The 72,089-nt window shown below is 37.9% G+C and overlaps 1 pseudogene; it reads right to left on the bottom strand.

Annotated features, from left to right (window-relative positions):
* Positions 1-24,652: 24,652 nt before the first annotated feature.
* On the bottom strand, positions 24,653-57,199 carry LOC149202400 (brefeldin A-inhibited guanine nucleotide-exchange protein 5-like; annotated as a pseudogene).
* Positions 57,200-72,089: the final 14,890 nt, after the last annotated feature.

Here is a 72,089-nt window from a genome sequence, read left to right as displayed (position 1 = left end):
TAAGGGTTGTATGGGAAGCGTAGGGAGTCACGGAGGACAATATAAAGAAGGCAAGGTTGGTCAATGCTTTGCAAGATCATGCACTGACTTGGTACATTAAGAATTCCAATGACAATCCGAATGCGAGGATCGTGGATATTCAAGCTGCGTTGAACAAAGAATTTAGCAGGCCAAAATTAGAGACACAGTCGATCATTGGATTTAAGGAAATCGAGATGCTTCCATGTGAGACCCCCTGGGAGCTGGATCAAAGACTGAAGTGTACAATTCGTGAAGCTAATATGACCTTGACGGATGGACAACACCGCACATGGTTTGTAGCATCACTAACGTCGCATCTAAGGAATGTGTTGTCACAGTAGAAGCTAACCACTCAGGCCAAGGCCTTTGAGATCACAATGAGACTGCACGAGACCCCGATACAAGATCTTAACTTGGGATTTCAACAAATGCACATGTAGTTGAAAAACTTGTGGCTTGAGATGCAAAGTTTGAAACAAGATAGGACAGCTTGCCCAGAAGCGTGCGAGGAGGTATGGTGTGTAAAGTGCAAAGGCCAGGGACATGACAAGGACCATTGTCCAGTCTTCACGAACTACCTGGTGGGAGGAGGACCAATGCCATTGAGACTGGAGGCATAAGCAAGACCGAGCGCGGTGCCTGCATTATGGTGTGCGATTTGTCAGATAGGAGGGAAGCATGCTACATATAACTGCCATCTATTACAGAAGTATACATAGAATTCCTAGTAGTTGTTCTGTAATTTCTGCAGGTCAGTAGGCCACGATGAGCGTATTTGTAGAAGTTATGAACTGATGATGGATTGGACTCCTACCTATAGAGTTTAGACTGAAACATGGGCCCTCAATCAAAATGCAGGGATGGCGCGCACTATATTTCAGGGGTGCGAATGAGGTCAAGGTGGAAAGGGACCAGGAAGAGGTCACGGACAACCAATATGTTACAATTGTGGAGGATAGAGGCATTATGCTTGCGATTGTACAAATTCGACGAGACCATCATGCTTATATTGTACCCAGTTTGATCATGGGACAGAGGACTGTCCCACACTGATGGCGAGGTTGCACGATAAAGGAGCACTCCAACCTCCCCCGACTCAGAACCTGCAAATGATGAGGTCTAGGCCGCGCAAGGAAGACTTGAATGTAAATATCGTGCTCCGAAGTGGTATCATGACAGGAGATGACAAAGGAAATCAGCCCGAAGAGAGTGCCTAGGTTTGCAAGGCTCCAACAAAGGAACCGAAATTTGATTTAGAGCGCCTTAAGGAGACATTCATGGAAGCTAAGAAGAGCTTCACAGATGCCTCCACTTCAGGAAGTAAAGAAAAATTGGAACCAGAAATGGACCCATCGATGCTCACTACATTCTTGGAGACATGCATGAAGCTGCTACGTGACAAAAAAGCTGTGAAGGGGCTGCAAGAACTCATCACTAGATGTGTTGGGACTGCGCCAGGAGAATTGCGTATAGTCTGGAAGCTCGAGAAGCACACGACGCGAACATGAAAGGAGATGAGATTGACCGCGCAAATTAGGGAATATGAAATGGATCAAGTGATTTTGGATCTAGGATTGGATGCAAACATCTTGCCAAAGCAGACATGGGTGTGCATGGGCAGGCCTGCGCTACAATGGTCTCCTATCCAACTGTGAATGGTGAACCAGCAAAAGATCCTACCTATGGGAATATTTCAAGGAATCACAGTAGATATCGAAGGTACGAGCGCGATAGCAGATTTCAAAGTGATAGAGATTGTTGGTGACAAAAATCCCTATCCCGTGCTACTGGGAATAGATTGGACCACTGACATGAATGGAGTGATAAATCTAAAGAAGCGCAAGATGGTCTTTTAGAAAAAGTAACTACGCGTAGGGGTACCTTTAGACCCTGCGGAAGGATCACGCTACATAGAACCAGTGCGCGACTACAACAGTAATGATGATCTAAACTGTATCTACAAGATAACTGTGCATGAGCAATACTGGGTAAATCCAACCACGGATGGCCGAATCTTGTGGGAGTGTGAAAGCTCTTGCACATTAGATTCTGACGAAGAGATAGAATGATGGCAGAACCTGTTACACGAGGTAACCACGCTCAACTGTAACATGATGACAAGATCACTGTGCTAAGTAGCAATAGAGGTAAGAGATTTGCCTACATACGAAGGGTTAAGTGAAGTGGAGGAGTTCCTGAACAAATTTGATGCTCTGAAATGGGTACTGAGAACTATGCCTACAAGATGTGGGGTACGCACCAAAGAAGTTTTGAGGACTGGCGCGAATGCAGGAGGATGATGTGCTTATGATTTGGGAAGCCTCAGATGCGATTGAAATACAAGTATGACGGATGGGATGATCCACGTATGCACCTCACAAAATGGACAAAGGTCTATGGGGAAGAACCACAACCTGAGTGGGTGCACCTATTCTGTCACACCCTGGATATTATACCCATGAATTGGTATATAGAGATGGAGCTTTGCCATGGCACGAATGAATGGGATGTCTTGTGTGAAGGATTCCTGTTAACCTTCACGTTTGAGGATTGTTGGTGGGATACTATTGATGATGTGCTACAAGTAGTAAAAGAAGCTACCTTTAAAATACCCCAGGAGCCAATGAAAGTTCTTTAGCTTGAATGGGTGACCCAGCTGAGTTGCACGCTAGAGTGTTATTGTTATGAAACCAGCTCAAGAAAAGATAGGAAAGATAGATCAATGCCTTACAATTCATCCTCTTCGAGGGGGAAACCTCCTTTACATTACATAAATGAACAATTCTCGGATGATACAAATGAAAAGACCTCCTTTCTATATATAGGAGTCTAAGGGGTCATAACATAATCAGAGTCGACATAACAATAATAATGTAAGGGCACAATAATAACAATAGTGGGCTTCTATGGGGCACAATAGTAACAATATGGGCACTACATGGGTACAACAATATAATAAGTGGGTTATACTAATAACAATAAGGGGTTACACTAGTAGTATAGGGGCCTAACATGCCCCTCTCCTTCAAAAAGCGTTGTCCTCAACGCTTGAGTAGTTCTTAATGCTTCTGTATAAAATTCTTGTCCTCCCATGTGGAATCTTCAGCGGGTAAGTTCTTCCACTTGATGAGATACTCTGAAGTTGGTCGATTTCGTAGATGTCGGGTTCTTGTTTCTGTGATTGCTCCAGGTTCCAATATGATTTTTCTTTCCTCTTCATTCTAGCAATATTGTTTAAATTGGGATCTTTTGCAAGTTTTGAATAAGTGGCCATACTTCTTCGTCCTTCTTCCATTCATCCCTTGTTTCGTTTATCCAATCTGGTTGGATAATATAAATAGCACAAAACAATGCTTCCACATCCTCATCCTTGAAGAGTCTTCCCATTCGATAAGGTCGCCATTTTTTAAGTGCATGTAGTATTGCCAACATTTCCTTCTCATAAATAGCTTGCTTGAGATGTAGCAGTAAAAATACCCAATCACCTACATCAAAACATTTTTCACTACAATGTTTATCTACCTATTGTTTCGTTTGATTTTGCACCGAAGTGGCGTTATCATTTAAAAGTTGGAGAACTTGTCGTTGATGCTCGATCTGATCTTTCACTACTTGAGCCTTTTGTTGTTGGGAAAAGTATCTATTCAGAATGCCCCTATCCCACTCTAAGGTGTGATAGTGCCTTAGCAACAAACAAGGAAAACTACTTGAGTATTCTTCTTTATGAAATGTAACTGAAGAGGAAGGATGTAACTAACCTGTGTCTTTCGCTAGTTTGTTGATCCAATCGCTCCTCTCTTCAATAGCTCCCAACTCCCTGCTCCCTTACCGGCCCAGCTTCACCGAATTCCTACAAGATCACAAGAGAGAGAAACTACACGAAGACATAGATTTACACTCATAAAAAGCTTAGGATCAGATTAAGCTAAACATGCAAATATAACAAAGCATCATTGATACACAACATGTAGGAGAAACTCAAATAATTTTATTGATATGATAAGAAAGTCCAAGAGGAGATACAACCAAGTGAGTCCCGATCCAGCATCTACCTCCCAGCAAAGGAATCCCTTCCTCTCCTCCAACAAAGCATAAATCACCCAATGTACTAATCTCAATCTCAACCCAACAACAATTCTCTGCAAAGTACAAAATTCCAGCCTCTGGATCTCTGGGATGAGGGATCCATATATAGATGTAAGCAGAGAGGATGAGTCAGCTTATGTTTTGACTTGTGGCTTCTCTCTGTTAGTTCTTGCTTCCACTTGGAGACTGAGAGCCTCTTACTCATCACTGGTCGAATTCAGTGAGGCAAGTGTCATTGGAGAAGATTCTGGAAGCTTCCATTGTCTCTCAACCTCGTTGAATGAGTCTGCCACTTGTCATTTCCCGCTCAACGCACCTGGGTAGTGCATTCAAGTGCATTGCAATGCACCTAGCCAGTGCATTTGGGTGCTTTGCAACGCAGGTAGCTAGTGGAGCTTCTGAATTGATCCTGATTTGACTAGTTTTGAGCAGTTTCTGGTGGAGAACTTCTGGGAGAAGCTGTCATTGGTTGACCTTGCTCCTTTAGGGGCAGGAAAAACACTTTTAGGGACTTTGGATCCCTTGGATTATGGACATTTCATGCTTATAGTTGTAAGGCACAAAAATGTCTATAACAGTTGCCCCCTAAAGTATGAGGCCGTTTATCGGGTGAAATGATTTATTAGGAGGATCCGAAGTTCATTCAATGCTGGGAGGAGACCTGTAATAAGATACAATACAATACATTATACTTCATACTGTTTTCATGATCTAGCTGAGGCGGGAATTCCCATGCTTAGCTTTATAAATTCATTTTTATGTACATAGGACAGACAATCGTCTGATGGTAGACTGATGATTCTGATGAAATCATCATCCTTTTGGTAGGATGATTATCTGTTCTGCAATGTTGTACATGTCAATGTCTTTATTTTTCCTGAATATATATCGCAGCTCGGATGGATGAAACTAGATCCAGGGTCTTCAATCTCGTCCGATCTTCACTCTAAGTACAAGTCGATCCATGTGAGAAATGTTTTGAAGTCGAACATGGAAAGACATCGCTTGATTACCAGTCAATGATGTAAACTGTTAATAAGCGCGAGAGGAATCACCGATAAGGATGATGACCCTCAAGGTACTGCAGTACAATTCACGTGGTGTGAATAAAGGACTTGGCGTCGAACACCACGCAAAATCTTTCGGTCGAAGGTCATTGATGTATACCTGTCGCCGGAAGTGAGAAACTTGCCATTGAGGCATGCAAGCTTCAAAGTACTGAAGGGGGTGTTCCTTGATCAACTTCTTGGATAGTGAGCTGATGTCGACAAGAAGCGATCCGTCAAAGGAGGGCCTTGATGTATCCCACACCAATGACACGGAACGGAGCAAATGATTTTGATGGAGGTGAAAACGATCTGATGATATATGGTTCAGGGTGGCGATCATGAAAGAATGAAGTATAATGTATGGTAGTGGATGGGACACGGGTGATTTCTCTAGATGACTTCTCTTGAACATATCGGCGACACTTATATGATGGATTGGTAGCATTTACCCCAAAGGTGGATGGTATGGCGAGACCATGGTGATGTGACCGGTGAATGAAACAACCCAACCCGACTCAGGCACGGAGTGGAAGTGTCATGTTCAAGAGCGACTTGCTACCAATAAAGGTTCTTTGAGTTTCTTCCCAATTTTTCCCCAGTCATTGTTGACCAGTACCTCTTTATTTTTGTCAAGCTTGAGGAGGATAACATATGCTTGTTCTATAATTTTCCCTTCGGGCAAACCCATCGCTATGTTTTAACGAGCCTAGCGATAGTGAAACTCGTTCTCGTCTAAAGACAAGTTTGTCGCTATTAATGTTTTTAACGAGTCTAACGACAAAGATAACTCGGTCCTTTTCATTTTTAGAGAGTCTGAAAAGGTATGTAAAGTTAACTCCGAAATTCTTTTTTGTCATCTAATCCCTTAAGTCCGAAAAAGTATAAAACAATACAGAAGGGAAGAATTTTCGATAGTTTTAACGAGCCGAACAAAACAAGCGCTCGATCTTTTTGTGCAATAATCCCTCAGGTCCAAAAAGATTAAAATCTAGAGGAGGGATAGCACTTCCCGTCGCTTTAACGAGCTGGAAGGCCAAAACTCGGCAATCTTTCATATTTTACGAGTCAGATGAAAAGAGCTTAAAGAAGACTCGTCTTTTGAGGAACGAGTGATAAAAATGGGTAGCAGCTGATTCCAGGTAAGAGTTGGAATTTTCCAATCACGGCAGTGTCAAAAGGATGGCTAGTGAAATCACTCTTCGCAGTTGTTCCTCAAAATGGGTAAACAATCAAATGGAGGTGAATGATCAGCCAATGGAAAAGTGGAGGTGATGGTGCAAACACGACCAAGGCTTTAATGGCTGATAATGTTACATTCACGGTGGTTATTTACCGGAGGATAGTTCATTTTTTAACGAGCTTAAACGCGGGTTGAAACACTTGCTCGATCTTATGTTTATTTTTTAACGAGCATGAACTATGCGCTAAAACTGCTCGATCTTATGTTTATTTTTTAATGAGCATGAACTATGTGCTAAAACTGCTCGATTATCCAGTCATATGATAAGAATGTCTCATATAAGATGCCATTTTTTATGGAGCTTGCGCCTTACAAAGCTATGCCCCGCATCCTTTCGTTATGCAAGTTCAGAAACGACTAATCCTACGAGTTTAAAGGGTTAGAGGTCTTAAAAATTTAAAAAATAAATAGCCGCCCCTTGCTTGCACTCCAAAAGGTTTGCATGCCCCCAGGTATAAAATAGAGTTTCAAGGTTACCCCTCAATTTGCAGGAAAAACATTTGTTTAATCGGGAGAGGCCTACCTCTTTCAGGTTACCCAAAGATTGTTCTATTAATCTTTCAAACAAAACACTTCTTCGGTGATGTCTACCGAGATAAACAAAGGTGAGTGACAACGAGCGCCAAACACATAACTTTGACAAAAGAATCTTATTTTAGAACAACCCCTCTTCCAATCACGGACGGGGTACGGACTAGTCATATTCTCTCGCGGAAACCTACCCTATACCCAAAGTTTTCCTGCCGAAGCAGACCAGGACGCATGCCCCCTGGGTTCCAGTCATATCCTTCCGAATTACTCGCGCTCATCGGGAGGACGGACCGTGGGTTGAGACATTTCTTACGTGAAGAGACCATTTAGGGATGGTATATGACTATTTGCGATGCGTGATCCAAGAAATGAAAGCTGGTCTACGAGCTTGACCACTCTTCCTTCGTGCGGAAAACACATTACTCTAAAGAGTGAGGAGACGATGGCTCCCATGCAATATATATAGTCTCGTCCAAGGAGTAGGTTATAATCCAAGGGTCCTTGAACGACCATCACGTTCATTTGAACGGTCTTCCCTTTCAATGTTATGGGCACATTGGGGAGGATCCCTAAAGGTCGACTGGTTCCTTTATCAAAGCCTATCAGATTTCTCATTTCAGGCAAAAGCGATGGCGAACCAACCGCTTTCCAAGCAATAGAGGAAAGGATACTCACAGATGCCCCCTCATCAATGATGGTGCCAGCCATGACCATTCTATATATTTGAACGATAATTCGGAATGGTATGCTAGCTGGCAAACGGGGTCCGCCTAGTTGGTTCCAGTCGAAGGAGACAACTAGGTTGCTTGGAGGTGGGACCGAGTAGATGGCCGGGTATGGCTCTTACGAACTTCCTTCCTGCGATAAAGGAATGGGTAGGTTGCCCCCGTGTTCATCGGAGTCTGTGTTGATGAAGAGAATTTGGATGATGTCATCCTTGTTCTCTTTAGTGACTGTGTCATTCGAAGATAAATCCTCTGAAGGCAAGACCGGGTCAACTGCCGCCTCGACCTTTTGACTTTCGTCGGGTGTGGATTCAGCCGGTTCATCTCCAATGACAGGCGCTTCAGCTGACCATTTGAGCGGGCCAGCTAGATTCTCAACTAACGAAGGACTCGGCAAGAGTTTTTTATATCCAGGAGGAAGTCGTAACGGTGAAACCGGACGATCATCCAAAACTCTTTTAGCTTCGTCTAAGAAGGGACAACGGTGGATGGCGTGATTGCCTTCGCACAGTTTACAGGGAGATCTAGCTCTCCCATTTTGTCCTGGGACTTCACTTTCACTAGTTGACGGTGTGCATTCAACATGGCTATCAGAGGTTGATGCCACCGGATTGTGCAAACGGGGAGACCAGTCCCTTAGTATCCGAGGGATACAGGGACAATCTCTGTGAAAGTGGTCTCCCTTACAAATGACACATGGCAATTTAGGCCTGGTCAGTGCAGTGTGTGGATTTTCGTTAGACGACACTCGTTTGCCCCCAGTCGCCTTTGGCTCCTTCTTCTTCTTCTCTTTCTTCTTCTTTTCCTTCTTCTCCTTAGGAACTTGACTTTTGGCTTTGCCAGCCCCATCAAGCGAAGAGGAAGGAGGAGAGGAAGAATTAGAGGAAGTAGAAGGTTGGTGGGTAACTCTGGACTGGTCTAACTGCTGATTCGACTATTCAGGAATAGTGGTGTTCTGAACGACATTGGTTGAGAAGAGCCAGACCGGCAAGCCAATTGTCAGTCCTGGAAGTGACAATGTGGCCATATGGGGCGCACCAACATCTCCCCAAGAGGAGAAGGGACTAGGATTTCCACCAAGGGGAATTCCTTAGTTGGTAGGCTCCATTTTCTCAACCTAAAGATCAACGCGAGAAAAAGGGTATGAATATTCCGTTTAAAATAAATTTTAACGACGCTTGGACACAACTTGCTTTTTCAATTTTAAAGAGTCGAGAAAAAGCAAAAGATGACTCTAGTCTCCTTCGATTTTTAATGAGCTTGAAGTGACAAGTGCTCAGATGGACCTTTTCCGTTAAGGAGTCTGAAAAGGAACGAAAGGGACTGCTCTAGAGATCTAGGTAGAGGGTGTGCCAAACCAATCGCAAAACCGCAGAATACTTTTTAAGGTACGGGCGTTCAGTCTTCCCGAATGCTGTGTTCAGTGCATTGCGATCAGTAGGGCGGCCGACACGGCTTCCTATGGATAAAGGTTTTATGCCTATAGGGGTCTCCCAATATATACTCAACGGTACGTGGGAGCACAATTCGTACTGGCACTTATCGTCTCTCAGGAGGAATCACCCAACCATCAGTGAGGCCGACAGTCACCAGGTTTTATGACGCCAGAACACGTCTCTAGCCTAGACCTCTATGTTTTGCGTTAAGTTCCAATGCGTTGTTAAGTTCATTCAATTTATTTTAGGTTGATCTTTCTTAGAAGTTTGCCTTTTTGGATCACCACGAGATGTAGATACAATTCCTAAATGCAGTCTAAAGATGATAAGCAAGCTTTTATCTCTTTTCAACAATGAAAATCCTAGCTACAAGGGGAAAAGAAAGACACAATCTTTTCTCAAAGAGCATAGAGCACACTGTAAATGCACTTTTTCCTAAATCAAACCATACAAATGATCAAAATGCAAATGCACTTGTGCATGTATTTGTTTTCACTTTCTTAATATTGATGCCTAAAAAGAAAGTTGTTGTACAAATTTGAATTCGATTTCAAGTGAAAACACAAACAAGTTTCTTTTTGAAATCAAAAAGACGATTACGACACTTTATGATTTTGAAGTAAACACTTGTTTCGACACTAGAAATTCACAAATTCAAACCAAAAGACAAAAGTAAAAGCGCAATCAACTGTCAACAGCAAACACTCTTACTCTTAAGATCAAAACGACACTTACGACAGGTCTAGATCTAAGGGCGACAGTATGACTAATTTACTTTTGTAATGGGAAACTGCAAATGATGTAACAAATACACAAAAACAAATACAGTTTCTTTTATACAACTGAGGTGGAATCAAGGGAAAGAAAAGGGGTTTTCAGATAGGTACACACACTGATAACAGGCTGCAAAAATCAGAGATAAAACTGAACAAAATGAAGCAAAGAACCACAGCTGCACAGGGCAAGGGCTGATCAGCGCACCTGTTGCACAGAGAAACTGAATTGCAGCGCAGGTAGCCCTCTCGGGACCTGTGTTGAAATGTAGAACCTCTTCACAGAGCCTGCGCTGAAGCAGAAACGAGAATTTTCTATGGGTTCTGGGTCACGGCTTGCAGTTTAATCTATGGTTTTTGGCCGGATAAAAGCTATCAGTAAGGTACAATTAGAGGGATGATTTAAAGGAGGACTAAGAGCTATCACAAAGGGCAGTTAGAGCATTTGTGGATCAGCTGTTCAGATCATAAAAAGGCCCAGTGAATGGACTAGAGTAGCAGATCTCTACTTTTCATTTGTAAATGGCAAATGCAGTTCAATTCGCCACTCCTAAGTTTATGAGAAGAACAACAATAGAAACACAAATAAACTAACTAGATACGATCCCCAGCGGAGTCACCAATTTGTTGTTGGGAAAAGTATCTATTCAGAATGCCCCTATCCCACTCTAAGGTGTGATAGTGCCTTAGCAACAAACAAGGAAAACTACTTGAGTATTCTTCTTTGTGAAATGTAACTGAAGAGGAAGGATGTAACTAACCTGTGTCTTTCGCTAGTTTGTTGATCCAATCGCTCCTCTCTTCAATAGCTCCCAACTCCCTGCTCCCTTACCGGCCCAACTTCACCGAATTCCTACAAGATCACAAGAGAGAGAAACTACACGAAGACATAGATTTACACTCATAAAAAGCTTAGGATCAGATTAAGCTAAACATGCAAATATAACAAAGCATAATTGATACACAGCATGTAGGAGAAACTCAAATAATTTTATTGATATGATAAGAAAGTCCAAGAGGAGATACAACCAAGTGAGTCCCGATCCAGCATCTACCTCCCAGCAAAGGAATCCCTTCCTCTCCTCCAAAAAAGCATAAATCACCCAATGCACTAATCTCAATCTCAAACCAACAGCAATTCTCTGCAAAGTACAAAATTCCAGCCTCTGGATCTCTGGGATGAGGGATCCATATGTAGATGTAAGCAAAGAGGATGAGTCAGCTTATGTTTTGACTTGTGGCTTCTCTCTGTAAGTTCTTGCTTCCACTTGGAGACTGAGAGCCTCTTACTCATCACTGGTCGAATTCAGTGAGGCAAGTGTCATTGGAGAAGATTCTGGAAGCTTCCATTGTCTCTCCACCTCATTGAATGAGTCTACCACTTGTCATTTCCCTCTCAACGCACCTAGGTAGTGCATTCAAGTGCATTGCAACGCACCTAGCCAGTGCATTTGGGTGCTTTGCAACGCAGGGAGCTAGTGGAGCTTCTAAATTGATCCTGATTTGACTAGTTTTGAGCAGTTTCTGGTGGAGAACTTCTGGGAGAAGCTATCATTGGTTGACCTTGTTCCTTTAGGGGCAGGAACAACACTTTTAGGGACTTTGGATCCCTTGGATTATGGACATTTCATGCTTATAGTTGTAAGGCACAAAAATGTCTATAACACCTTTTTCTTCTTGATATGTCCTTCTATCTCTAGAGTTTGAAGAGTGGTAATTTCTTCCAATCCTTTACAAGATATGGTCGGATTCATTTCTTGATGCTCGATTTGATCTTTCACTTCTTAAACATTTTTCTTCTTGATATGTCCTTCTATCTTGATAGTTTGAGGAGTGGTAATTTCGAACAATGAATTACAAGGTATGGTTGGATTCATTTCTTCTTTCTCGATGTGATCTTTCACTTCTTGCACATTTTTCTTCTTGATATGTCCTTCTATCTTGAGAGTTTGAGGAGTGGTAATTCTTGCCAATGCTTTAGAAGATATGGTCTGATTCATTTCTTCTTTCTCTGGGGTGGGGTCCTGGCATATATCTTCTTCTTTTGATGTTTCTTGATCCTTTTCTTCCTCCTCTTCATATTCTATGTAAAATAATTTCTTCTCAGCACACTTATGACCTTTAGTGCATTTTCTATCACAATTGTAACAAAGCCCTTTTTCTATTTTTTCTTCCAATTGTTTTGGTGTAACCCTTGTAAGTTATGGAAGGCTAGGAGAAACAACACTTCCATCTTTATAGTTGTGAGGGGTATGCTTCCTAGTTTCCATAATTTTTCTTTCCACTATGTCACAAAGCCCTTTTACTATTTCCAATTGTTGTGGTGTTGCTCTAAAGAAGGTGTTGCTCTTTGTATCCTCATAATGTGTTATCATCTCCTTCGTGAAAATTGACCACGTAACAAGTTGTTTACGAGAACAAAGCCATTTGTACCATAAAAATTGATCTGGTTCTAAATATGAAGATGCAATACATACCTTTTGTAACAGTTGTACACCATGTAGATCAAAATATTGCTCCATCTGAAGTATCCAATTTACCGGATCCTTGCCATCAAACTTCCTCATGTTGCTTTTTCTTGATTTTAGGAGCTCGACCTTGAAACGACTATAACTCTGTACTTTCAGATCTTTAAGTTCTGAAATTGTAACCTATAGTAGCCCACTTTGTCCTCTTTCCAATACCACCAGTCTGATCCAAATTGGATTCTCTAAGAAAGAGTTATGGACAATCTCCCAAGATGACCTGATTATAGACCTTTCCAGAAGAGCGAACTTGTATGAAGTGCCACGTGTCACTGTTTTTACCTTTGGATCTAAAAAATATATACAAAAAATTACAGTCCGTCCTATTTCTGTACCTTCTTACGAAATTTTAATTCGATGCTCAGAGAGAAAGTTATGACGATTTTCCCCAGGTCACCTGTTTGGAATGTAATTCAGGAGTCTGCAAAAAGACCAACTTCCTCAGATCATATCTCCGCAAATATAGCGCAAAAAGCTCTGAAATTCGGACCTAAGGTTCAGTGTGATTTCTTCTCAAATGGGTTTTTTTGCAACTTCTGAAACATCGCAGAAAAAAATTTATAGCGAAAATTCCACGATGACCTGTTTGGAGCAGCAAAACCCTAGAATCCAAAGCTCTGATACCAAATGTTATGAAACCAGCTCAAGAAAAGATAGAAAAGATAGATCAACACCTTATAATTCAGCCTCTTCGAGGGGGCAACCTCCTTTACATTACAGGAATGAACAATTCTCGGATGATACAAATGAAAATACCTCCTTTCTATATATAGGAGTCTAAGGGGTCATAACATAATCAGAGCCGACATAACAATAATAATGTAAGGGCACAATAATAACAATAGTGGGCTTCTATGGGGCACAATAGTAACAATATGGGAACTACATGGGTACAACAATATAATAAGTGGGTTATACTAATAACAATAAGGGGTTACACTAGTAGTATAGGGGCCTAACAGTTACAATGTAAACATTGAAGAAGATGACGAAGATCCACGCAAAGTTAACATTCCAGAAACTGAAGGCTATCACGAGGTTCAAGGGCCATAGATTGAAGACCCTGGTATTACCACACTGGTAAAAACAAAGAAGGTAAACATTGGTACGGAGGCTGAACTGAAGTATGCAACACTCGGCGACTACTGGGATGATGCCATGGTGGATAAGGTCATTAAGTTACTCCACGAGTACCAAGACTTATTCCCAACCAAGATCACGGACTTAAAGGGGATCATTGGCGATTTAGGGATGATGAAGATCACCCTAAAACCCGACGTGAATTTGGTTAAGCAGAGGCCTTACCGCTTGAATCCGAAGTACAAGGAAAAGGTCCGCGTAGAACTAGACAAAATGCTCGCAGCGAGAATCATTGAGCCAATGGAAGAATTCAATTGGGTAAGCCCTATGGTAGTACAGGAGAAGAAGTAGAAGGGTGAGATAAGAATATGCGTGGACCTCAGGAAATTGAATGACACCTGTGTGCACGACCCATTCCCGACTCCGTTCACAGATGAAGTATTGGAAAATGTCAGCAGGCAAGAAGCATATTCGTTTACTAATGGGTTCTTAGGGTACCACCAGATCAAAATCGCGCCGGAAGATAGGAGCAAGACCACCTTCGCGACTGAGTGGGGCTGCTTTCAATACAACATTATGCTGTTTGGGTTAAAGAACGCACCGACCATGTTTTCATGCATAGTTGTTGCAGCATTCAAAGAGTATATCAACAAATTCCTGGAGGTCCACCTGGATGATTGGACTGTATTTGGATTGGTCAAGCACCATGTAGCGAGCTTATGCTTGATGTTGGATACTTGCCAACGACACCAAATTGTGTTGAACCTTAAAAATTGTACGTTCCTCGTTCCCTTTGGGAACAACAATGTAAACTTTGAAACGGGAACTGATACTGTTACTCGTTTCATAGAGATAACAAAAAAGTGACCTGATTTTGAAAAGGGGTGATGCAGAACACACATGTTTTTTTTAGAGCATAGCTTTTGGCACTTTAATTTTTTTATGTACAATACGTTTTTGAACAGTAGTGATTTTCATGTTGATTTAAAAAAGTGAGTATTCTGCATCACCCCCTTTTTTTAAAAGCCCTGTTTTTTGGCTTTAAATTTTCTAATGTATAAAATGTAAATAATTATTTTTTAAATTTGATCATTTTTGAAGTGGTCGTTTTCTTCACAATTTCTTGTTTTTTTATTTTAATTTTAACTTTTTTTTTAGTGATGTTTTTATTGTTTTGCATTTTTAAATTAGGAGGTCGATATTTAGAATTTTTGATATTCTACATATTTATACATCCTTAATTAATTTTTCACTCCACATGAAATAATTGTTTCTAAAAAACAATATTTTTTAACAATGGACATAAAAATAACCATTTTTAACATAAATATAACTAAAAAACTACACGTTTTGATAATTTTTTGCTAGAATTGACATGTCAAAATCACAATTTTTATACGATAATTTTAACTAAAAATGGTTAAATAATAGCGTTTTTTATGAATTTCATGTCAAAAAAATAATAATAATCACTTCTTTTTTCAAAAAATAATGATTAACTTAAAAATCAATGCGAAAATCACATATTACAAATATTGAACGTATAACAACCCTAATTGAGTGTTTATTCTTCTCATAAAATGTCAAATTCAAAACATCGCAAAGCTTCATTTCCAAGCATAACTTAAATTTAATCAACAATGTCACATAATCCAAACTCTTCGTCCTCTAGAGTTTCATCATTGTCTTCTTGCACAATATTTTCTATTTCCTTTTGCTCATTTTCCTCTTTTAATGGGTCTTTGATGTCTTTGAATCTCCCAGTGTATGTCTTTCCAAACATTCCATGTAATGGTGGTTGGGGTTCCTTTGCCTTTTTTGCCACATGTGATTCACTAAAGTCCCCTTTCTTCAACCCAATTTCTTGCATTGCATCTGGAAGAAATTGAAGAGCATTAATTCTTTGCTGAATGAAAGGCTGAAATGTTTAGAATTTTCTTGAATAACTATTTCAAATACCATTTAAGAAAATATGGTAATGCAAGCACATACTCAACGCCCATGTCACCTCCTCAATGCCCATGTCACTTTTATAAAATAGAATGTATTTATCATTCTACTCAACATTCATTTTTATCAAAATTCAATATTTTCACAAACATGAAATCACTTTAAAACATTTTATATCAATTTTATACCAATTTTCAAAATTAATAAAACAAACTCAACTAATTTAATAATGGTGAATTGTAATATATAAAAAGAACTCACTACATATCATCCACTACCAATGTTATTCAAGTGAAGAAAAAAACACTATAATTCATCCAAACACAATTAATTTTATATTTATTTAAAAAAATCAAAATTATATATGTTCAAGTCTACATATGAAATTCATTTATATGATAGAGACTTGCTTACACACTTGTTTCCCTTGTAATCAATTCATCTCAACAAAATTATCAGCGAAAACAAATCTTATCTATGCAAAGAGATAAAAGATAAGCTTCTTCGAAAAACTTTTTTATTTCCACCAAGTGATTTGTCTATTTATCAATTTAATAATGATGTGTGGAATTAAACCATATCAATTTATTAGAAATTATTGAAATTTTTATTTATTAACACCAATCTAGTCAAAACGATCCCAAATCTCCCAAAAACAATTGTTTTAACCTCATGCATTCAAACAAAATGAGCCTAACAGACCCTAAACAAAATGAATTAAGTGAGTTGTTGACTCAGCCTAACAAATCCTAACTGACATAGACTGATCACATTCCAACTTCAAGTCATTAACTAAAATAGTCGAAAGACCCTCACCCTATATCTCAAGTCTTGAAGCACTTGGTTGCCTTCATTTACCAAACATTGCTTGCGTACGTTTGGACTTGATTTGGTTTATAACAATTTGCTTAGCCAAAGAGAGAAGGGAATCCATTTGTGATTATTTACAGATTTGCAAATGGAAAATGCAAACTATTTTATGCAATCAAATAAGAATTGCAAATTGCAAATTACAGATTTGCAAATGAAAAATATAAACTATTTTATTCTGTTTTGATGAGATAAATAAATATTTGACATCTTCACCATTTATGACAATCAAATTTCCACCCTCCTCTATTCTTATTTCATCACCTTCTTTTTGAATCTTGAACATTGGTTTTGTCCCATCCTCTTTTTTCTCCTTAGATATTAGCACTTCCAGGTTTTCTTAGGTTTCCACCGCCTTATTTTATCATACCCATATTTCCTTATTTTCGCAATACACCTCTTAAAATATTGTGCCATGGAATATCAATAATCTAAAAGGAACTTTCCAATAGTCCAAATGTTGATTGAATATTTATTTTCCCCATTACATGGATATGTCCTTTGGATGGAGTTCCAAATCAACTAATAGTTGAATAAATATCCTATCCACCATGGTTCAATACTCTTATTCAAGGTTGATGTATTCCAATGAAGTCCATTTCCAATAATTTCCAATAAATGATTTCAATAAATGATAACAATCCGTCTCATAATCACCCACATCATATGATTTTCCATATTCATCAAATCTCGCTCCAATTCAAAATGTTATGATTGTAGAAAGTGACATTTTTGTAGTTGCTTTTCTTTTCTGTAGCCGAATCACAGGTTATCATATCTCCATACATGGTATACCAAAACTAAAAACCAAGGGATGTGGAAAAATAAGTTTATGGTTTTCCACCTAGAAGCCATGCATGCCATCATTGAAGCTTGGTCAATGTCACAGTAAAATAGTCCTAAGCGGTGGCAAAGTAATGTGATAAATAATAAATTTGTTGACGCAACATGAACGATTAGATCCCACAAAATCGAGTCATGTAATCTACCAGAGATATTCATGCTCTCGTCATGAATCTCTCATATCAACAACTCAATCCTTGTAACCCACACGATTTGTAATTCATTTATTTTGTCCCGAATTAAAGTAGTGGAACTCTCAAACAATTATTGTCTTCTAACTTTATAAATACTTGCGATTCCTTTTATGGAAGCAAGTCAGATGTTTGGTAACAATTTGAAGTTAATATAATATTTTTTGGTCTTTTAATTCCTCGGTGTATGATGCATTGTTCATGATCTATTTCAGAATTGTAGTTATAGCATTTTAAAATCTCTGAGTATACTCTAATAATCTGCGACCCAACTAGGAAGGCCCGTTGTGATGAGGACACACATTTTCTTTATTAGTTTTATTTCTTATCATTGTGAATTTAATTTTATTTTCTTGCAGATAGATTTCAATAAATGATAACAATCTGTCTCATAATCATCCACATCATATGATTTTCCATATTCATCAAATCTCACTCCAATTCAAAATGTTATGATTATAGAAAGTGACATTTTTGTAGTTGCTTTTCTTTTCTGTAGCCGAATCATAGGTTATCATATCTCCATACATGGTATACCAAAACTAAAAACACGATAAAGAAACATGTTTTCTATGGGAAGACTCAGCGAAGGCGATTCTGAGAATCGTCGGGTGGTGGGGCGATTTTGAGAATTGCCCCGCCACCAGTGGTGGTGGCGGGGTGGTGGCGGGGCGATTCTCAGAATCGCCCCACCACCAAGCCGTAGCCGTAGCCGTGTGGTTATTACCACGGACATGCCGACGATTAATTTAATATAAATATTCGTTCGTTTCTGCCGTCTGTAAAAAGCGTTGACTCACTCCGTCCCACAATCGTATTGCTACGAGGGCGACCGACGAGCTTGAAAATCATTTTAACATTGCGAACGAAGTAACACGCAGAGGCAGGGAAATAATCCACATAGCATTTTGCGCAGAGAGTTTCGGGTGGAGACGGCGCAGAAGCACGAGGAGGCGGATTGTGCTGTGTGTGTTTAATATATACAATAAATAAAAAACAACTCGGCCACTTTTCAATATACGCCGAAAGTGTAGTTGTTTATATTACTCAATATACACGAATAATTATTGCTGGTTCTTATCTGATCACGCGTCATCCGTTTAGGAAAATAAGAGAAGAAATTTCACGCAAAAATCTGAAACTTGAACGTCATGATCATGAATTTAGTGACAAAGCCAACTCCCCATAACTAAGTTGAAATCCCTTTGGCATGCTCCCTTTGGCATGCTCCGTTGAGCCCAATCGGTGTTCAGAAGAGCAGTTTACACAAAGATTGTTCAATGCATTTCCTGCAACAAAGATTTTCGCAAACAGGGATATCGTTCAACAATAACAGGTTTCTTTTCGCAGTGATATTATTCAACAATAACAAAATTCTTTTTGCAGGGATATCATTCAACAATAACAAAATTATTTTCGCAGGGATATCATTCAACAATAAAAATATTTGTATGGAAGTAAAGAATGTTAAACTAATTAAACCAATTGTTCGCGAGATAAAATAATCCTCACCAGAGCACAGTTGCAGTTGCAAAGCAATAATTAGTTTTAAGGTGGTGGGGCGATTCTGAGAATCGCCCCGCCACCGCCCCGCCACCAATGGTGGTGGCAGGGCGGTGGCAGGGCGATTCTCATCTAACTCTATTTCCTCTTCATCAACTCCAGTGGCCAAAATTTCTCCAAAGAACTCGTCAAAGATCACTGCTATAATTTCACCATCTTCACGGCGCCAAATTAAAGTATTTGGAGTCGCTTTTACTCCAAATACTTTAATTTGGCGCCGTGAAGATGGTGAAATTATAGCAGTGATCTTTGACGAGTTCTTTGGAGAAATTTTGGCCGCTGGAGTTGATGAAGAGGAAATAGAGTTAGATGGGGCGATTCTCAGAATCTCCCCGCCACCACCCCACCACCACTGGCGGCGGGGTGGTGGTGGGGAAATTCTCAGAATCGCCCCACCTAACTCTATTTCCTCTTCATCAACTCCAATGGCCAAAATTTCTCCAAAGAACTCGTCAAAGATCATTGCTCAATGATTTTGATTTTGACTTGGGGTTTAATTCTATTTTTACGTTGCACGCTGTTTTTGTTTTTACAGTGTATGCTACTTCATGTACATAATATGGAGTTGGATTCTGATACATGCAATGGTGAGCAATACAACAAATTTGGTTGGTTTTTGGAAAATATACGAGTAACCTTTTTTTTCATGCTTAAAAGCAGTGCAACGTCAACTTTATCCTCATGGCAGAATTCCCAATTGTAATCTCAATTTCCTCATGTAGCTTCTGAAGATTGGAAATACAGTTGCAATATTTTTTTCATGTATTTTATGCAAATTGGATAGAGGTCGCAAAACATTTGGCCATCAAGTGAAATTATAGTAATGGCTTTTGGAATAAATTGATCAAAATCTTGTGCAATCTTTGAGGATTGGTAAGCTAAGGATTTCGAAATTTTCTTAAAATTTGCATATATATGGTGAAGATCTGATTAATTTTATATAAGATATCCTTAATATGAATTTTTTAGTTGCTACTTTCAAGTTTTTTTGATACTAGTTGACCATCTCTATAAACTATAGATGTTATGTGATATCTTCCTAAAGTTGAATTATTCATTTCACATCTAGGTTTTAGTTAAAATTATTGGTAGTCTATCAAGTAAAGGCGCGAGATAAATTCACTCTGGAATCTAAAATGGGCATTGTACAAAGGTCCTTTGTAACATATTTGGTTTCTTCAATAGTCCAACTCGCATGTGATTACATTGACTGCAACCGTCTATTTGGTTTATTCAAGAGTTCAACTTGCATGCGATTACATTACCTTTAACGTTGGTTTCTTCAATAGTCCAACATGCATGTGATTACATTGACTGCAACCCTATATTTGAATTGGTTTATTCAAGAGTTCAACTTTCATGTGATTACATTACCTTTAACGTCATCCATTTTGTAGAAACAAGAGAAATACCTAATGTTCATACCAAAATTCACATTATAAAATGGGCTTTTTTTAAGGGACTTCTTATGATTATTAATATTGAAGTTCACTTTCCAAGGATCGTGATAACTTAACTTGGGTCTATAAATGTATTGTTTAAAGACAAGGAATCCAATATAAGTTGTTTTTGAACTTTAAGGGAATATAAAATGTGAATGTGATTACATTGACTGCAACCCTCTATTTGAATTGGTTTATTCAAGAGTTCAACTTGCATGCAATTACATTACCTTTAACGTCATCCATTTTGTAGAAACAAGAGAAATACCTAATGTTCATACCAAAATTCACATTATAAAATGGGTTTTTTTTAAGGGACTTCTAATGATTATTTATATTGAAGTTCACTTTCCAAGGATCGTGATAACTTAACTTGGGTCTATAAACGTATTGTTTAAAGACAAGGAATCCAATATAAGTTGTTTTTGAATGTTAAGGGAATATAAAATGTGAATTTTTATTCAAATTCGCTTTGTCACATGCCCCTTCAAGATCACGCATTTAGTAGAAGCAAGAAAAACTCCCTATGTACTATTGTTGATCTTCACACCTTATAACATATTAAATAATTTTTATAAAAAAAAATGCATAATCACTTTTCGTTTTGAAGGTGTTTTTGGCACAATTTTTGCACATAAAAATTCGGTGTTACTGACATTTTTTAAAAATGTTGAAAATTGACCCTAAAAAAAAAGGCCATCATTCCAGTATCAACACTTTTCATTTTCAGGGTGCTTTTTGCACAATTTTTGCACAAAAAATTCGTTTTCACTGCCATTTTTAAAACATGTTCAAAATTGACCCTAAAAAAAAAACCATCGTTCCAATATACACACTTTTCATTTTTAGCATTGTTTTTCATGTTTTTTGGGGGTTTTTTGGCCAGAGTTCCCATTTTGAGTTTATAGTTCCTGTTTCAAAGTTTCAATTGTTGAACTTGTTAGGACATGTGGTGTGCAAACAGGGATTAATGGTAGACCCTGCGAAGATTTCTGTAATTTTGAATTTGGAAGCACCACAAAGTGGTAAACAATTGCATGCTACCTTGGGACATATGGGGTACTACAGGAGGTTCATCAAAAGCTATGCCCAGATCACTGCGCCAATGGAGAAACTATTGAAAAAGGATGTCATGTTTTGCTGGAATGATGATTGCATGAAGAGCCTGGATGTACTAAAAGAGAAATTGGCCTTTGCTCCAATCCTGGTCTTCCCAAAATGGGATGTGGAGTTTCATGTCCATGTTGATGCGTCATGCATAGTGCTGGGCATGGTGCTCACACAAGAGGGTGGAGAGGGCTTGGATCATCCTATCACATTTGCAAGTCGCAGGTTGTCCAAAGTGGAAAATAACTATTCCACAACTGAGCGCGAGGGGTTGGCTATGGTGTACGTGCTCCAAAAATACTGACATTATTTGCTAGGAGGACATTTCAAGATGTATACAGACCATTTTGCGCTGAAATACTTGGTCAATAAGCCTGTGTTGGGGGGCACATATGTAGGTGGCTCTTATTGTTCCAAGAATATGACTTTGAGGTCGTGGTAAAGCCTGGACACCTTAACGCAGGACCAGATCACCTGTCGCGTATTGGGACGAGCAAAGAACCTACTAGTTTGGAGGAAGGATTACCTAATGCGCAGCTCTTTGCTGTGTGCGTCATGGGTGGGAACTTTGAAGATATAATCCACTTTATGAAAATTGGGACCACATTGAAGGAATACTCCATCCAGCTGAAGAAGGAACTAGTGGTGCGTGCGACTAATTTTTTTGTCATCGCAGGGCACCTATACAAAATGGGAAATGATGAGATATTGTGAAGATACGTACTTGAATTCAAGAGGAGTCAAATCCTCACAGATGCACATGGGGGCACTGCAAGAGGACATTATGCAGGACAAGTGACCGCGCAAAAGATTCTCCACGCAGGGTTGTGGTGGCCAACCCTTCATCAAGATTCAAAAGCACACTGTAAGGCCTGTGATATATGTCAAGGGACAAGTAAACCATCGTGGAGGGACGAGATGCCTTTGAATCCACAAATGATACTGCAGCCCTTCAAAAAGTGGGAATTTGACTTTGTAGGACCTATGAAACCTCAGGGAAAAACGGGCACATGATACATCATCACCACGACAGAGTACCTGACTCGTTGGGCGGAAGCGTAGCCAGTCAAAGATTGCATGGCCACCATGGCTGTGAAGTTTTTGTTTGAACATGTATTGACTCGATTTGGTTGTTCGAAAATCTTAATGAGTGATCATGATACACATTTCCTGAACGAAACCATTAGCACGCTAACAGAAGAGTTCTAGGTGTATCACTAGAAAAGAACACCGTATCACCCACAAGCCAATGGGACAGTAGAATCATTCAACAAAATACTAGATACTGCACTAACCAAAGTATGCAATGCACAACAGAGCGATTGGGACCTGCGCACACCTACAGTACTATGGGCTTATAGGAAAAAATGCAAGAAGCTGATGGGACAGACACCTTTCCGGTTAGTTTATGGCATGGAAGTTGTCATGCCAAATGGAGGATATTGTACCTAGTCTATGCATAGCAGCGCTCACAGGTATGACAGACCGCGAAGCCTTGGACGAAAGGCTCATGCAGTTGGAAGAACTCGAGGAGGAACAGTTACTGGCTGGCTTTCATCAACAAGTGCAAAAACAGCGTGAGAAGGCTTGGCATGATTACCATATTAAGTTGCGCACCTTCAAGGTAAATGATTTGATGCTGTTGTATGACAGTAAGTTTGATAAACTCTCAGGAAAGTTCAGAATGGATTGGTTGGGACCATACGTTTTTAAGGAGGACACAGATGGAGGCGTAGTACATCTAGTCAAACTAAATGGGGAGCCTTTCCTAGGCAAGGTGAATGGCAGCCGCTTGAAGCCCTACACAGGTGGTGTGGCTATCTGACTAACTAGTAGAGGCACAGTCTTCATGCCCCAAGGATCCAGACAAAGGCGTGGGACTATAAAAAAATGAAGGGGATACTGGCACAGCTACAAAAAAGTAGTTCTGACACAGAGGTCTCGAAACAACATATGCAGTAGATCCAACAAGCAGCAGCTCAGTGTGTTGTTGACCTCCGCACAGTTCAAGAACAGCTGGAGGGACTTCGTGTAGAGATCACGTGACGATAGAGTGACTCGAGGGCGAGTCACGATGTTTGTGTTGGGGGCCTGTTGGGCATGGAATCCCCCCAGGGCATGTTTTGGGGCTCAAAGTCTAAGTTTTGACTGAATCTTTTTGTAAAGCTCTGTGAATTGTGGGCGCGAAAGTATGATAGAGTCACAAGGTTGTCTGCCCTAGTTTTGTAATGTGATGTTGGCTGGATAGACCTACTAATGGTCTACAGACCATGGGATTATATAAATAGAGCAAGGCTCTAAGTGTAAAAGAAGACTAACTGAGAATAGAAGATGAGGAGGAAAAAGTCTAAGTGATTGAGTCGCAAGTTGAAGTGTGTCTTTGGGTCGTAGAGTAGGAGAAGGCTCTGGAGTTGAGTGCATAGAGGCCTAATAGTCCACAGCTGTGTGTGAAGACACATGCAGCTGAGTGCATAGGGTGAGTCGAGTCTGTAACTGAGGAAGGAATTACTAAAGATAAGTTTTGTCATAATTATGTGTATCTGTTCTTGGGTTAATGCATGTTTGATATAATTTGCAAATATACTGTTTATTTACTGTGCACGCTTGTATGAATGGTTTATGTTGTTAAGTATAACTTAAAGCACACAAGTAGGCTAAGATAATAAACTAACATTAGAATACTAGTAAGGCCTTGGATAATAACACAAAGCGCGGTGTTCAACCCCTGGGTAGGGTTCCGCAAAGGCAGTATATTAGGATACGAGGTATAGGAAAGTGCGCGAAGCAACCTACACATAGGGTCAAACCACGGACCACTTGAACTCATCAGACATCTCCAGGGTGCAGAAACCTGGTTCTAGCACCCTCCCATACTACTTCAGGTGAGACCTCAATCCGCACTCTGCGGACTGTTGCTGAAAGGGCCAGTAGTACCGGGATTTGTTTAGCTAAATTAACTCTAAACCTGGGTCAGGCCCCAATAAGCCAACAATGTTCATATGTATATATGCCTTCTATTCTGTGAACCGGTGTGTATACATGACTTAGACTAGGTTAAGCAACATATGCAACTTAAAAAAATATCTTTCCTCAATTTCTTGATTTTGATCTATTCTTCTGTGTCATTACTCTATTACCTCGGAATTGAACTGTTACAATGTGAGTTGCCATCATGCATCGCTTTATCATTTATGAACTTACCTGTGGATACATATGGTTATCATATATGTGAGTTGCCATCAAGGACAACACCTAAACCATAATGCCAACAACTAGTCCCTAGAAGAAAGCACATTACCAACTTTCCTGCATGTCTCACTTGATCAAATATGGGGAACAATACACGATGAAATACATTTTCCCAGAATGCCAATGAGAATTTGTGACCTCTCTCCTTCAACAGATCAAAAAGCACCTCAAGTGCACAATTCCTCACTTCTGTCCGAGGATCAGAGGTTAAATCTGACAATCCCGCAAGCATTGGAAACCAATAATGGTTTTTACATCAATATCTACATCTAATCTAATAACTTCCACGAGTTTCAAGGCCCCAACTGGAATTAGACCCTGCAAGGATGAAATATATTAGTTATATTGATGACTGAAGATCAAATGCTAAGATAAAATTTCAGAACTGTCCAAAGTGAAGATCCTGCAAAAAAAATGTATAGCATTCAATGGTCAGTAGATTCATAATATTGGACATTCTTATTGAATTATACGTATATGACATTATATTATAACCATGCTTCTTTAAGGAGAATTTTCAATTGATTTTGTATATGCACTGTATCAAGACTAGGAAATACAAGGGAAAAAATGATTGAAATAAAAAACACACAAAAATATAAACCTACCACTAATCTATGTCATGGGAGACAAGGAAAGAAAGGCATGGGGATTCAAGTGTCTCATATGGCTATGTAGACCCCGCAAAATGGGATACATTGAATATTATATATATATATAATCAATTAATTAAAAAAATAGAAATGAAATACGGAAAAAGATGTAAATGAACATTTACAAATTAGAAGTAAGAACTACATCAAATACACTAGAATAAAATTATAAACTAAAACCATACTCATACATATAGATGTTGAGTCCTGAAAATACATATCTCCTACACACTTTCCTAGACTTTTTCCCCTCACCTTGAACCTCATAAGCTATCAAAATCATTGCATATTGATTCTAAAAGAGCACTTAAGTGGTTTTCTGACTATGTTTTTGTGTTTGCTGTTTGACTTAGATTTTTCTCATGAGCCACGGAATGTAGCCACTTTCCGCAGCTGATTCAACTTTCCATAGCTATTTTTGTTAAACTCCAGGTTGCAGGTGTCATCAGGCAAAACAGGACACGTGGGCAGGTCAAGAATGACCTGGACATGGATCAGGTCCTATTGGTTCAGCCAGATTCATCAAAGAAAGTCGTGGTCAACGGTGGTCAAGCAGTGGTCAAACAGAGGAGTCCTACAGCAATAGGACTCTGTTTTCAAACATGTGAAGGATTCGTGGTCATTCCTAGATCCCTGGGGACATGCTGACAACTGTAGACTGCCCCACGATGCAAATCCAATAGCCATAGTTGATAGATTTAATAATCTCGGCAACCATTATGCTAAATCCATGGACGTTGTCTTTTACGTGTCTTCTGTTGACGTAGTTTCATAGGAAAACAGTTATGAATTTTTTGTTATAAATAACGCGTTTCTATACGCATAGAGTTAGTCTTTTTTTAATGTAATTTCGCTGTTAAAGTTTACTGTGTCGTGACATTAGTCCCACTGTGGTAATGAGAGGGTTATTCCTCTGTTTTGTGTTATAAAGAAGACTCTGTTTTTATATGACTGCATGCGCATAATTTTGGAGTGATAGCTTGTTGACGAAGGCCGTGCAGAGGGCCCCTGCACACCAAGGTTTGTTTCGTTTCTGCTGTACAGTTTTTATGTATCGTTTCCTTATTTTCACTATACATGTTTCATAGTTATCCACCTGTGTATATATTTCATCTGTTATGATATTAACATTTCATTTCTATTTATGATTTTACCAGCTTTGTATATTGTTGTTAACGCTGATCAGTGTGTGTATGTTTCAGGATAGAGTAGGCCCGGGAATTTGCATATAATTTTCGCAATAACTAGTGACATGGGATTAGCCTCTCTGTTGACTTTGTTTTTCTTAGTTTTTTTTATTCCAGTTCTGTTTGGTTGATTTCAGTCTTATTCACTTGCTTTGTTAGTTAGCTTAGATATCAACTTGCTCATATCATTGACGATTATCTCCGAAAGCCATAACTTATACTACCTGGCGAGGAATCAGATTATGAATGATGTGATTGGTTTTAGTTTTACTTTTCTACAATTAGACATCAACTTGCTCATCATTGACGATTATCTCCGAAAGCCATATCTTAGACTACCTGGCAAGGAATCGTATTATGAATGATGTGATTTGATTTTAGTTTTACTTTTCTACAACTAGACATCAACTTGCTCATATCATTGATGATTATCTCCGAAAGCCATAGCTTAGACTACCTGGCGAGGAATCAGATTATGAATGATGTGATTTGATTTTAGTTTTACTTTTTTGCAATTAGACATCAACTTGCTCATATCATTGACATTATCTCCGAAAGCCATAGCTTAGACTACCTGGCGAGGTATTGGACTATGAATGATGTGAATTGATTTTACTTTTACTAGATTGCAATTTTTTATTTATTTGAGTGGAGTAGCTTAATTCATTTTTCTATATTTAGACAGCAGCAGAGATAATGGTTTCATGATCAATAGTTCATTATTTTCTTGATTTAAATAGCAGCATATTTTTATTCTTGTTCAAGTATTAATTTCATCACTAGTATGTTCTAAGACCCTCTGAAGTATTAAGTTCTGAAAATCATTATAGAGGACATAATTGCCTTAAAATCTATATCCATACTTGCCTTCTAGAGTATTATTAAAACTCAGGAATAGGATTTCCATTCATATTAGGAGATAAACAAAGATAAAAACCCCCAAAACAAAATAAAAATTGAAAACAACAAAAAGGTAAGAAAGAGGTTGTCTTGCACATATAGTGCACCACACTTCATCAATTTACGACTCCCGGATTGATAATTAATGTAGCAATTTAGGACACTAAATTGACTAAACATTTTGGCGTCATTGCCAGGGAAGTGTAACTAGGTAGCCAATCTCTTAAAAAGAAAGAAGGGAAAAATTGATAACTTCTTGAGGTATGCTCTCCTCTTGCACCTAGTGTGATCTGGAGGATCAAAAAAGAGAGTTGTTAGTTTAATAATTTCTTGATTATGCTCTCTTCTTGCACCTAGTGTGACCTGGAAGATCAGAAAGAGAATTATTAGCCCGACTTGAAAAAATAAAAAATAAAAAATGGCATGCATAGAGCAAGAGATTCTAGGGGAAGGTTTATAGCTAGGGCCAAAAGTTTGATTTTCACAACTCCAACTACTTCAAGGCATAGACAAGATACACCTCCATCATCTCCGACTCACACTCCCAACCTTAGGATTCCTAGAATTCAAGGGGCAGCAACCGAATTAGGAGACTCTCCCACACTATCCATTAAATCTGACCTAGGAGAAGAACCTTTCTTCACTTCTACAGGGGAACATATTGTAATCAAAGAATTAGAATCACTTGAAGAAGAGGAGGGAGAAATTCTTCCTCATTCTCCATTAATAGAAGAACTAGAGGACTCTGAGAACTCTGAGGAAACTATCATGACAAAGGAAGCAGTAAATGGATTTGGAGGAGGGGGTCGAGGTAGAGGAAGAGGAAACAATGGAGGAGGTAGAGGTAACAATGGGGGAAATAGGGATGGAGATAACTCATTTTTATTCCCTATAGCCGATGAGGAAACCCATACAACAATGAAAAACATTTATCCATCTGTCCTCCCAAAATTTTATGGGTTGCGAAGTGAGGATCCTGAAACATTTCTATTTGAGTTTGAAGTCTTGTGCCAAACCTATGATTATATGGAAGACTCTCAAAAACTCAAACTGTTTCCTTCAACATTGAATGGAGTTGCTTTGAAATGGTTCATGGGATTAGTGACTCAATCTATTAGGACTTGGAATGATATGAAACAAAAAAAATTGGATAGATACTTGGATTATTGTATGCCCACCAATCATAAGGATGAGGTATTCAAGATGATGTAAAAAGAAGATGAAAACTTGGAGGATTTACTTTAAAGATTTCAATACAACTTAAAGAGAGCAAAAATGAGTAATTTAGATGAGGAAACCTTGAAATCCCTTCTATTAAAAGCCATTAGAGATGAATGGATAGACATTTTAAACATGATGGGGAAGGGATATATTTCTCAACTTCCACTCAATGACATAGCAGAACTATGTGTCCATCTCTCAAGGGGAAAATTTAAAACTGGAAAAGGGCCTAGAGATCCTTCTCTTATTAGAGCAAACAAATCTGCAACTGGATCAGTAAGTAGGGTAGAGATTGGAAATATGCTTGATAAGTTCAAAACTGATATTCTAGGGAGCCTTAGTGAACAACTAGACACCCTTAAAATACAAAACAAATAGAAAGCAGAAGCCGAAGCCTTAGCCATCTTTTTCCCAAAATGTAGAAAGAAACATGCTTTAAGGGAATGTCCCTTAGATGCAAAAGTTGTAGAAACATGTGTGATTTGCTTAGAGAGCCATGAGACCAAGGATTGTCCTTCAATTCCTGGGCTCAAAGCTGTCTTTCAGGAAGATCCAAATTCAGTAGAGTCCCTTTGTTTTGTTTCAAGAAGACCATGGCAGGGGCCACAAAATCAAGGATTTAACAATCCTATGAACTTTCAGCTCCCACCAAGTTGGAACTCTTGGCAACGACCTTGGCCCCAATCTCAAAATCCATACCAATCATGGACACAAGGGATGCAAAATCCTTATGGGAGATTTGCTCAATTTTATCAATATCCTCCATCTTTTCAAAATCAACAAAATCCACAAATTCCAGATCAAAACCCACAACTTTCATTACCATTTCCGCAACAACAACCTTCTCAACAAAATCCAAATCCTCAACTCTTGCTTCCATTTCAGCAAAAGACAAATCAACTCCCAGCCTAGCCATTGCCAAATCCCAATAACAAAAATCCTCAGAATTCTTACATGGTAGAATGACAACAATTTCCTACCTATATGATTGTTCCTCTTAATGATGTACAGCTCAAGTCTGGTAGATTTTTAGAAAAACCTTCTATAGATGTTCAAGAGCATACCTCTGAGGAATATTCTCTTAAAACCAATAAAGATTTTGAGGAAGCATCTCTTCAAAACCCAAACATTCAAAAAGAAAAAGAAAAAGAGTCAACCCACATAACTCCTATAGTTGAGCAACTTGCATCTTCATCCACACCTCCTTTCCCTGAAAGATTACAAATTGACAAAGGGGTGGAAAAAAAATCTTGTTGCCTGACTATGATTTTCTAGATGAATTAAAGAATGTCTATATCAATATTCCCTTGCTACAAGCCATTAGAGAGATTCCTATTCTAGAAAAAACAATAAAGGAGTTGAGTCTCAAAAGACTAGGAAGGAAACCAAGAGATACAAGAAGAATCCACCTGGTAGGAAAAATTGCAGATATCATGATGGGAAAAATTACCATGCAGAAATATGTAGATCTAGGTAGTCCAATTGTCAAGACACATATAAATGGGATAGAAATTCCAAGTACTTTGATTGACTTAGGGGCTGCTATCAACATTATGAGTAGACAGACTATGGAGCAGCTTAAACTTTCTAATCTTCTTTTTACACCCACCTTACTGCAACTTGCAAATAGATCAATAATCAAACCAGATGGTGTTTTAGAGGATATTTCAGTCTCCTTAGATTCTTGGGAATATCCATTAGAATTCATGATTTTAACTCCCAAGAGTAATTTAGGAGGGCATCCACTTATCTTAGGAAGACCTTGGCTAGCCACAGCTGATGCTTTCATTAGTTGTAGATTTGGAGATATGTACATTTCTAATGGTAGTTTGACAAAGAAATTCAATTTGTATCCTCCAGCAAAGGCAGTTACAGAAGTAGGAGACAATGAATGGGTCGATGATGAGGACAGTATAAAACCTGTTTTTACCATTTCTGAAATGAGTGAAGATAGTCAAATTCTAAACACATTAGAAAATTTTGAAACATCTTCAGAATATGACCACACAAAATTTCAGTTAGATTCTAATATTGAGTACTTATCATCAAGACAAATGTCTCTTTACTCTATGGAAGAGTTTGGTAGTTCTACCATTGAGATTTTTTCAGGTAAGACATTGAATATCAACAAAAATTTGGAAAAGTCACAACAGGAAGAGCTAACCAAAATCTTGCAAAAACATTCTATTGCATTTGCATGGGAGTATACTGATATGAAAGGTATTGACCCTAAGACTTGCATCCATCATATCTATATCGAGGAAAATAGTAGACCAATCAGACAACCTCAGAGAAGGATGAATCCAAATCTTAGGGAGATAGTGAAATAAGAGCTCCAAAAACTACTCAATGTAAACTTCATTTATCCAATTTCAAATAGCCGATGGGTTTCTCCTTTGGTTATAGTACCCAAAAAGAATGGTAAATGGAGGGTATGCATTGATTACAGGGAATTAAACAAAGCAACTTTAAAGGGTCAATTTCCTTTGCCCTTTATCGATCAAGTATTAGATACATTAGCAAGAAAAAAGTACTTTTCATTTCTGGATGGTTTTAGTGGTTATAATCAAATTCAGGTAGCACCTGAGGATCAGGATAAGACCACATTTACCTATCCATGGGAAAATTTTGCTTATCGAGTGCTTTCTTTTGGATTATGTAATGCACTCGCAACATTCCAAAGAGCAGTGCTAGGAATTTTTTCTTATCTAATCCATGATTGTATAGAGGTTTATATGGATGATTTTACAGTTTATGGTGATTCATTTGAAGAGGCATTAGAAAATTTGGAAAAAGTCCTTATAATATGTAAAGAAACAAACCTTTCATTACGCCATGAAAAATGCTTTATGATGTTTACTGAAGGTATTGTTTTAGGACATCATATTTCAGGGGATGGGATTAAAGTTGATATATCAAAGGTTGAAATCATCTCTAGGTTGCCTATTCCAAATTGTCAAAAAGATGTTAGAAGTTTTTTTGGATTCACTGGATATTATAGAAGATTTATAGAAAACTTCACTAAAATAGCTCTTCAAACTGCTTACAAAATATTGTGAATTCAAGTGGGATCCTGATTTCCAATCAACATTTGAAACTTTGAAAACAAGAATATCTGAAGCGCATATCTTGAGAGGACCAAATTGGAAACTTCCTTTCCATATTTCTACAGATGCTTGAGATACAGCTTTAGGAGGTGTGTTGGGTCAAAAAGATTTAGTTCCTTATGCCATTTACTATACCAGTAAAAATTTAACTCCCACTGAGTTGAACTATACTGTGACTAAAAAAGAGTTCTTAGTTGTTGTTCATGTAATCAATAAGTTCAGACATTATATAACAGGCTATGAAACTTTTATTCATACTGATCATTCTACAATTAGATATCTAATGAACAAACCTGTTACTAATGGCAGAGTTACAAGGTGGCTCCTACTTTCATAGGAATTCAATATTACTGTGTTGGATAGACCAGGGAAACAAAATACAGTAGCTGATTTCTTGTATAGGATTCAGAATACTAAAGAAGATTCTCCTGTAGAGGATAAGTTTCTTGATGAATATTTATTCGCAGTAACTACTAAGACCCCTTGGTATGCAGATATAGCTAACTATTTGGTTACAGGGAAACTACCTCTACATTTATTTCCTAGTGAAAAAAAGACATATTATTCAGGAGAGTTCAAAATATTCATGGTTTTCTAACGAATTGTTTAAAACAGGGCCAGATCTTGTGATCAGAACATGTGTTAGGGAAGATGAAATGCCTGATATCCTCAAAGCATTTCATGATGAACCATGCGACGGACACTTTGCTGACAAAAGGATAGCCTATAAAATCTTCTCTTTAGGATATTATTGGCCATCCCTCTTCAAATATGCAAAATAATATGTCAAAATGTGTGACAGCTGCCAAAGAGTAGGTAAACCTACCCTTTCAAATGAAATGCCATTGCAGCCACAAGTACTCATCGAACCCTTTGAAAAATGGGCTTTAGATTTCATTGGACCTATTAACCCACCATCTAAACAAAGAAAGTATATATTGGTATGTATTGATTATGTCACTAAATGGGTAGAAGCCAAAGCATTATTTTCTGCTACTGAGCATTCAGTTGTTAGTTTTCTTTGTGAGGATATTTTTACTCGCTTTGGTGTTCCAAGAGAAATTGTGACAGATCAGGGAAGCCAATTCACATCCAACTTGGTGGAGAAGCTGATGGAAGAATACAAAGTCAAGCACAGAAAATCTACTCCTTACCATCCGCAAGCAAATGGTCAAGTGGAGTTTACAAACAAAGTTATTGAAGGCATCATCAACAAGACTGTTCATCTACATAGAAGAGATTGGGAAGAAAGGCTTCCTGAAGCTTTGTGGGCCTACAAAACTACATGGATAAATACAACAGGACATTCTCCCTATGAACTTGTTTATGGGAAAGAAGTCCTGCTCCCCATTGAGTTCAAAGTCAAAACTTTCAAGATGGCAGTTCAGTTGGGAATGGATTTATCAAAAGCCCAAAAGCATAGAATGGATCAGTTGAATGAGCTAGATGAGATCAGACAAGAGGCAATCCTAAGAACTGATCTAGTTCAATATCAAAGAGCTAAGTGGCATGACAAATACATCAAGGAGAAAAAGTTTCAAGAAGGAGATTGGGCATTGCTATTTGATTCCAAGTTTAAAGATTTTAAAGGAAAATTTCATACTCATTGGCTTGGGCCATATGAGATTGACAAAATCTTTAGCAATAGAGTGGTAAGAATCAAAACCATTGATGAACATAAAAATCCTATTATTTTGAATGGCCACAGATTAAAGATCTATCATAAGCCACTCTCAAAAGAGGAATTTGTCAAAATCTTTCAAGATAGTTCTGCAATAGGGTTGGTGAAGAAGAATCCTTCTTCTCCACCAGCCTAGCCTTTGTTCTTTTCTGTTAAAAAAAAAAATAAAAAAAAATATGTGTATAAGCCTGAAACCAATCACTGATTGGCAGTCTTATACAGAAAATACAGGGCGAAAATCAGGAACTCCTGATGCCCTATATTTTCCAAAAATAAAAATAAAAAATCCTCTCTCGTTGTATTCATAGTTTCTTGACATCTCACTTCACTTCATTTCACCTCATTTCACTTCACTTCATTTCATTTCATTTCATCATCTCATTCCGCCAATAAAATTCCTTTTATGACCATTTTCATTCACTCAGTCATCATTTATCCATCTCCATTCAGTCATATGATCACTGTGTTAGTTTCCGCAGCTGAACCCAGTTTCCGCAGCTAGAAGCCGATTCTGCAACCATCACTTTGTTTTTCAACACTGACAGTCAGATGTTAGTTAAATGATCATGAAAATCAAATGCAGGTATGGAAAAAGGAAGATATTCTGAAGATATAAAGCACCTAGAAGCATCATCAGGAAGCAGCCAATCAAAGGTCAGTGGACGGAAGTGGTAAGTTCCAAGGTACGAGCAAAGTTTATTTCAAATAGTGTTTTTAAAACACATTTTAAATAGTTATGAAACCACTAGCTCCATTATATGTAATGATTCACCTTGATAGCTTCCATAACCACTCCATAGGCTTTTCATAATTCCACCACGAACCTTGCAGTAATTTCTAACAGCGTTATGATCCATCTCCGAACTTAATTCGTGTTCAATCGTACTTTGACACTCCATCTATTAAAATGAGTAATTATGAGGACATGATCGATTTGGTCACAACTCTTTTCCACTGCACAAATTTCGCAGCCATTTTGTGAGCATGCTAATGTCTATTCCACAGCCGTCTAGTTCAAAACTTTGTTGGGTTCACACTATTTCCATACTGCCCCATCAAAGTTGCATTTGTATTGTTGGTCTGGTCACATAAGCCCTCGTTCTGTGAACCCATTCTAGCCTTCATTCTGTGAACTCATTCTCGCTACCTATTCTCTGTCCCTCCATTTGCGACTATTGGTTTTTCTGCACAGTCCTTCTACATTCCCCGCAAGCACAACTGTCTCACCTTCGTCAGTCTATCATTCATGCAGACGTATTTTAAAGTATGGGAAGGAATGTGTCCTCTGTTGAGAGCAGAACCGGAAGGGCCCAAATTTATGGAAGGGTATCAACAATTAAAAAGTATGTTAAGGAAGGCATGGTGGCTACAATTCCTTCAGAAATTCAGAGGCTACAACAAGGAAGTTATGAAGAATTTTGCGAGGTCTTTTGACGGAGTGGAAGCTGAGGTTGGAGACCTTAAATTCTCAATCACAAAGGCATCCATAGAAACTGCAACAGAACTCCCACAGGAGGAAGAACAGTGGTTCAAAAATAAAATCTTTGACGAGAGAGCATGGAGGGTTATCCTACGAAATCCAAGTATGGATGTAACCATTTTCAAACGTGGAATCCTTGTCTCTGCTTTAGAAGAAAAATGGGCTAGTCTATTATTAATAATCTAGAAATTCATTACCTGTGAGGGACGATTCGGGTCAATGTACATGTACCACACCCGGTTGCTGATGAATTTTCTAGAAAACCAAACTATTAATTTGCCCTACTTCTTGTTAAATAGCCTGAAGAAAATGTCCATCACCGTCCAAAAGAATCTGGGGGACGTAGAACCCCACTTGTATCATCACAGCCTTGTGAAAATTTTGATTGAAAGACAATTAAAGGAAAAGAAGGACACCTGGGAGCAGTTTTTAGTTAGAAATTTCTTTCAAGATCCACAAGAAACCCCTCAAAGCAGCTCATCAAGGAGAATCAGAAGAAAGAAAACAAGTGATAGAATTCAGAATACTCCTACTAACATAGTTGAAGAAACTAGTAGGGAAGAAAAACTATCTGAAAGTAGGAAGGAAAGAACTGAGGGTAAGAAGCTAAGAAAATCAAAAGGGAAAAGAAATATTGAGGTTGTCTATCAAACCCCATAACCTTCCTCAGAAGAGGACCAACAAATACTGTCTGAAAGACTAGTTTACCTTCAGGAACAGTTAGCTACAGCGAAGAGAAAAGGGAAAGAAAAACAAAGTGTGGAGAAAGAAGACACTAGTTCACAAAATTTAAGAAGGAGCTCCAGACTTAAAGGAAAATTGAGGAAGGTACAAACGAAAGGGCCCCACTTTATTGATTTATGAGGAGAAACATTGGAACAACCTTCAACAATCCCTCCTGGCTGTGGCCCACACCATAATCCTATTCGTCAGCCAAATTTTGAAAATAGTCCTTCTCGACCAGAGTTTGAGATCAGTCCTTCTCAACCAGATTTTGGGAACAACCCAAGGAAGACTACACCTGAGATAGATCCAATCTAGCAAGAAATGTATGATTATATTGAGACGTTGGAGAAAACAGCCATAGACCAAGGCACTTCATCTGCCCAGCCTAATACAGCTCAAGAAGCTCAAATCCAATCACTAAAACAAGGAGTTTTTGAGCTAGAGGTCTTAAATAGACACATCAAAAGAGAAAATGAAACATTGAAAGAATAGGGTAGGTTAGATAGGATTATTCATGACAACACCATGTTGCATCTTGGGCTATGGCAGAAGAAAAATAGAAAATTAAAGAAAAAGAACAGGAGGTTGAGCAGGGCTCTCATCAACCTCAAATTCAGGTGTCTAATGAGGAAGCCGAGGATGACAGTGGTCCCAAGAAAGAAGAAAAGAAGGCTGGATGTATTGGCAGAGGTCTTAGAACACATGAACTGAAAGGAGGATGATCAAAGTTTTGGTTGCATGGGGACATGCAACACCTTCACAGTGGGGGTACGTTGAGTCTTGAAACTACATATCTCCTACACACTTTTCTAGACTTTTTCCCCTCACCTGGAACCTCATAAGCTATCAAAATCATTGCATATTGATTCTAAAAGAGAACTTAAGTGTTTTTCTGACTATGTTTTTGTGTTTTCTATTTGACTTAGATTTTTCTCATGAGCTGCGGAATGCAGCCACTTTCCGCAGTTGTTTTTGTGAAACTCCAAGTTGCAGGTGTCATCAGGCAAAACAGGACATGTGGGTAGGTCAAGAATGACCTGGACATGGATCAGGTCCTATTGGTTTAGCCGGATTCATCAAAGAAAGCCGTGGTCAACGGTGGTCAAGCGGTGGTCAAACAGAGGAGTCCTACAACAACAGGACTTCGTTTTCAAACACGTGAAGGATTCGTGGTCATTCCTAGATCCCTGGGGACATGTTGACAGCTGTAGAATGCCCCATGATGTGAATCCAACAACCACAGTTGATAGATTTAATAATCTCGGCAACCATTATGCTAAATCCATGGACGATGTCTTTTACGTGTCTTATGTTGACGTAGTTTCACAGGAAAACAATTATGAAGTTTTTGCTATAAATAACGTGTTTCTATACACATAGAGTTAGTCTTTTTTTAATGTAATTTCGCTGTTAAAGTTTACTGTGCCATGACATTAGTCCTACTGTGGTAACGAGAGGGTTATTCCTTTGTTTTGAGTTATAAAGAAGACTCTATTTTTATATGACTGCGTGTGCATAATTTTGGAGTGATAGCCTATTGACAAAGGTCGTGCAGAGGGCCCCTGCACACTGAGGTTTTGTTTCCTTTTTGCTGTACAGTTTTTATGTATCGTTTCCTTATTTTCACTATACATGTTTCATAGTTATCCACCTATGTATATATTTCATCTGTTATGATATTAACATTTCATTTCTATTTATGATTTTACCAGCTTTGTATATTGCTGTTAACGCTGATCAGTGTGTGTATGTTTCAGGATAGAGTAGGCCTGGGCATTTGCATATAATTTTTGAAATAACTAGTGACATGGGATTAGCCTCTTTGCTGACTTTGTTTTTCTTAGTTTTTTTAATTCCAGTTCTGTTTGGTTGATTTCTGTCTTATTCACTTGCTTTGTTAGTTAGCTTAGATATCAATGTTATTGGGAAAAGTGTCTATTTAGAACTGCTCTATCCCACTAAGGTGTGACAACTGCCTTAGAAACAAACAGAGAAAACTACTTTTGTATTTCCTTTATGAATTAAAGATAGAGGGGGATAGAAAGAACCGACCTGTGTCTTGCGCTAATCCTTTGATCCAATCCCTCTCTTCTTTGACAGCTTCCAGGTACCTGCTCCCTTACTTGCCCAGCTTCACCAAGTTCCTGTAAGATCACAGAAGAAGAAAACTATACAAAGACATTGATCTATATTCATAAACAGCTTAGGATCACATTTAACCTAAACATACAAATGTAACAAGCATCAATGATACACAAGCATGTAGGAGAAACTCAAATAGTTTTTATTGATATACAAGAAGATCCAGGAGGAGTTACAACCGATGATTCCTGACCTAGCATCAACCTCCCAGCAAAGAAACCCCTTCTTCACCTCCAACAAAGCATAAATCACCCAATACTCTGATATCTATCTCAAAACCAACAACAATTCCTTGCAATGTACAAAATTCCAGCCTCTGGATCTCTGGGATGAGGGATCCATATATAGATGTATGCAAGGAGGATGAGTCAGCTTATGATTTGATTAGTGTCTTCTCTCTGTCAGTTCTTGCTTCCACTTGGAGACTGAGAGCCTCTTACTCATCCTTAGTCGAATCCAGTGAGGCAAGTGTCATAGGAGAAGATTCTGGAAGCTTCCATTGTCTTTCCACCTCACGGAATGACACTGCCATTTGTCATTTCTCACTCAACGCACCCTGATAGTGCATTTAGGTGCGTTGCAATGCACCCAGCTAGTGTATTTAGGTGCTATGCAACGCAGTTAGCCAGTGGAGCAGCTGAAATGATCCTGATTTGACTGATTCTGAGCAGTTTCTAGTGGAGAACTTCTGGGAGAAGCTGTAATTTGTTGACCTTGTTCCTTTAGGGGTTGGAAGAACACTTTTAGGGACTTAGGAGCCCTTGGTTTATGGACATTTCATGCTTGGAGCTGTAAGGCACAAAAATGTCTATAACAGTTGCCCCCTAAAGTATGAGGCCATTAATCGGGTGAAATGCTTTATTATGAGGATCCGAAGTTCTTTCAATGCTGGGAGGAGACCTGTAATAAGATACAATACAATACATTATCTTCATATTTTTTTTCATGATCTAGCTGAGGTGGGCATTCCCATGCTCAACTTTATAAATTCATTTTCATGTACATAGGACAGACAATCGTCTGAGTGTAGACTGATGATTCTGATAGAGCCAGCATCCTTTTGGTAGGATGATTATCTGTGCTACAATGTTGTACATTTAATGTCTTTATTTTCCTGAATATATGTCGCAGCCCGGATGGATGAAACTAGATCCGGGGTCTTCAATCTCGTCCGATCTTCACTCGAAGTACAAGTCAATCCATGTGAGAAATGTTCTGAAGTTGAACATGGAAAGACATCGCTTGATTACCAGTCAATGATGTAAACTGTTAACAAGCGCGAGAGGAATCACCGATAATGATAATGACCCTCAAGGTACTACAGTACAATTCACGTGGTGTGAATAAAGGTCTTGGTGTCGAACACCATGCAAAATCTTTCGGTCAAAGGCCATTGATGTAAACCTGTCGCCGGAAGTGAGAAACTTGCCATTGAGGCATGCAAGCTTCAAAGTACTGAATGGGGTGTTCCTAGACCAACTTCTTGGATAATGAGTTGATGTCGACAAGAAGTGATCCGTCAAAGGAGGGCCTTAATGAATCCCACATCAATGACATGGAACGGAGCAAATGATTTTGATGGAGGTGAAAACAATCTGATGATATACGGTTCAGGATGGTGGTCATGAAAGAATGGAGTATAATGTATGGTAGTGGGTGGGACATAGGTGACTTCTCTGGATGACTTCTCTTGAACATGTCGGTGACACTTATGTGATGGATTGGTAGCATTAACCCCAAATGTGGATGGTATGGTGTGACCATGGTGATGTGACCGGTGAATGAAACAACCCAACTCGACTCGGACATGGAGTGGAAGTGTCATGTTCAAGAGCGACTTGCTACCAACAAAGATTCTTTGATTTTTCTTCCCAATTTTTCCCCAGTCATTGCTGACCAGTACCTCTTTATTTTTGTCAAGCTTGAGGAGGATAACATATGCTTGTTCTATAATTTGCCCTTCGGGAGAACCCATCGCTATGTTTTAACGAGCCTAGCAATAGTGAAACTCGTTCTCCTCTAAAGACAAGTTTGTCGCTATTAATCTTTTTAACGAGTTTAACGACAAAGATAACTCGGTTCTTTTCATTTTTAGAGAGTCTGAAAAGGTACATAAAGGTAACTCCAAAATTCCTTTTTCGTCATCTAATCCCTTAAGTCCGAAAAAGTATAAAACAATATAGAAGGGATGAATTTTCGATAGTTTTAACGAGCCGAACAAAACAAGCGCTCGATCTTTTTGTGCAATAATCCCTTAGGTCCAAAAAGATTAAAATCTAGAGGAGGGATAGCACTTCCTGTTCCTTTAATGAGCTGGAAGGCCAAGGACTCGGCAATCTTTTCACATTTTACGAGTCAGTTGAAAAGAGCTTAAAGGAGACTCGTCTTTTGAGGAACGAGTGATAAAATGGGTAGCAGCTGATTCCAGGTAAGGTTTGGAATTTTCCAATCACGGCAGTGTCACAAGGATGGCTAGTGAAATCACTCTTCACAGCTGTTCCTCAAACTGGGTAAACAATCAAATGTAGGTGAATGATCGGCCAATGTGAAAGTGGAGGTGACGGTGCAAACACGACCAAGGATTTAATGGCTGAAGTACTACATTCACGGTGGTTATTTACCGGGGAATAGTTCATTTTTTAACGAGCTTAAACGCGGGTGGAAACATTTGCTCGGTCCAGGTTTATTTTTTAACGAGCTTGAACCTCGCGGTAACACTGCTTGATTAATCCAGTCATATGATAAGAATGTCTCATATAAAAACGACAATTTTTAGAGTTTTGTCCCACATCCTTTCTTTATGCAAGTTAGGAAACGACCAATCCTACGGGTTTAAAGGGTTAGAGGTCCTAAAAATTTAAAAAAATATATAGTCGCTCTTCGCTTGCATGCCAAAAGGCTTGCATGCCCCCAGGTATAAAACAGAGTTTCAAGGTCACCCTCTATTCGAGCTGACAAAACATGTGTTTTATCAGGAAGGGTATACCTCTTACATGTTACCCAAAGATTGCTCTATTCACGGCGTAAACAAAACACTTCTTCGGCGATGTCTACCGAGATAAACAAAGGTGAGTGGCGGTGCTCGCCAACTCACATAACTTTGACAAGAGAATCCTGTACTAGAATAACCCCCTATTCCACTCACGGACGGGGGTACAGACTAGGCATATTCTCCCACGGAAACCTACCCTATACCCGAAGTTTTCCTGCCGAAGCAGACCAGGATGCATGCCCCCTGTGTTTCAGTCATATCCCTTCGAATTAATCGCGCTCATCGGGAGGACGGACTGGAGATTGAGACATTTCTTGCGTGAAAAGACCATTCAGGGATGGTATATGACTATTTGTTCTGTATGATCCGGGGAATGAAAGCTGGTCCACGAGCTTGAGCACTCTTCCTTCATGCGGAAAACACGTTACTCTAAAGAGTGAGGAGACAATCGCTCCCATGCAATAAATATAGTCTCGTCCAAGGAGTATATTGTAATCTAGGGGTCCTTGAACTACCATTACGTTTAGGTGAATGGTTTTCCCTCTCAATGTTATGGGCACATCGGGAAGGATCCCTAAAGGTCGACTGGTTCCTTTATCAAAGCCTGTCAGATTTCTCATCTCAGGCAAAAGCGATGGCGAACCAAGCACTTTCCAAGCAGTTGAGGAAAGGATACTCACAGAAGCCCCCTCATCTATGATGGTACCAACCATAACCATTCTATATATTTGGACGATAATTCGGAATGGTATGCTTGCTGGTAAACGGGGTCTGCCTAGTTGATTCGAGTCGAAGGAGACAACTAGGTTGCTTGGAGGTGGGACCGAATAGACGGTCGGGTACGACTCTGAAGAACTTCCATCCTGCGGTAAAGGAATGGGTATATTGCCCCCATGTTCGTTGGAGTCTGTGCTTATGAAGAGAATTTGGACGGTGTCATCTTTGTTCTCCTCAGTGAGTATATCATCTGAAGATGAAACCTCTGAAGGCAAGACCGGGTCAACTACCGCCTCGACCTTTTGACTTTCGTCTGGTATGGATCTAGATGGTTTACCTTCAATGATAGGTGCTTCAGCCGACCACCTGAGCGGGCCAGCCGGATTTTCAACTAGTGACGGACTCGGCAAGAGTTTTTTATATCCAGGAGGAAGTCGTAACGGTGAAACCGGACGATCATCCAAAACTCTTTTAGCTTTGTCCAAGAAGGGACAACGGTGAACGGCATGATCACCTTCACACAGTTTACAAGGAAATCTATATTTTCCTTTTTGTCCTGGGACTTCACTTTCACTAGTCGACGGTGTGCTTTCAACATGATCATCAGAGGTTGACAACACCGGGTTGTGCAATCTAGGAGACCAGTCCCTTAATATCTGAGGGATGCAAGGACAATCTTTGTGAAAGTGGTCTCCTTTGCAAATGACACATGGCGATTTAGGCCTGGTCGGTGCAGTGTGTGGATTTTCGTTAGACGACACTCGTTTTCCCCCATTCGCCTTTGGCTCCTTCTTCTTCTTCTCTTTCTTCTTCTTTTCCTTCTTCTCCTTAGGAACTTGACTTTTGGCTTTACCAGCCCCATCAAGTGAAGAGGAAGGAGGAGAGGAAGAATTAGAGGAAGTAGAAGGTTGGTGGGCAACTCTGGACTCGTCTAATTGTTGATTCGATTGTTCAGGAATAGTGGTGTTCTGAATGACAAAGGTTGAGAAGAGCCATACAGGCAAACCAATTGTCAGTCCTGGAAGTGACAATGTGGCCATATGGGGTGTACCAACATCTCCCCAAGAGGAGAAGGGACTAGGATTTCCACCAAGGGGAATTCCTTGGTTGGTAGACTCCATTTTCTCAACCCAAGATCAACGTAGGAAAGGGGTAATGAATATTCCGTTTAAAATAAATTTTTAGACGCTTTGACACAACTTGTTTTTTCAGTTTTAAAGAGTCGAGAAAAAACAAAAGATGACTCTAGTCTCCTTTGATTTTTAATGAGCCTGAAGTGACAAGTGCTCAGATGGACCTTTTCCGTTAAGGAGTCTGAAAAGGAACGAAAGGGACTGCTCTGGAGATCTAGGTAGAGGGAGTACCAAACCAATCGCAAAACTACAAAATACTTTTTATGGTACGGCAGTCAATCTTCCCGAATGTTGTGTTCAATGCATTGTGATCGATAGGACGGTAGACACGGCTTCCTATGGATAAAGGATTTAAGCCTATAGGGGTCTCCCAAAATATACTCGACGGTACGTGGGAGCACAAGTCCGAACTGGCACTTATCGTCTCAAAGTGGAGGAATCACCCAACCATCAGTGAGGACAACAGTTACCAGGCTTTACGACGCCGGAATACGTCTCTAGCCTAGACCTCTAAATGTTGTGTGTTAAGTTCCAAAGCATTGTTAGATTCATTGAATTTATTTTAAGTTGATCTTTCTTATGAAGTTTTCCTTTTGGGTTCACCACGAGATGTAGATGTAATTCCTAAAATGCAATCTAAAGATGATAAACAAACTTTTATCTCTTTTCAGCAATGAAAATCCTAGCTACTAGGGGAAAAGAAAGACACAATCTTTTCACAAAGAGCAAAGAGCACACTGTAAATGCACTTTCCTAAATCAAGCCAAACAGACTGTCAATATGCAAATGCACATGTGCATGTATTTGTTTTCGACTTTCTTAATATTGATGCTAAAAAGAAAGTTGATGTACAAATCTGAATTTGCTTTCAAGCGACAAACACAAACAAGCTTCTTTTCGAAATCAAAAGATAAAGATGATTACGACACTTTAAGATTTTGAAATAAGTACTCGTTTTTGACACTAGAAAGTCACAAATTCATACCAAAGGCAATAGTAAAAGTATAGTCGACCATCAATAACAATCAAACTTTCTCCTATGATCGAAATCGACACTTGTGACAGATCTAAATCAAAGGATGACAGTACGACTATTGCAATGGAAAACTGTAAAAGACTCAACAAACACACAAAAACATCTACAGTCTTTTGTACAAAGGAGGCTGAATAACAGCAAGGAAAAGGGGTTTTAAAACAGACACATATACTGATCACGGGCTGCAAAAATCAGAGACAAAACTGGAAAGAATGAAGCACAAGAACCTCAGCCGCACAGGGCTAGTCTAATTAGCACACCTGTAACACAGAGAAATTGGATTGCATCACAGGTTTCCCTTTCGGGAACTACTCTGAAATGCAGGAACTCTTAACAATACCTGCGCTGGGGCAGAAACGAGAATCTGTCCAGGTTCTGGGTCACGGTTTGCAGTTTAGTCTTTGGTTTTTGGCCGAGTAAAAGCAATCAGTAATGCACAATCAGGGGGTAGATATAAGGAGGGTCTAAGAGCTATCACAAAGGGCAGTCAGATTATTTGTGAATCAACTGTTCAAATCATAAACAGATCCAGTGAATGGATTGAAGCAACATATGTCTACTTTGCATTTGTTATGGCAAATGTAGTTCAAATGCTACTTATAAGTTTATGAAACAAACAATAAAAGATACACAAACAAACTAATTAGACAATCATCCCCAGCGGAGTCGCCATTTTGTTACCGGGAAAAGTGTCTATTTAGAACTACTCTATCCCACTAAGGTGTGACAACTACCTTAGAAACAAACAGAGAAAACTACTTTTGTATTTCCTTTATGAATTAAAGATAGAGGGGGATAGAAAGAACCGACCTGTGTCTTGCGCTAATCCTTTGATCAAATCCCTCTCTTCTTTGACAGCTTCCAGCTACCTGCTCCCTTACTTGCCCAGCTTCACCAAGTTCCTGTAAGATCACAGAAGAAGAAAACTATACAAAGACATGGATATATATTCATAAACAGCTTAGGATTAGATTTAAGCTAAACATACAAATGTAACAAGCATCAATGATACACAAGCATGTAGGAGAAACTCAAATAGTTTTTATTGATATACAAGAAGATCCAGGAGGAGTTACAACCGATGATTCCTAACCTAGCATCAACCTCCCAGCAAAGAAGCCCCTTCTTCACCTCCAATAAAGCATAAATCACCCAATACTCTGATATCTATCTCAAAACCAATAGCAATTCCTTGCAATGTACAAAATTCCAGCCTCTGGATCTCTGGAATGAGGAATCCATATATAGATGTATGCAAGGAGGATGAGTCAGCTTATGATTTGATTAATGTCTTCTCTCTTTTAGTTCTTGCTTCCACTTGGAGACTGAGAGCCTCTTACTCATCCTTGGTCGAATCCAGTGAGGCAAGTGTCATAGGAGAAGATTCTGGAAGCTTCCATTGTCTTTCCACCTCACGGAATGACACTGCCATTTGTCATTTCTCACTCAACGCACCCTGATAGTGCATTTAGGTGCGTTGCAACGCACCCATCTAGTGTATTTAGGTGCTATGCAACGCAGTTAGCCAGTGGAGCAGCTGAAATGATCCTGATTTGACTGATTCTGAGCAGTTTCTGGTGGAGAAATTCTGGGAGAAGCTGTAATTTGTTGACCTTGTTCCTTTAGGGGTTGGAACAACACTTTTAGGGACTTAGGAGCCCTTGGTTTATGGAAATTTCATGCTTGGAGCTGCAAGGCACAAAAATGTCTATAACAATCAACTTGCTCATATCATTGACGATTATCTCCGAAAGCCATAGCTTATACTACCTGGCGAGGAATCAGATTATGAATGATGTGATTTGATTTTAGTTTTACTTTTCTGCAATTAGACATCAACTTTCTCATATCATTGACGATTATCTCCGAAAGCCATAGCTTAGACTACCTGGCGAGGAATCGGATTATGAATGATATGATTTGATTTTAGTTTTACTTTTCTACTATTAGACATCAACTTGCTCATATCATTGACGATCATCTCTGAAAGCCATAGCTTAGACTACCTAGCGAGGAATCAGATTATGAATGATATGATTTGATTTTAGTTTTACTTTTTTGCAATTAGACATCAACTTGCTCATATCATTGACATTATCTCCAAAAGCCATAGCTTAGACTACCTGGCGAGGTATTGGATTATGAATGATGTGAATTGATTTTACTTTTATTAGATTGCAATTTTTTATTTATTTGAGTGCAGTAGCTTAATTCATTTTTCTATATTTAGACAGCAACAGAGATAATGGTTTCATGATTAGTAGTTCATTATTTGCTTGATTTAAATAGCAACATATTTTTATTCTTGTTCAAGTATTAATTTCATCACTAGTATGTTCTAAGACCCTCTGAAGTATTAAGTTCTGGAATTCATTATAGAGGACATAATTGCCTTAAAATCTATATCCATACTTGCCTTCTAGAGAATTCTTAAAACTCAGGAATAGGATTTCCATTCATATTAGGAGATAAACGAAGATAAAAACCCCCAAAACAAAATAAAAATTGAAAACGACAAAAAGGTAAGAAATAGGTTGTCTTGCACATATAGTGCGTCACACTTCATCAGTTTATGACTCCCGAATTGATAATTAATGTAGCAATTTAGGACACACTAAATTGACGAAACAATAGATAACTGAACAAAAAACTCATCAAATAATATCATTTTTAATGTTTTAAAAGATCAAACATCCATTTTAATGTAACCTTTTAGCACCCCACAATGGAAGATACACATGTCCTTCTGGTTTGAAACATTTGGGATAACCACCCAACACAGGACTTGTGTGGAACACACTAGACCCATGTGTCCAATAAATGGACTCATGTCACAAGAGGAATTTAGGGTCTATCATGGTTCCAAGACACGAATCATATATAGAATTTCAGCTATCAATACAATATATTATAAAATTCATCAATAATCAGGTTCAAATTTAAATTTCAATAAATAACCAGAAAATTCAGTGCTTTTCAGATTTCATTACTTGGCCTAAAGTTTGAATACAAACACACTTGCCTTGGCAACTGCCTGAAATAAAATATGATTGCGTCAAACCTATAGCCAATGCTCTGCCTAAAATGGAATAAGATTTTAAAACCAAGCAACAATGCCTGCTCTATATCAATTGCTATAATTATGAATCCTTATTAACCAAAACTGCTGCCATAACTTTAAAAAGAAGTTCTTTTATATACCTCTGCAAGCCGATCTTCACAGATACGAAGCAGAGCAATGGCCTTCAAGCTAATTCGTGGACTACTTTTATTGTTAGCAAATCCAATAAGACAGTTGACACAATCCATGAAGCAATCCCCAACAACTTGATCAAAGTGTTCTAACACCACTGCAAAACCCACATGTTAGTGTCTTCTAACATAAAAGAGGCAATTAATGATATTCTTTAAGCTAAGGCACAGTGGACATTAAAAAGTTCAAGCGAAATCAACATGCATCACATTTCATGGCATGTGCACTACCATGAAAAATGGCATTTCAAGTAAGCCAACTCATAGCTCTGAATTCATAAAATCTATTTTATTGCATGAATCAAATACCATTAAAATAAAATACCATAGATACCTTGCTCCACACTCTCAAATGCCCTTTCAAGAATGGATTATGTTTCATCATCAACAACAACTGTAAATATCATAAAAACACTTCTCCAACCATATTTGCTGCTCACAACCTTTGATTTGATCATCTAATGCACAATATAGGCCTAGAAATACTCTGAATTCATATAGGCCTATCCATTTCTTTTGGGTAATAATCATCACAAACACATACATCTTACCTGCACAATGCAGTGAATAATAAAAATACAAATAGTTGCACTTCTACTATTTCGCATGAGGATAACAAATGGTTTCAAGATATCATTCTGAAAGGTAAACTTAAAATTTTTTTCCCTCTCCAAATATTTCATACCAAGATATATTAGCAAGTCAATCACATACATAGAAATATTCTCATCATGGCGGCTTCTCGTAAAGATAAAATGATGTGAGAGAACTGACTATGTTCTAGTCTAAACCTGAAACAGGGGTGTAGAAATTAAGCTATAGATCTGCAACGTCTCAAAAAATTTTAATCAAAATAACAAGACACAAACTTACTCTACTACTCTGCGAATGTTAATTCAAAATTTAGAACAAAATTTTCAGATGTGTAATAAGAAATTAAACACACACAAATAGTATTTTTCCTAGGGAAAGAAAACTGCTAAAAACCCCAATGCTTGCTTGCATTAATCAAATGAATAGAGATGTATTACAATTTCTTTTCTCAATTAAGCACACCCTACAAAGTGCATAACCTATCTCTTTGTTCACTGAAGGCCTCTGACATATACTTAGTCAAATTTGTCCTTGGCTTGAGCTCCTATTTCCTTGTGTTGTTCCTTGAGGAATTAGACCCTATTATTTAGGAAATTCCTCTAATTGAATTATGCAATTCCTTAGGATGATCAACTGAATGCATGCAATACCTATACACTCAAGACTAGTCTACAACTAATGTTACACTACCTTGGAATCTCCACCTCAACTGGGTAATTCAAATTATCTACATGCACTAGCTATTTTGGGTTGACTGATCAGTTAACTAGATGATCACTAAGTTTTAATCAAGTCTCACTACTTAACTGACCTTGCACTAGTTCCTCCAAAAGTGGGAACTAGTTTAACTGAAAACAACGTGAGGTAACTGACCTTGATTGCTACAAATTAGCAACCATAATGTAGGATTGAACTCTAACTCCTCCAACTCAAATTTACTAAGTAAAATGGGTGAAACAAGACATGTCACACAAGTTAACATCATCCAAGTTGTCTTCTAATGTGGAAATTAGAATTTTTTCAATTTAATCAAGGAAAAATCAAATTGAGAATTTCTTGCTGTAATTTTGAACACTCCTTCTTGGCAAGAAAGGGATTATCAACCACCCCTATCCAGCACCTGTGGAACTCAAACTTCACTCTTGACAAGGCCTTTGTCAAAAGATCAACATCTTGTTCCTCTGTCAGAATGTACTGCAACAACATTATTCATCTCAACACACAGTCTCGTAAATGGTGATACTAGATATCTATATGCTTGGATCGACTGTGAAAAAAAGGATTCTCAAAGAGCTTGATGCAACTCTGATTATCACAGTAGATCACAGTTGGATCCATCATCTGACCAAACAATCCAATAAGTATATATGTCATCTTGATCGCCTCACACACTACTTGACTCGAAACCATGTATTTTTCTTCTGTCGGGTTGAGTACCATAGATATTTTCTTCCTTTTTTACCATGAAATAACTGTGGACCGAACACTAAAAATTCCACCTGATGTACTCTTTCATTATAATGGAATCCTCGCTAAATATGTATATATGAAGCCACATAGATTCACTTCCTTTATCCGTCTATACCATAGTCCAAATTGGTTAGTGCCTTTGAGGTACCGTAGAACATGCTTAACTTCCCTCCAAAATAACTTGGTTGGCATAATCACACCTTGGCTTAGCTGGATGACTGCATAGCACATATCTGGTAGTGTTTTCACAACATACATTAGTGAACCCACAAACTACTGGTAGATAGTAGCATCCACTTCATCACCTAAAGTGGCATCTTGTTTCCTCCATTTGGTCCCTTGAGGGGTCTCCATGGGTTTGCAACTATCCATGAGAAACCTTTGAAGTATCCTGTTCGCATACTTTCCCTGAGAGGAAAATAGTTCCCCATCACCTTTCCATATTTCCAATTCGAGGAAGTAGTGCATGAGATCCATGTCCTTCATTTCGAACTTTCTTGCAAGGTACTCCTTACAAGATCTAATCAATTGCTCATCACCAGTTAAAATCAAGTCATCAACATATAATAAAATAATCAATAGTTTACCTTCTACCGAGACATGATATAGGTTTTCATCTGATTCACTTTTGGTGAAGCCCAAACCTGTAAGATAGCTATCAATCCTGGTGTACCAAGCACGAGGTGATTCCTTGAGACTGCACAATGATCACTTGATTCTGCACACATGAGACTCTTGATCAAAAGCCTTGAAGTTTTATGGTTGCTCGATGTACACCTCCTCCTCAATAACTCCATTGGGGAATGTTGTTTTTATATCCATCTGGTGGATCTTGCACCCCATGTATATAGCCGGGGAAATAATTGATCTAATGGATGAGTACCTTGGTACAAGAGCAAAGGTTTCTTCGTAGTCAATCCCCTTGACTTGAGAGTATCCCTTGACCATAAATATGGTGTGGTAGTTTTCTATGCTTCTATTTGCTACATGTTTTACCTTGAAGATCCATCTCAAATCCACAACTGATTTGTCTGCTACTCTTGGGACCACTTCCCAAACAATGTTCTTTACAATGGATTTGTATTCCTCCACCATTTCATAAAACCATACAATTTTCTTTATTGCTTCGTTAAAAGAAGATGGCCTAGTATCCACATGCTCAACCATTAAAACCATGTCTCGAGTGTACTGATCTGGTGACCTTCTCTGCCTGCACTGATTTGAAGGAGCATCCACATTCTCCCTTACATCCTGCACAAGTCTCTTAGCTTCCCTGGTCCTTTTCCTGCCTTCTCTGGATGGTTATGCTCTCCACTCTTTTCTCCTCAACTTGTGGCTAATCCACAACTTCTTGAGGTTCCTCCTTTGGAGCTAAAAGCTCCTCTTCTGGTGGGATCTGAAGCTCCCTCTCAAGAGAGCATCGCATGGCTTTATCTTCATCAAATTTTACATCCCTTCACACAAATTTCATTCTAAGGGATGGAAAGTACACACGGTAGTTGTGGGGAGTTTCTATGTAACCCAAAAATACCCCCAATTCTACTATCAACTCTAGCTTCTTCCTTGATTCTTTGGAGACATGGCAATAAACAAAGGCCCCAAAAATCCTAAACTAAAACACATCTAGATTTCTCCCCGAGAAAGCCTCCTTCAATGTAATCATGCCAAGAATTCGATGAGGACTCTGATTTTTCAAATAGACTGATGTGTTGCATGCCTCAGTGCAAAAATGTAGAAGTAGGCCTTGATCATGCAACATCGCCCTTGCTTCTCCCACAATGCTACGGTTCTTTCTCTTAGCCAGCCCATTCTCCTATGGGTTGTGTGGTGTTTTCAACTCTCGTCGTGTGCCTTCTTTTGCACATAAATTTTTAAATTCATTCAACACTACTCACCTCCATTATCGCTCTTGAGGGCCTTCACCTTCTTGCCCATTTCTTTCACAATGAGTGCCTTCAATTCTATGAACCTGGAGAATGCCTCATCCTTCTTCTACGTGAAGATCATCTAGCACTTCCATGAGGATTCATCAATACAAATGACAAAATATTTGTGCCTAATAGTTGAGGCTGTTGAGAAAGGTTCACACACATTAGAGTGGATCTTTTCAAGGACTGCATATGCTTTGCTATCCTGATCATGGAATGTGGATTTTATGTACTTCCTCAAAGTACATCCTTTTCATACACCCTGCTGCTCAAGTGCTCCATTGGGGAGGCATGTGGTTGGTTGTTGCATGATCTTCACAGTGCCATGATATAAATGGCCAAGTATTCTATGCCAAAGTTCACTGACATTAAAGCTTTTCACCTTATCTTCCTTTGCGCTCAATGCAACATAATCCTCCACATCTAGATTTTAAAATTTCTTCACATGAACCCTGATCTTCTTCACCTATCCCGTCGCTATGTGTCCAAGGAATGCCTTTCCTTTTCTAAAGATCACATCATAACTATGGTCTTCCAAAATTGCAACAAAGATGAGATTTTTCTTTAGGCTTGGACTATGCCTAACATGGTTGAGCCTGAGGGGGGAGCACGAATCCTTATAAATGGTGATTTTAATAATACCGGTTGTTCTATACCTTCCATCGTCTCCCATCTCGATGTGCATCTACAAATATTTTTCTTCTAGGTCACTGAAAAAGGTCTCAATTCCTCATCATATGGAAGAATGCACTTGAGTCCAAGTACCACACACTTCCCATCACTTCGCTGGCCATGCATGCAATGAGGGTAAAGCAAAGATTGAACTATGAAGCCAAAGCTTCAGCTTCTTTTCTTGCTGAAGTCTTCTTTATTTCCTTCTTATGTGGACACTTTGTGGCAGAGTGCCCGAATTCATGACAATGTAAGAATTTAATTTTGACAAATCTTTCTTCTTGCCCGCTTTACTGGATTCTGGTTTGGATTGGGATTTCTTCCCTTTTCCCTTCTTTTCCTTTCCATCTAATGCAAATTTTTCTTCATCCTCTCCCTTGGATGAAGTCCCATCTCTGGTATTCTGCCTTATTTCCGCCTGTACCAATTCAGACCATAAGCACTCCCAACTCAGTAGTTTCTCCACCCCATTCACTGAATCTTCATAGCTATGCCAACTCTTGGGAAGGCCTAGAAGGTCTAGGGTTACCAAGTCTTCTTCAAGGACATTAACATTAACCCTATCAAGTTCATCATGACATTTTGTAAACTTGGTCAGATATTGCAGAATTATTTCATTCTTCTTCATCTTGATACTTCGAAGTTTATCTTTAAGTGCCAACTTCTTGTGGTCGGTACTATTATTGAACAATTATCACAATTATTTCCACATTGTGAACAAAGTGCCTTTTTTTGTGGAGATTCGAGATAATGTGATCCCATACTCCCTCCAATATTATTCTCCTCACATTGGCTACATATTTCTTCCACTAAGCAAGGTTTTGGCCATCAAATGCTTGTGGTTTTGCAACATCTGTCTTGATGTATTCTTGCAATCCATTGTCATCCAATATCACCTCTATGTGATCCTTCCATGCAATAAAATTAGAGGTGCCTTCCAAGGCATACTCTAGCCTTATTCCATTAAAGGCCATCTTCTGAAATATAAAGAACTACTACTACACTGATCTTCAAATTAGAACCTCTAAGAAACAACTTCAACTTTCTTGCTCTATTATGAATCCAACTCTGATACCATGTAGAAAGTATGTTGTAGATATGCAACTACTCATGAATTTTTAATCAAAATCACAAGACAAAAACCTACTCTACTACTTTGCGGAAGTTAATTCACAATTTATAAAAAAAAATTTAGACATGTAATAAGAAATCACAGACATGTAAGTTGTATTTTTCCAAGGGAAAAAAAACTGCTAAAAAAATCCAATGCCTTCCTGCATTAATCAAATGAATCAAGATGTATTACACGCATTTCTCAACTAAGAACACCTTGCAATTGCATAACCTATCTCTCTGCTCACTGAAGGTCCTTGACGCAGACTTAATTGATTTTATCCGCAGCTTGAGATCCTATTTCCTTGTGTTGTTCCTTGTGGAATTAGCCCCTATTATTTAGGAAATTCCTCTAATTGAATTCCACAATTCCTTAGGTTGATCATCTGACTACATTCAACACATGTACACTCAAGACTAGTCTACATATGATGTTACACTGCCTTGTAATCTCCACCTAAACTCGATAACTCAAATTCTCTACATGTGCTAGCTATTTTTGGCTGATTGCTCAGTAAGCTAGATCATCACTGAGTTTGAATGAAGTCCTGCTGCTTAACTGATCTTCCACTAGTTCCTCCAAAAGTTGGAACTAGGTTAATTGAAAAAAACCCGAGATAAATGACCTTGATTGTTACAAATTAGCAATCATCCATGTAGAAATAGACTCTAACTCCTCCAACTCAAAGTTACTGAGTAAATTGGGTGACACATGCCATGTCACACAAGTTAACATCATCCAAGTTGTCTGCTGATGTGGAAATTGAAATTTTCTTAATTTAATTAAGGCAAAATCAAATTGATAATTCTTGCTCCAATTTTCAACAAGGGCAAAAGAAGAAGTTTATAAAAAAGGAATGTGGAATACAAGATATCATTTAACATTTTTACTCAAATTATAAAGGTAGAAGGGAAAGAGAACAAAGATCAATTTAAATTCTTCATAACAAATATCAATGAGTTCCCACTCCTTACCATGCATATCTGGGCCATGTTGTAGTAACATATCTCAACAAGATTTTTCCATTAGAGGAAATTTCAACCTAAAAGTGCAAATGAGATTTTCATGTAATTTCCATTTCATTATATGTAAACCAATAAAAATTATATAAATTTAAAAAGAGGTACATGTAAATATTTTGGAGGAAAAATAAGACAAACTATTTTTTAATTGTATTTTTGGCTTATCCCCTTATAGGTTTACTCAATGTCAAGTGTAGACACTCGTTGGATGCGGAATTAAATCCCACATCCAACTATTACCCATTATGCATACTCTTGAGAAGAACCATATTGATAAAAATTGAATATACATTAAAAAAAAACATGTTCAATATGATTTTTAAGTGTATCTTCAATTTCTATCAATGTGAGTCTTCTCAAAAGTATGAATAATGGGTACTTTTTGAGTATGGAATTTAATTCCACATCTAACAAGTGTATACACTTTAAATTTGAGTAAACCTACAAAGAGATATGCCACAAATACAATTAAAAAAAGTAGTTTTCTTCTTTTCCCCCAAAAATTCAAAACTCGTATTTTATTGTTTTTCCTTAGGAGGCCACTTTTAGGTTGGAATTTCCTCTAAAAAAACTAAAAATGTGGGTAGGTTTTTGTTTCAGTTACTCAGTAGAGACACCACATAATGTCGTGAAAAAATCCACAATTGCACCACTTGGTAACTTTACACTATTCAAAAATACTTGTTCAGTTGGCTTTCCAGTAAGTTCTTTTACTGACTGTAGCAAATCATCCCTTGATATATTATTTGAACTATGCATAACCATTGCAGCAATAGATGGTGTTGATGTAATATACTCAAGCCTTGAAACACATTCTAAGACAGCATTCCAAGTATCCTGCAATGCATCAGTCTCAGTGTCGCTCAATATCAGCAAGGTCCGTAACGCCTCTACATTTTTGCTCCGCATCTCCTTTGGTGCATGCAGAAATGTAAATCTGCAAGTACCATAACAAGGGCATTTTTATAGGGATCAGATCTAAAAGTTCTTATTATCTTTAGAAAAGTACAAGGATACAACCTACATGTCAAATTCTTTGGTAGCAAAAAAGACATATTGTCAAGAAAAATGGGGACAAGTTACATATTGAGTCCTTATTCAATGCAGTTTTCTATTTATGTAAAGAAGATTAACAAATATGAACAATGAAGCTCAATGTCACATGAAAAGGATCATTCTAACCTTACTAGTGATGTCAAAAAAGCATATCTCATGGTATACATGCCAAGCACCCTTGTAAGATGGATGCCTAGTCTAAATCCCTCCATACAAAGAAGAACCCTAGGTTTATTATCACTGTCCTCCATTGTCACTAAGCATTTCATCCAATAGCCTCAAGCATAGGTCTCACAAGTTCCATCTGTTCAGCAGTGTAGAATACGCCCCTCTTTGCCCCACCCTTCTTAAAAAACGCTTGTGTGCGCTTGACAATTTCCTCACTTTCCTTCTTCGTGTCATCTGCTGCCTTTAGTCTTGGCATGGCCAAATTCAGTATACTAATGATCCGGCCTCTCTCCTCAGTGTCTGGCTTTTGCCTACTACTCTTGCCTGAGTCAACATTGTCATCCTTCATCTTTATCTCCTCTTTCAATACAGAATCATAAATTTCTTCCAACAGCTCCTTGGGAGCACATTCTTCGACATGACTTGAAAAGTTCATCTAGAAAAAATCAAAATTTTACATTTTTAGCCACACCATAGGATTGTGTGCATCTGTATTTAGCATTATAATTTCATATCAAAGTAGGTAAGATGTATCAACATTCTTGAAGAGTCCGGGATTATCTTGAAAATACCTATTAACAAAAAACCATCGAAGTCATTTATTATTAGGGAAATGTATATTCTGTTAGAAAAATCCTAATAAGAATATCTGTTAAATCTTTAGAATATAATAAAAATCCCATTAACAATAACTTTCTGTTCACCTATACTCAACTATACCTACCGCTCTGCAAATTTCTCCATAATACAATCAATCTTTTGAGCTTCACTAGGTAGATAAAATCCTTTAAGAAACTCATGAATTTTCCTATAAAATTTCATGCCAGAAAATTTCATTACATCCACATAATAATGCATAACAACAAGAGGGAATTCTTCATGTTGACACAAAATATCACCAATCATCTCCTGCAACACAAGAAATAAATCAAAGCTTGTTTGACACTGAAGAAAATAAAATGCTACCATTAAAATATAAAATCAATCAATGCAAACCTTATCCAAGCTAAGTGTTGTTCTTAGAAAATGTGTTACCACCTGGGGTGTCTTGTCAACCGACATATTAGGCAGACGATAATCGACAACTTTATTAGCCTTCTTATTGAACTACATAGATTACAAAATTTTGAATTAGTATATAAGAACTTCACAAGAAAAATCCAAATATACTTTGGCATAAACGATTTCCTAAATTTTTTAGTATAACCTCTAGAAAATCCAATGTGGAAACAAAAAAATTAAACTCGTTGCTAGACCACACATGTCATTTGTTCTCACTTTGTTGCAATTGTACTTTAGGAAGTAGTATATGTTAACACTTCAATAAATTAAGAATTTTACACAATTTCTTTGTTGATATGTCTCTTGGTTAAAGTTACACCCAATTACCTTTGTAATGGAAGCTTCCATTGTTGATTTATGAGCCTTGACCTTTTCAAACTGACAAGGTATTTCCTCTTTGATCCAAAATTCACCAGTTTCGAGAGTCCCAACTAAACTAGACTCCTTTTTAGGAAGTGTAAAATCGATTGTATGATACTTTGATACTTGATGAGCATTTTCCCATGTTACTAATGATTTTAGAACAAGACACCAAACAAAAATATGACAGTAAACAATCAATTAATCTACAAATTTGGACTTGTAGGGAAAATATTGAAAGGGAGTAAGGATGGTTGGATTAAAATATTTCCTATTGGCCACCATTATTAGAGCTAAATAATAAAAGCTATACCTGTAGTGATGATACTTTTATGGATGTGTTCTGTGCAAGAGTTATGGAGCTGGGATCTGTATTTAATGTACCCTGTGCAATCCTCGACAGAGCATTGACCTTCAACATCATAAAAAAGGAATTCTCAAAGTCAAATTTCGATAGTTCTTCAAAATTAGGAAAGCAAACAATTGATATAATTGATTACCTCACTGAAACATTAAAAGTAGGATATAGTCTTACCATTCGCTCAAACAGATTGGTAGCCTCTAAATCACAGTCATAGTTCACAAATATATCTGCCAGCATCTGAGAATCCTTGCTGACTTTTTCAAGCAACCTACAGAGTAAAGAGTGATAGATGTGAATGTAACTGACTATAGGTAAAATGAATTCACAACATAAACAATTGTATGAAAAAATATAGGTTTAGTTTCATGGTCCACGAGTTCTAACATCTATACAAATTGGTGCAGCTACAAACCACTCATTGTAATCAACAGAAGACAAATAACCTACCTGAATATAGATTCGCATCAAACTGAATAATCATTGCTTAGAGAGGGACTACCAGTAATGGATGGAACTAACTGTTAGTTCTTATTTTGTTGCTTGAGCCTTTCCTCCATTAACCATCATTTTCTGCCATTTCCTAGTTTTAGGGATTTTCTACTTTTAGTAGTTCTATTTTATATTAGAGCTAACAGGGTGACTAGAGATTAATCATAATCCTTGGAATTTGTTGGCCTATGTTCACCACATAAAGGTGTGTGCTTGGGAACTATTGGCATGTGGTTAGCTAGCGGAGGAATACGCTTGACATGTATTTGCATCATTACATGTGTCTACCTATTCTTGGAATTTGGGTTGCATTAATTATGGAGTTATTATTAGAGAAATTTTGACGTATAAAATGGGACTCCCAAGGAATATTATAAAATAATAGTGGAAATAATAAAATAAAATTATACATCATCAAATTTTAGAGGGAAAAAGGAAGAAACTACTTTTTCAACTTATCTTCCTACAGTTTTACTAGAATTTCAAGTGGGAGCACTCGTTGGATGAAAAATTTAATTCCTCATCCAAGGAGTACCCATGTTGCATACTTTCGATGGACCCTGCTACTTGAAAAAGAGAAATATATGAAAAACATGATTGCAATCACGTTTGTCATCTATTTCTCATTTTTTGTGTAGCAGAATCCTTCGAAAGTTTGCAACATGGGTACTCGTTGGATGAGTAATTATATTATGCATCCAACAAGTGCTTGCACTTGAAATTTGAGTAAAATGGTAGGTGCATAAGTTGAAAACATCAGTTGAAAAAATAGTTTTTTTTAATCTTTTTATTTTGTTACTCCAAAAATGGTGAATCATCCCCCATGGTTGAGATCATCATATTGAATCCTATTCATTCTTATAAAGTTGATTTTGGATGTACACTTTTTTTAGGCCCATTTTAAACCTCAAAATTTCTCTAATGATAGAGGAATGTGTTTGGGACATGTTGGCATCTGGTCACCACATGGAGAAATGTGTTTCGTATTACGACCCATTCTTGGAAAATGTGGGACCCATTATTGGTAGAGTTACTTTTTTCTATTATTTGACATTTTTGCATGCATGCAACCCTCTAGTATCCTATAAAAAAATATCGAGAGTCTATTGACAACCAAGTAGTCATTGTAATTTTTTTTTGTATCCCAGAGGAACCCAATAGCCCACCTGACATGTAGCTACTAGTAAACCTTTGGGGGTATACAACCTGTCCTCCTCTTCGTAAATTAGGTCACAACTAGGGTTATTTGAACTTTGGATCTCTCCGTTTTCTCGGGACTCACATTACTTAGATAACCAATTGAGCTGCCCCCTTAGGACTTAGTCATTGTAATTATTATTTCAATATTAATGAAAATTTATCTGGCTATTTCCATAGATTTATAGCTTTCTGGTTTTGATTTGCATATTTTGTTATATTTATAAATATAGAAGAAAACTTACAAACATGATTAGAAACATACTCAACAAACTTAGGTAAAATATATGCTTTTATTACAATGAAGTCATTTAATACAATGGGATTTATCCCCTTTTATATCAATGGCTAAAGAATTGTGACATTGGTACAACCTAGATACATTATTTTATGATATCTAATTTTTATTATTAAAATAGTTTTAAAACTTAGACTCAGACTTCGACTCAGCCACCTATCGAATCAAGTTTCAATGTGGACTTAGATAGATTTGGACTCAATGAATTAGTTAAAAAAAAATACATAAAATAATTAAATTTTAATGGGAAAAAAATAATTTTAAGATTCCATACCATTAGCAAAAAAATATGAAAAGTTTGTTCATCTATCCCTTTTGATCTTAGTTGTATGTGTCAATAATCCATCTAAATTTCTGAGACATGTTTTCATCAGAATGCATAAAAAGGTAGCATAAAATTACCACCAAGATATAGTTGACCTTGTATGTCAGTATGAAAATATAATGTTACCAAACATGTATTTTCTCTTCAAGGGTTGCAACATAAAGATTATGAGGCCTACTATGTGAATAAAAATGTACTTCTAGTAGAAATTATGATATATTGAATGGAGAAATTGTCACATTTATTTAAATTTCCTTAATATACTTATTATAGGAGGTTTAAGTACATCAATAAATTAGAAAAATATGTAATATATTTAATATTATCTTAATCTAACAATCACATATAAGAAAGTAGTGTAAAGTCTGAAATAAACCATCGTGGGAATGTTAATTCTTCTAAATGTACATGTGACCCTACATATGAAATAGAATGAGGTACTAGATAAATTTTGTAAATGGTCATTAACCATACCTCATGAAATCATGATAAGATGGGTGTCTTCTAGGTTGCATAGAATCCTCTGTCATGTTGATAAAGTCATGTCATAAAACAATTCCCTTGTATTTTAGACACACTAGTTTGGGTTGGTTTGTGCGCTGGCTAAGGCATCTAAGTACAGACTCGGCCAATTTAAGCCCGTTTGAGTCAGTTTTGTACCAAACTAGCTTAAACTAGTCGACCGGTCTGGTTTGCTACCCAAGTTGACTCGGTCACCCATCCACTTGGACAGTTTGACTAGTTCTGAGTCAGATTGTATCAAGTTCGAAAATTATGATCATCATATTAAGCAATCAATGCATGAAGGTGACTTTATTACATTATTGAATCTTTATATTCTAACATTCCCACTTAAGGCTTATAGTAAATAGAAAAACATCAACTAAAACATTCTTCAGATGCTTCTCCTTGTAAAACACTACTTGAACTAAGTAGGGCTCCATCAAACAGCTTCATAACTCTTTTAAAGATGTAGGTCTAGAGCCATATTCCTGGATTCCACCTCACAAAACTTCCAAATTGTGATTCATGGATCTCCCAAATTAAATTTATGGACAACAATCCCACATGCATGTCTCATAACCCCATTATTGAGGGATAACACCTAAGATCAACAAACTACCAAAATACTGGGAAAAAATCCATGTGGATTATCACCTGCACTCAATCCCTTCCTTGTTGGAAGTGTGTGGACTTCTTAAACCATAAGAGCATCATTTATTTTTACTGTGTATTGTTGTGAATTTATGGTCATATAAAGGGGTAAAGGTTTTTCTACTATATCACAAGGACTAAATCAAGGTTTAAGATCAAATATCCCTATAAAAACATTTCCATCTACCGACTCAACGATGTATCTAGCTAGGGTGCTTGCCCACTTTTCTTGGAAGGGATTCTAGATCCAAAGATTATACATATCAATATTACATCTTCTGAAAATAAACACTGGAAACCCTAATTGTTAAAAGAAGCTATTCAAAATGTTGAAATGGTGTAACTTGTGAAAATAAATTCTCTCTTTAGATGATTTATGGAAGGAAAAAATTAAACCTAAATTTATGCTCCCTCTTGTTCCAAGAATTAAATAACTATGTTTATGCATGGTTGTGTGCTTTGATTCTAGATTTGGAAATAAGAATTATTTACTTTTCTCTGCATGTTCTCTCTATACTCAGGGTTTTATCTTTCTAAAACTAACAAATTATCTCTACCTCTGCTCATGATTTAGCTCTCTGCACATGTTTTTTGGAACCCAATATATATATCTATTTCAACTGTGTGAAAGAACCTTATAAAATATATATTCCTAGATTGTAGATAGGTTTATTAGAGAAAACCTTATTTTTGCTTTGTCTTATGTGTAAAACTTTTGAGAGGACTTCTGAAATTTATGTGTCGTTAAGCAAATTTCTTACATATACCAAAATAAAATACCTGATCTTTTTGCATGAGTGTTGAGTGGATTTCTCATGGACAAAGAATTTTTATTCCTTCTTGATTGATATGTAAATTGTTTCATTCAACTCAAAAGCCACATATTCATCTCTCCATTCCAATGATTTTAAGAATGGTGGTTCAACGAGCTCTTATTTTGAAAAAATATATATCCCAATAAACCTTGAAAATCATCAATAAATGTCAAAATATACCTAGCACCACCAAATCAAGGCTCATTTATGCAGCGAATATCACTACTAACAAACTCCAGTGGTTTTTATGCATGCCATGCTTTCCCAAAGTCGAAGGGTTCCTCAAAATTTTTCCAAGAAATAACTAACTTTTGAATCAACCAATTTTGGGTGATCTTTTCTAATCTTTTCTCAATTTAGGAATGATTCAATAACAAATTGTCAAATCGTGAATTTATTGAAAACTTTCACAACACTAGTTCAAAGTGATCTAGGAAGAAATTGTCCTAAAATGCATCACATAAATAATATAACCCTTAAGGGCGTTGCAAACAAAGTGAGAGCCATTTTAAAATAAAGCACCGAAAATTTTGCATAGATTTTGAGAGTTTGCTCTTACATAGGAATCCCATAAAATCCCATTCCCACCATGATTATCTACAAGTTTTGGCCTCTTGTTTTTGTGAATAACATCTCAATTAATTTAATTTTCATGATAGGACAATGCAACTGATTAATATATGGGATGATGACATCATGGGGAAGCTTCCCCTTAGGCATATACAAGAACTCTCTATGCTAGATGATTACTCAAAATATCAAAAAGATATTTGATTTGTCCTTTTGGGATGAGTAAGAAATGAGCATTGGAAGTCGATTTATCATCCAATTTGACCCTTTTCTCTCACCTCCAAGGTTTCTCTTGTGAATAAAACATCTCTAGAAAGTCAGGGTTAGAGACTCAATGGCTTTGAATACTCAATTAAGATATAAATCCCAACTCATGAATTTCCCTTTGCCTCCTTGTTCAATAATTTATAAACATATTTGGAGGAGAAATGGATTGTTGAAAATCAACATTTTTTTATTGAAATATGGTTCAAAGGAGACTAATAACAATAGAGAATATACAAAAGCATGGGATCCAAGGGCCTTCATGATGTATTTTCTATGCTTCATAGGTCGTGAATCCACAACACCTTTTCTTAGATTGTCCCTTCTCAAAACAAGTTTGAAAGTTTGATTTCATGGAAATGGTTTCCCTTGGCTCCTAGAATGAACTCGTCACCTCTTGACCTAAAAAATTATTCCAAAACATTTTAGAGTCTAGTCATTCTTAAAAAAAACCTAGTTTCGCAATGCCTAAATTTGTATGTTGGAAAATTTGGCTTGTCGGAACAAAGTTATTTTCCAACCAGGAAACATATCTACTATGGAAACAATTCCCAAACATTTTAGTCTCTTAAATTGAATTAATGAAAGTTAATGGAGTGAAAGGTCACAAATATGTTTCTACTAGAGAAATAAAAAAAGGAACCTACAAGATGCTTTTTTGGGGGGCACCTTCCACCCTAGAATCACCAACTCAAAACCTATATAGTGGTAGGATTAGAAAATTCATATATATGTGGAGGAGGATGTGTTCCAAGGTTCACAACTCTCTCATACATATATAGTTTAATGTTTTTAGATGGTACCTCAAAAGGAAAGCCTAGGGTGCTAGGTGCAGGGATGACCATTTTCAAAAAAGTTGTTTTGAATGGGGACTAGATAAGCCAATCAATAATCATGCCGATGTATTTTATTTATATCAAGGGATAAATATTTTTGTTGGCATTATGACACAAGTTTGGCACTATGGCACAGGTGTTGTCCTTGATCACAACTCACTAAGATGCAAGATCACTGTTTAGGCTCTCAGAATGAAAGAAAAAGAGGTACACGTAGATTTCCTTTGACGAAGTTGCGTATACACGCGGGATTGTCGATCAAAAGTCACGTATGCGTATGCACGTACTTTCATGCATGGAAAAGCGCGTACATGTGGGAAAGATTATTTTTAGGACCATGGTATTTGGACCTATGGTTTTGGACCTTGGTATTGCGTCCGAAGTATTGAACCCAGGTTTTGGGTCCCTAGTATTGGTTCTCTATGGTTTTGGACCATGGTTTGAGTAAGGCCTAAGACTATAAAAAGGAGGAGATCATTTGGCAAAGGCATTGAATGAAGCATTGAATATCTTATGAAGAGCAAGATCTGGAATACTAGTGATTGGTTTATGGTGCATAGCTGAATCTGAATCAAGGAGGAACCTGAGCGCAAGAAGATGGATAAGTTCTATTGATGGGTCAAAACTCAAGACTTGAATAGTAGTATCTTTGTGTGTTTTTGATCTGTTATATTTGGTGCATGACTAGATCTATAAATCTGATAATCTGGGTATAACTGATGTCTGAATATTTGAAAGAGTGAACTATCTTTTATAGATCTGTACGTAGGTTCGGCACATCAGAGGCACGTATACACGCTGGTTCAGTAAGTAAAAACAATGTATACACTGGTTGGCCTTAATTCAGAAGCGTATGCACATAGGTTGCACACATTGAAGTAGCATACGTCTCTTGAAATATGTTTTAGCTACTTCTGTTTATTGCTGCAGGGTTCTGGGTTCAGAATTGGTGTTTGGTTACTATTATTGCTTTTTGGGTACAGCATTCAGAGAAGTGATTATTTGATTCAGTTTATTTGGTGCAAAAGAGATTGGTTGATGCAGATATACTTGATGTTTGATTGTTGTTATTCATGGATCCAGTCTAAAAATTTATGAAACGTGGTCCCTGGAAGAAAAGAGAAGGTTGTAGCCTTCTGTAGGTCAGCACCTACATACTATTACCTTAGCTAGTACAAGAGCTAAGGAAGTTGTACCTCCCTTCTAGGAGAAGCTGGAGAATGAGAGAAGGTTGTAGCCTTCTGCATGTAGCTGCCTACGTACTAGTATAAGACTGCACCAATACAGAATCATTGTAAAAAGTAGTTTCTAATTAAAAGAAGATAGAGACAAATTGCAGCAGGTGGTTTTCACCCACATTGGGTTTCCACCTTACATCCCGGTGTTCATGTGTGTTGTGATTTGCTCTGCTTTACTGCTCCTGTTCATATGGTTAATAATGTTCTGATGCACTCATTAAGAAGCAACTAACTGAATTATAAGTTTACTAGATATATGCTTGTTGCATTTCACATAGTTGCGTATACACGTGGTTTTCCTTAACTGAAGTAGCATATATGAAACTGAATTTGGAAATAAAAAATTTATATTGATTAGATAATACTGATTCACCCCCCCCCCCTCTCAGTATTATTTCCAACAATTGGTATCAGAGCAGGTCCTTCAGAAGAAGCTTGATCGCTTGAAGGAAGATCTATCATCATGAGCAATTATGAGAAAGAAGCATCGATCAGGCCACCAATTTTTGATGGGATCAACTTCATCTATTGGAAGGTAAGAATCACAACATATCTTCAATCTCTTGGTACAGAAGTATGGGATATCGTGGAAACATGATACACATTTCCATCAATAACTCCTACAGCTACAACTGGTAAGAAGCAGTATGAAACAAATGCAAAGGTTGTCAATACTCTATTAGGGAGTCTATCTCAATAAAAATTCATCAAGGTTATGCAGCTCAAAACCGCAAAAGAAATATGGGACAAGATCATTCTGAGCTATGAAGGAGATGATCAGGTAAAACGAGCAAAACTACAAACTCTCAGAATTCAATATGAAAATCTCAAAATGTACAATGATGAAAGTGTGGCTAACTATTTCCTACGTATAGATGAGATTGTTAATTGTATGAAAAATTTGGGTGAAGAAATAAAAGAAGCTGTTTTGGTTGAAAAGGTTCTAAGATCTTTGTCTTCTAAGCTTGAATCAAAAGTTTCTGCCATAGAAGAAAAACAGAATCTACAAAGCCTTACCATGTCATAGCTAAACGGAATCCTAACCGCTTACAAAATGAGAAAAGGGGGACCATCAGACAAGCGAGAAGCATCATTCAAAGCCTCAGGAAAAGGAGATTACAATGACTCAGGCCATATGTCGGAAGAAGAGGAAGAATCAAATTTTGTGAAGAACCTTCAACGGGGTTCTGGAAGATTCAGAGGTAGCTACCTTTCAAATGTTTTTCTTGTGGAAGAGTTGGTCACTATGTTTCCAAGTGTCCTCATAAATATAAGCTTGACAAAGGTAAGGAATCAGTTAGATGGAATGGAAAACAGAATGTAAGTAAGAAGAGCTATTACACACATGCAGACAGTGATGGATTTTCGAATAGTGATGAAGATGAATAAGGTAATGATTATATAATTTTGATGGATTTTGAAGATGATGATTTCTTGGATCCTATAGATGTAGAAGGTCTTTATGACGAAATTTCTAAACTCAAAATTTGCTTAGAAGAAAAGAATATGATTATAGATACTCTGACATTCCAACTTGCTGAAATGGAGAAACACAATGAAAAGTTAGAATGTGAAATTGTGGGACTTAGAAAGGACATTGAGAAAACAAAAGCTCTTAATCTTAGATTTGCTAAAGGATCTGAAACTTTAGATGAGATTATCAAAGTGCAGCATTGTCCTCTAATCAAGACAGGCCTTGGGTATACTGAAGAAACATCTCAAGCACAAAATCCATCTACCTCCAAAAGTTATCTTGAAGCTGCAAGGAGAAGTGAACAGGTTGACAATCGATAGCAAAGGCACAATGAAGATCACCAGGTAAATCAGGGACAATTTACTTCAAGAATGAACAGAAATCACCAAGTAAATCGAGGGAAATCTACTTCAAGGATGAACGGAAGCTACAACCAACCACAGGTAAATCATTCTCAATTTACCTCAAGAATGAATGGTTATTACAATGGAAGGTTTGATGATCGCAGGAATTTCTTCAATGGCCAATGTTTCTCTTGTCATAACTTTGGACATAAAGCAGCTCAATGTGTTACCTACAAGACCATCATGACCAGAGAAGCACAAAATCAAAGGAGTGTGACTGGAATCATGAAAAGAACCTACAATAACTTTTCTACTCTTGAAAATGAAATAGAATGTTCTATCTGTAACAACTTTGGTCAAGAAGATTCTGAATGTAGGAGTAGGTTTCGGTAAACAACTCAGAAGGATCAAGCTTCATTAAGCCCCAAAACATGGAGGAAGAAAGAACCGCAACCAGAAAGATGTGGCATAGCCTTATATGTGGAAGGGTAGGAAAATTAGTGGTACATCGACAGTGGATGCTTGAAACATATGATAGGTGATAAAGAAAAACTTCAATCATATAGTGCCTTAGAAAAGGAAAAGAAGGACTCATTTGGAAATGACACCCCTACATTCATAAAAGGTAAAGGTTCTTTTCTTTTGAAAGAAAAGGTCAAAGCTAGGAATGTTATGTATGTTGATGGCTTAAAGCATAATCTATTAAGTGTCAGTTAGATGTGTGATCAAGGAAATGAGGTAATATTTCGATCAAATGGATGTATTGTTCGTGAGCTTGATACAGGAGAAACCGTGATTAAAGGCATAAGAACTCCAAATAATTTATACATACTCAAGGGAGGACAACAACAATGCTATCTTAGCAAGAATGATGAACACTGGCTATGGTACAGAAGATTGGGGCATCTAAGCTTCTCTCAGATAAGGAAAGCATGTAAATATCAGGCGGTTCGTGATCTCCCTGACATCAGAATTCTAGACAAAAAAATATGCAAATCACGTCAATTTGGGAAGAAAACTAGAACTAATTTCCCTAAGAAGGAAGGATCAGCTAGTAGGCCACTTGAACTTGTCCATACTGATGTATGTGGTCCATCTAGGAAAAGGTCACCTCGAGGAGAAGAATACTTTATATTGTTCATTGACGACTTTTCCAGGATGTGTTGGATAGGACTTATGAAGCATAAAGATGAAGCTTTCGAAAAGTTCAAAGCATTCAAAGCCTTGGTTGAAAATGAATCAGATCGCAAAATCAAATGCCTCAGGTCTGATAGAGGTGGGGAATTTACCTCGAATGAATTTTTCAATTTTTGTGAAGAAAATGGAATAAGAAGGGAATTCTCTACTGCTAGGACTCCTCAGCAAAATGGAGTAGTAGAAAGGATGAACAGAATAGTTCAACAAATGGCTCGAGCAATGCTTGATGAATCTAGGACTCCTGCAACCTTCTGGGGTGAAGCTGCATTTGCTACCGTCACTATTCTCAACAAGACAAATGTCCGGGTGAACAGCACTCAAACTCCTCATGAACTTTGGTATGGTAAGACTCCCACAGTAAAATACTTCAAAATTTTTGGAAGCAAATGTTACATCAAAAAGACTGATGAAAACCTTGGTAAGTTTGAACCTAGAGCAGATGAAGGCATTCTTCTTGGTTACTCTCCCCACAACAAAGCATATAAGTGTTACAATAAAAGACTTGGAAAAATTGTTGAAAGTATTGATGTAGTGGTTGATGAAGAAGGAAACATTCCTAGGCAAGTAAAATCTGAAGATTTCGAAGATGATGAGGACTATCCTTCAACAACAAATCAGACTCATGATGAAGAAGAAACCCATGAGGCACCAGAAGAATAGATAAGGATAGAAGAAAAGACTCCATCCAGGTACATTCAGAAGAATCATCCAGAAACTCAAATTTTGGGGCAGAAAGAGGCAGGTGTACAAACAAGAAGAACTATTTCAGAAGCTTCAAGCTACCTAGCATTGCTCTCCTCCACTGAACCACAAAATGCAAGTGATGCATGCAAAGATGAATGTTGGGTCAAGACCATGAATGAAGAACTGGAGTAGATTGAAAAGAATAACACTTGGGAGTTGGTTCCTAGACCAAACGATAAAAATGTAATAGGCACAAAATGGATATTCAAAAACAAACTGAATGAAAATGGAGATGTTATTAGAAACAAGGCAAGACTTGTTTGTAAAGGATATGCTCAATAAGAAGGCATAGACTTTGAAGAAACTTTTGCACCAGTTGCTAGACTTCAGGCCATAAGAATGTTCCTTGCTCTTTCTAGTTTTCAGAAGTTCAAAGTATTTCAAATGGATGTGAAGTCTTCTTTTCTAAATGGAGACTTGGATGAATAAGTGTATATTGAGAAACCAGATGAGTTTATCCTTGGAAATGATCCAAAACTTGTATGTAGACTCAAAAAGGCTCTCTATGGCCTTAAACAGGCTCCAAGGACTTGGTATTATCATTTGGATAAGTATCTTCATCAACAAGGTTTTACAGAAGGATCAACAGACAACAATCTATATATAAAAATTGACAATGATAAGTTGCTAATACTTGTTGTATATGTTGATGATATCATCTTTGGTAGCAATGAAGAAGACATGAATCAAAACTTTGCATTGGTGATGCAAAAAGAATTTGAAATGTCCCTGCTTGGTGAGCTCACATATTTTCTTGGTTTACCTGTCCAACAAAACAAAGACGGTGTTTTTCTATCACAAAACAAGTATCTCAAGTAGATCTGGAAGAAATATGGGATGGAGGATTCGAAACCAGTATGTACCCCTATGGTAATAGGATGCAGCCTCAGCGCAAATGATGAAGAAGCAGTAGTGCATCAACCAACCTATAGATCCATGATTGGTAGTCTGCTCTATCTAACAGGTACCCGACCAGACATTATGCATGCAGTGGGAATAGTTGGAAGGTTTCAGGCAAATCCAAAGGAAACTCATCTTCAGGTAGGTAAGAGAATTTTCAAGTATCTTCAAGGAACTCAAAGCTATGGCTTATGGTATCCTAGAAGTACAGATCTCACACTTCATGCATATACAGATGCAGATTGGGTAGGAAGCATGGATGACAGAAAAAGCACTAGTGGTGGTGCATTCTTCATGGGTCCTAGATTAGTATCTTGGTTCAGTAAGAAACAGAGTTCAATTGCATTATCTACAGCTGAAGCAGAATATGTAGCTGTTGCATCTTGCTGCACATAACTCCTTTGGATGATGCAAACATTGCAAGACATGCAAATCACTTGTACTCCACCTATCTCCATTTTTTGTGATAATACAAGTGCAATCAGTATTTCAAAGAATCCCGTCATGAATTCAAAGACCAAGCACATACCTATCAAATATCGTTATCTCCGGGAACAAGTGCTTGAACAAAAGGTCAAATTAGAGTATGTTCCCTCCAAGGAACAAGTTGCTGATATACTCACCAAACCACTGCCCAGGGAAACATTTGAATACCTCAGACAGAAGCTGGGAGTAGTCGATGCATCATCTTGCTGTTGAAACTTGTCTGTCTAAGAGAAAAGTGGGTGTACGCGAGTTTCATGAGGAGGATCCACGTACATACGCCGGTTTATGTGGGTATAGTCGCGTATATGTTGGTTTGAAGACAAACAGTGGGCCAGGCTCAGGATGAAAGGAGTTTGATATGGGTCTGACAGAGACCATCTGGCACAGGTTCAGGGGGAGCATATATATTCTTCTAATAATGCATTGTTGGCATTATCCAAGAAGATCTTGGTTCAAGATCACAGTGTTTTGGTTTCAAGGGGAACAAGTGCAGAAGGAGAACATGGTTGCTGGTCTGAATGATGATTGACAAATGCTGCTGATGATAGTTGTTGATAACTATCATAGTCTGGTTATAGATATTTCATCTCTATGTCATGTATTTCTTTTCTTATCAAGGTCATGTAACGACCTTCTTTGATTTCCCCACTATGCCTGGGATGGTTGATGTAATGTTCTTGTTTTATCTTGTGTAAACTTTTGGTGTATCCCCACTTGGTTGGGTGGATGAGTCAATATTGGTATATCCCCACTTGGTTGGGAGATGTATGTATGTATGAGTCTTTGGTGATAGGAAGGTCGCTTATGATGTATAGAGTCATGGTCTTTCTTATAGATCATTTTTTTGCAGACCTTGCCTATAGTCAGGGGGAGCATGGACAGCACAACAGAGTAGAGATTTTAGCATGTACTCAGGGGGAGCATAACCCTTTGCCCTTGATGTCAAAGGGGAGAATGACTTTGACTGATTTGGGGTTGCCATCAAGTCCAAAGGGGGAGATTTTTGGCATTATGACACAGGTTTGGCACTATGGCACAGGTGTTGTCCTTGATGGCAACTCACTCAGATGGCAGATCATTGTTCAGGCTCTCATAATGAAATAAAAATAGGTATATGCAGGTTTCCTTTAACGAAGTCGCGTATACACGCGGGATTTCCGATCAAAATTCGCATATGAGTATGCACGCACTTTCATGCATAGAAAAGCGCGTACATGTGGGAAAGCTTATTTTTAGGACCATGGTATTTGGACCTTGGTATTGCGTCCGAAGTATTGAACCCAGGTTTTGGGTCCCTAGTATTGGTTCTCTATGGTTTTGGACCATGGTTTGAGTAAGGCCTAAGACTATAAAAAGGAGGAGATCATTTGGAAAAGGCATTGACTGAAGCATTGAATATCTTATGAAGAGAAAGATCTCGAATACTGGTGATTGGTTTATGGTGGATAGCTGAATCTGAATCAAGGAGGAACCTGAGCGCAAGAAGATGGATAAGTTATATTGATGGGTCAAAACTCGAGACTTGAATAGTAGTATCTTTGTGTGTTTTTGATCTGTTATATTTGGTGCATGACTAGATCTACAAATCTGATAATCTAGGTATAACTGATGTCTGAATATTTGAAAGAGTGAACTATCTTTAATAGACCTGTACGCAGGTTCGGCACATCAGAGGTGGGTATACATGCTGGTTCAGTAAGTAAAAACAACATATACGCTGGTTGGCCTTAATTCAGAAGCGTATGCATGCAGGTTGCACACATTGAAGTAGCGTACGTCTCTTGAAATATGTTTTAGCTACTTCTGTTTATTGCTGCAGGGTTCTAGGTTTAGAATTGGTGTTTGGTTACTGTTACTGCTTTCTGGGTACAACATTCAGAGAAGTGATTATTTGATTCAGTTTATTTGGTGCAAAAGAGATTGGTTGATGCAGATATACTTGATGTTTGATTATTGTTATTCATGGATCCAGTCTGAAAATTTATGAAACGTGGTCCCTGAAAGAAAAGAGAAGGTTGTAGCCTTCTGTAGGTCAGCACCTATGTACTAGTACCTCAGTTAGTACAAGAGCTAAGGGGGTTGTAGCTCCCTTCCAGGAGAAGCTAGAGAACGAGAGAAGGTTGTAGCCTTTTGCAGGTAACTACCTACGTACTGGTATAAAACTGCACCAGTATAGAATCATTGTAAAAAGTAGTTTCTAATTAAAAGAAGATAGAGACGAATTGCAGTAGGTGGTTTTCACCCACATTGGGTTTCCACCTTACATCTCGGTGTTCATGTGTGTTGTGATTTTCTCTGCTTTACTGCTCCTGTTCATATGGTTAATAATGTTCTAATGCACTCATTAAGAAGCAACTAACTGAATTATAAGTTTACTAGATATACACTTGTTGGATTTCACACAGTTGTGTATACACGTGGTTTTCCTTAACTGAAGTAGCGTATGTGAAACTGAATTTGGAAATGAAAAATTTATATTGATTAGATAATACTGATTCACTCCCCCCTCTCAGTATTATTTCCAACAATTTTCTCTCCCAAGTCACATAAAAAAGTTAATTTCCATTGGAGAGTTAGCAATAATCATTACACTCATTCACTACTCTTATTTTGTGTAATGACAATCTAGAAAGCCTCACTTGGCCCAATCTACGAAGAGGCCAACAACTTTGAATCCATAAAATTTTCCACATCTTAAAGAAAGGAATCATCAAGCTAGGTGTTTGACCAATGAAGCCTCATGATTGACTTGTGGAACATTGAGGATGAAAGGGGGGTGTCCTTCTCCCCAAATCCTTAATAATTTTTTTTAATGAATAATACAAATTTATAGATGCCATCATATAACCAAGCCAAGTGGCACATTGAAGTTAAGATAGAAGGATAGTTTCCAAAAGGCATTACAACCTCTACATCACCACAACAATTCAACCTTTATGGAGGAGAAACTATATCAATTCAATTTTATTGTAACCCCAAGCAAAGGTGGGATAATGGAGCTTATCATGGATCTAGGTGGTTTGATTTTGAGTGGATTTC

Source organism: Pinus tabuliformis, chromosome 2_1 (genome assembly GCF_031772625.1).
Source record: "Pinus tabuliformis cultivar Carrire ecotype Pingquan chromosome 2_1, CPIR1, whole genome shotgun sequence".
Lineage (NCBI taxonomy): Eukaryota > Viridiplantae > Streptophyta > Pinopsida > Pinales > Pinaceae > Pinus > Pinus tabuliformis.
The sequence above is the reverse complement of the archived record's forward strand: the minus strand, read 5'-3'. Positions and strand labels throughout refer to the sequence as shown.